Source organism: Gordionus sp. m RMFG-2023, chromosome 3 (genome assembly GCF_954871325.1).
Source record: "Gordionus sp. m RMFG-2023 chromosome 3, tfGorSpeb1-WG-v2, whole genome shotgun sequence".
NCBI lineage: Eukaryota > Metazoa > Nematomorpha > Gordioida > Chordodea > Parachordodidae > Gordionus > Gordionus sp. m RMFG-2023.
This window is the reverse complement of record NC_088777.1, coordinates 8,021,760-8,093,848: the sequence shown is the minus strand read 5'-3', so window position 1 is coordinate 8,093,848 and position 72,089 is coordinate 8,021,760. Positions and strand designations below refer to the sequence as shown.

General features: G+C 27.5%; 2 protein-coding genes across 2 annotated transcripts in view; both read right to left on the bottom strand.

Moving 5' to 3' along the window:
- The window catches only part of LOC135926685 (anoctamin-4-like), a 28,039-nt gene extending 450 nt beyond the window's left edge, over nt 1-27,589 (bottom strand). Inside the window, exons 1-23 of the mRNA XM_065462616.1 lie at nt 27,578-27,589; nt 27,216-27,392; nt 25,664-25,759; nt 23,966-24,096; nt 22,903-23,009; nt 22,235-22,377; nt 21,005-21,069; nt 20,505-20,639; nt 16,232-16,334; nt 15,964-16,024; nt 14,927-15,144; nt 14,091-14,255; nt 12,289-12,325; nt 11,619-11,730; nt 9,504-9,555; nt 8,797-8,894; nt 7,485-7,633; nt 6,585-6,719; nt 4,995-5,147; nt 4,204-4,256; nt 3,398-3,654; nt 1,175-1,271; nt 1-189 (exon numbers count right to left, since the gene is read on the bottom strand). The exon at nt 1-189 is cut by the window's left edge and continues 450 nt beyond it. Coding sequence (XP_065318688.1) covers nt 1-189; nt 1,175-1,271; nt 3,398-3,654; nt 4,204-4,256; nt 4,995-5,147; nt 6,585-6,719; nt 7,485-7,633; nt 8,797-8,894; nt 9,504-9,555; nt 11,619-11,730; nt 12,289-12,325; nt 14,091-14,255; nt 14,927-15,144; nt 15,964-16,024; nt 16,232-16,334; nt 20,505-20,639; nt 21,005-21,069; nt 22,235-22,377; nt 22,903-23,009; nt 23,966-24,096; nt 25,664-25,759; nt 27,216-27,392; nt 27,578-27,589 — 2,745 coding nt within the window. The remainder of the gene's footprint in view (nt 190-1,174; nt 1,272-3,397; nt 3,655-4,203; nt 4,257-4,994; nt 5,148-6,584; nt 6,720-7,484; nt 7,634-8,796; nt 8,895-9,503; nt 9,556-11,618; nt 11,731-12,288; nt 12,326-14,090; nt 14,256-14,926; nt 15,145-15,963; nt 16,025-16,231; nt 16,335-20,504; nt 20,640-21,004; nt 21,070-22,234; nt 22,378-22,902; nt 23,010-23,965; nt 24,097-25,663; nt 25,760-27,215; nt 27,393-27,577) is intronic.
- A 12,993-nt stretch (nt 27,590-40,582) lies between these two features.
- Nucleotides 40,583-62,523, bottom strand: LOC135926684 (anoctamin-4-like). Its single transcript, XM_065462615.1, has 22 exons — nt 62,371-62,523; nt 62,040-62,135; nt 59,391-59,521; nt 58,201-58,307; nt 56,431-56,567; nt 56,016-56,080; nt 55,294-55,428; nt 54,726-54,831; nt 54,538-54,598; nt 53,722-53,939; nt 53,040-53,204; nt 52,615-52,651; nt 51,976-52,087; nt 51,183-51,237; nt 50,560-50,657; nt 45,703-45,827; nt 45,109-45,249; nt 44,657-44,809; nt 44,486-44,538; nt 43,347-43,603; nt 42,174-42,270; nt 40,583-41,160 (listed from the first exon to the last, which is right to left on the bottom strand). Exons 1-22 carry the CDS (start codon nt 62,521-62,523, stop codon nt 40,618-40,620), a joined length of 3,045 nt encoding a protein of 1,014 aa, XP_065318687.1. The 3' UTR covers nt 40,583-40,617.
- Between the last annotated feature and the right edge of the window lie 9,566 nt (nt 62,524-72,089).

The following is a 72,089-nucleotide window of genomic DNA, read 5'->3' as shown; positions in this document are numbered from 1 at the left end:
TTCTCTGGCAACACTTTCGGCTCGAGAATTGGGTATATCTGGTTCTGGGGTAATCAGCGGAGAATTGATATCGTACTCGTACAAAGCTCCCCTGAGTAAGAGTCGTTGCCTAGCCAAATGTATTTTGAGAATATAGGGCATATCGGGTATTAGGTAAGCTATTATCTCGGTCATGAGGAACACTAAATGCTTAAAAAGGGATTTTATATTTATTTAAGAAAGAAAAATTATAATAATTCAATGTGGGATGTATATTCGAGGTAAAATTATCAATACGGGACCAATTAAAGCGTGAGGAAACAACGCTCTAATATTATAGATGCAATTACTATACTATAGTATAAGGTCTCATTTATGGTAATTATTTTTCAAAAGCTGGAAAATAATAGGTAAAATTCTATGACTGCGCGATGCGATGAAATGATTTATGCTATAGATTTAAATTTTACTTATTATTTGCTGGCTTTTGAAAAATAACTAGCGATACGTGGTCGCATCGCTTGAAGAGCTTACTATAAATGAAACCTTATATCTCGATTTAAAACAACTGAGAAAAAAAAATGGTATGAAACAATTTTTCAATATGTAACTTAAATGTTATATGTTAAATAATTTTTTATTTTTTGAAATAAAATATTAGGTTGTTTGCTATATTTTAAATTTATTAGTTTTAAATGCCATGTAACTTAATATGTTACCTTTTCTAATACATCAATACCAATGGAAATTAATTTTGAATAAACCCAAAAATTTTATTTCGTCAAATTAAATTTAAAAACACTGTTTCTTTATTTTATTCATTGATATAAATAGCTTAAACTAGATAATATGTTGGGAGAAGTAAAAAAAAATTAAGGGCCTTGGACAAATCAATTTTAATTATTCAAAACAGTTGTTAATTTTGTGAATATTTAATCTCTAAAGGCAGTTACCTCACAATTTCCACTACTTAAATTATTCCTAGGATATCCTAAATTAAAAATATTCTACATCTTTCGAAACGTTGTCATGGTATATGTCAGGATATATTTAGGGCACAGGCGCATGCAAGATTTACTTACGGGAGGAGGGATTATACTCTAATGATAATAGTGTATTATTTATGTGGAGATGGGAGTTGATTTTTTTTTAAAAATAAATATAATATATATTTTTTTAATTCTATATATTAAACCTCAAAAATGATAATAAAGGCCAATCTGGTAACTAATATAACCCAATACTTGTAGCTCAGATTGAAAGGCGGAACGGCAATTCTATAGTCTCGATATCTAAAATTTCAAATAATATTTTTTTAATCAACAAATCGCTATATTATGAATAATCGTTAATTAAATCATTTAAATCGATTGTTTTATTCATATAAAATTACCATTTAAAAAATGAATAATATTTTGAATAAAAAATAGCAGTTTAAAAATCTATTTTTTTAAAAATTGATTATATAAAAATAAACTGAATGTATATAATAAACTTCTATAAAAATTCATTATATTGTTTTTTTTCAATTCAACGAAATGTGCAAAAAATCTGTACAATTATTTATGCCCAGATGGATTTATGCCTAACGTGAATTGGTTTCATAATTATGCCGATCATATATAGATTTTGCAAATGCTGATGGTAAACTGAAGATTCTTTGATTTTTTTTGTACAGATTTTTTAGAGAAATTATTATTATCTTTGTTACTTTTTTTGGGTTAGGATCAGAATATTTTTATTTATAATATTATTTTTCTTCACAAATTTGAATTATTAGTAGGTTGATTTATTTGCTGGGAAGCTATGTTTTGGTTCGACTTATTACTAAACAAGCCTGCGCCGGCTATATAGCTCTAAAAAGTAAGAGCAAAAAAACAAAAAAAAACAATGCCACCAAACACTTAAAACCAAAGTTAATAAGGCTCCTTTCTAAAAGGTGCTAGTTCTTGCTCCTATCATTTTATAAGGAGCTAGCTCCCGCTACTGAGATTTTAAAAGTAGTGCACTCTCGCTACTGAGATTTTAAGTTTTATAATATAAAGTACACAAAATAAAATCATATTTTTTATTTATTTATATATTTAAGTCAAAGATCATGATGATGCATAAAAAAAAAATTTATATTTGCCTTTTTAACAGTAATAAATTTTCAAAATTTGTATTTGGCAAGGGACCACGCATCTGCCCTTAAACTTATATTTTTATAATATAAACCTTTTATCATAACAGCGTTATAATAGATTCTACAGCGATTTACAAAAACCCGAAATCTGCTAAATCATCTAGAAACCCTTTATCTTTACGAATCTTCAAGGTTTTTGCCAATGGCTCTTTCTTCTCTTCTTTCTTTCATGTTATTCAATTCGAAAAAAGGATCTAATTTATATTTGGCGATATTCTCTGATAAATTAACGTTCCTGAGAATTAAATTATTAGGTCCTATGTTATCACATAAATTATCAAGATCTTAAAGTTTTTCGCTTAATATTTTTTTTAAGAATACCATGGATTCATATTATGTATGGACATAGCAAATATCTCCCCAATTTTCTAATTATATTATCATTTATGATTATATTTTGATCATTCCTTAAAGACTGATAATTTTGAAATGAACTTTTGAATATTAATTTTAAATCTCATAAAAGCTTTCTTCGCATCATATGTGACAAATAAATTGATATTGTCGCGGGAACAGAATGAATGTGGTGATAAAAATCATAACTTTCTGCTGTTTTAATTCAGTATACATCCACAAGTTAAAAATTTTCACCCATTTCGCAACTTTTATGCTCAAAAATATTAATTTTCATTATTATATTCAACAAATACATTAATTAAGATTATTCTTTAAATAATTTATTTAATAAATTTAAAAGAGAAGGTCCGCTCCATCCATAAAGGAGCTCCCTCTCTCTCTCCCAAGTTTTGAAGATAGAGGCATTCCAGATAATTTTGGAAAAATGTAGCAACGTACCAGGAAGGCTATACTAGTTTAAAACTTGTTCAGCCTATCAGCAATAAATATCGAAAATAAGTCGAACCAGAACACAGCCTGACAATTCATATTTTTATATTATTCGTTCATTAATTTTCCTATTATATTTCTTCTTATAATTTGGTATTTTATATGCTTATATATGCCAGAGACATGCAGTCCCGGCCCTAATCCCGGCCTGGGCCGGGCCTTAATGTTAATATACCCGGGCCGAGCCAGACCTAAAGATTTTTTTTTTAAATTCCGGGGATGAACCAAATATTTTAAATAGCCATTATTAACTATAAAAATTATAAATAAATATTATGTAGTTTAAAAAAGTTCGGGCCGGGCCGTGCAAATAGTACCTCTGCAGGTCTCTATAGAAAAAAAGGGAAACATATTGGATAAATAAAAAAATAATAATGAATTAAAAACCTACAGACGGTAATATTTTCCTTGTTGGCATAGCTATAACTTCCACTGAAGATTCCATCGATACTTCTTAAAGGTGGCTTAAGGAAGGACAAATTAAAGACGGACAGACTTTGGTTCATGTAACCTACGAGGGTGTATTTATTATAATTGGATTCGTTGTATAGAATATTGTTTTGAGCTGTGGTGTCATATTTCGAAAAATGGTATTTGTAAACCATCATGGGGATAAAGTCGGAAGTAAACGCTATAATCATGGCCTTAAGCAGTGTAGAAATTAGAAAAATAATAATAAAATAAACAAATTTATAGGGTGAATATTGCGAGGGAATTTAGGGTTCTTAAATTTTAAATGGAGGTTGTAAAGATAAAAGGTACCTTTAAAAACTGGGGGTAATAAGTCGATTAAATTTTATCCCAGCAGGCTAGCTCGCGGGCTGAAAAATAATATATTTTGAATAATTAGGACCGGGCCCAAAGAAAATAAAAAGCTCGGCCTGTGCTGAAATTATTTTTAAAAAATAGATAAAATTTATATCAATTAACCAGTCGAAAAATCACATCAGGGATCTACGTAGGCTAGTATTGTTAAGCGGCCCGATCAATATTTTAGCCAAAATAATATTATGAAAGTTTGGAGATTTTGCGTATAGATAGCGGACCTCTATTTGCCAGATCTCGAGGCTTACGTAATATTATTTTAAAATCTTGATCGAGTTTAAAATCGACCCAAATCGGGCCGTTTAACAACACCAATTCACGCTAACCACTATCGCGATAAAATCTTATTCAACCGTGTAAAAACTTACATTGGTAATTACGGCGAATTTAGTAATGACGTTTATTATATCGTACCAAACACCTAAATTTTTTAAAAAAATGAAGAATATATATATATTTTAATTCATTTATTAACCATCAAAATTTTATTTTTTTAATATCATCAAATAATTACTATATTCCAATAATAAACTAACATTTAATTTAAAAAAATATATTGCTCACTGAACTTGATAATTCGTTGTTCACAGCTGCTAATTTACACACTTTGGCGTTAAAGACTTTACAGATGATTTAAATGGTTAAAAAATAAAAAATTGGCATCCTTGCTGAGTGATGCGTATAGAGGTCTGCAATAGGCGGGTTTTTAGCCCTCCCGCCAAAGCACGCCTAAAGGTTTTTAAAATATTTCCAGCATTGAGCGGGTGGCGGGTGGGTTAAAAATATTTTTAAAGTAATACAAGTGTGGGCGAGTGAATTATTACATTTTTTAGGCGAGAGTTTCATATGATAATAAATATGTTTAATTATAAATACATAAAAAAAATAAATAGCTAAACCAGCCATTAAAATAATTTTTAAACATAAGTGGGTTATACAAAATATAAATGGAATGGTGAGTAATTAAAAAAAAAATTATAAGTGAGTAGGCGGGTGGGTAAAAAAAAATTTAAAAAAACAACTTGACGGGCTTTTTGGTTTAGCAGACCTCTAATACGTACTTAGGCATAGCAAGGATTTTGTTTAGGGGAATATCCCCATAAACTTAGTGGGGGGCTTAATTAAGGTTAGACAAAGACAGAGTTGTCTAAAATGAAACCTATATCTTGGGCCCGAAGAGCTATGCTTCTCCTGAATTGAGTAACGAATTTGAAAGCGTCGAGCCGAATCTCTATAATGTTATTGATAAGCGAGAAAAGGGGAGCTAAGGGAAAAGCAGCTACGAACATTGTCGTGAAACCAAATTGTATACCTTTTAAAGTTGTTATATAGCGCTTTATATTAGTTGTTTAACTTCAATTATGTTAACTTTTATTAGTGCTGTAAAACGGCTCGTTTTGAGCCGATTTTTAAAAATGGCCAACTCAATATTTCAACCAGAATAATATTAGGCAAGCCTGAAGATGTGCAATCTTGAGGCTTAGGAAATATTTTTCTGGCTAAATTGAGTAGCAGTTTTTGAGCCGTTAAAAACACTAACTTTTATGTTTTTTAGAAAATTTTTATTTTAACATTTTCTTATATTACTTATTTTATATATGTCGTGTTGGGATATGGAATCTCTTCAATTTTGTATCAGAGTTGAATTTTAAATTTAGAAAATTTTATTTAACCAGAAATGTATTCAATCATATGTAGAGTTAAAACTACCCTGTAAATTATAGGATTAAAATTTATATGGAAAATCGAAAAAAAGGATGATAAATTGAGTGTAGTTCAAAGACTAATGGCTTGTCAGAAATTCACAGTGTTGGTACTCTATAAGTTCCTGAATACATTTCCGGTCATATCTGATTTTCGAAATTTAAAAATCTCTATCAGTAATTGATTTAAAATTAAAAGATTCAGAATTCCTATGGAATTCATATTCCAATACAGCATAATTTTACATCACTGTCAAGTGCCGGATGTGCCCGCAGCCCGGGCCTGGGTTTTGTAATTTTTTTTAATGGGTTTGGGCTTAAATTATTTAAATTTAGCTTATTTAACATAGTTGCCAGCTTGAAATTTTCTTCTTCTAATTATAATATATTTCACGCTGAAATATTATTATTATATTTACATTAAATACATTAAATTAAAATTAAATATAGAATTTGGAAATTTTTTTTAGAACTTATTATGGGCTTGGATATTTTTTTAATATCAAATATGGGCCGAGCCGTGCTAAAATATTTTTATTGAGTACCTGGGCTGCGTATCATAAAATTCAGGCTCATGATGAGGTTCATTCAAAAGCAAAAAAAATATTTAATTATATAGTGCTCGATTAGATTTTCAACGCTGGGTTCGGTTAAACACTCTACCCCCTAAATCATTAAAAAATAATAATAATAGTATTTGGATGAACACAATTTTTTAATGGAAAAAATAAATATGGTTAAAGATTGCGTTTGTGATTTTATGACAATCAGATTGAAAACATTTACTTATAATTCCAATAAAATCTAATTTGATTCCTATCAAATGTAGATAAAGATTAGATCTAGAACGACAAAAATTTTTTTCACACAAATTTGAAGGATAAGTCCTTGATTGTGAAAGAAAAAGTGTTGAATAAAATTATTAAATATTTTTTTACCCTTCTTCTTCATTCTAAATTTTACGATTAAATTTAATATTTAAAAATTTTATTATAGAAAAAATAGATATTCTCCCGATAAAAAAAATCCGCCAAAAAAAATTAAACCCATCTCCAAATATTCATTGAACAATCCCATAGGACCCGGGTTTTCCAAATTGTAATCGTATTGATATTGGGGTATGCCCTTGTCGAGCTCTCCATTGATTTTATCCTTCGCATTAGCGTTGTTTGCCACACCAGCTGGATCGTTATTTTTTTTAAATTTATCATTATTAAGATCAGGGCCTGCATGTCAAGATTTCTTAATGAGAGTTTTTGCACCTATTTAATACACCTTTCTTGTCCAGCCCATAAGTAATTTTGATTGGGGGGAAAAAATCAGAATTAGGAATATGTCGTACTCACTGCAAAACGGTTTCTTACTTTTTAAAAATACATACGGGAGAGATTTAAAAATAAGAAAATATTATGATATATTAATGATAAATTTAATAAGATAATAGTTAAAATTATCCTTTACATAACATGTAAGCATCTATAAAAATATAAATAATATTTTACAGGAACATATTCCCTTTTCATCTAAAAATTTAATTGATAATCCATCAATAAATTTATCTAAACCTGGCCTACCTCCGCAAATGCCTACTTCCTACCCCCCCCCCCCCCTTTAAATTGAAAGCAAACTAGATATAATCCCTCCTCCCGCTCATATATATGTTGGTCAATCTTAAGAACCACTGCAAGTCTATGCCTTAAATATATAAAATTTGAATATTAAACCAACAAAACAGCTGACCACAGCTCATATACACCTACATGAAAAAAAAAGCAAAGCAATTTAAAAACTATTATTATTCATAAGTGTATTTAGGCCCTATTTATAATAAGCGCGATAATAGTGCGATATCGCTCAGCTATGTTTAAATTAAACTGAGTTATCATTTGGCAATATATATGCACCCCTTAAACATTATATTGCCTTTACGACATATGAAGTCTTACGCGTATATTTAACACTTTCATTAAGATTATCTGATATCGCACTGTTGTCATTTTCGTTTGCGGGATTATTGTCCGCGTCTGGGAGCCTGAGACGGGAGGATGATAAGCTTTTGTTAAATGAACGGCGTCGCCACCAATTTGATATTACGCTAGGGATTTCAAGTAGAATAGTATTTTAGATATGAAGTATAACATATTAAATTTTTGAATTAATTGATTTAATCAAAAAAATAAATAAAAACTAAGTTAAAATGGCCACTCATTGCAAAATATATGACGTAACTTCACACTACTAATCTTGAAAATCCAGCTATAAACTAAACTAATTTAAAAAATAGAAAACTAGCGATTACCTCTCCCATCATTCACTCTCATTTCCCTCAAAAAATAAAAACAATTCCTGAATTTTGTCAAACATTTCAATCTAGTCATTATTTATTCATCACTTGATAATTATAAGAGTGAAAAAACAATCTTTTTTTTTGTTTTTTTTACTTCACATTCCTAGTTCCAACTAATTTCATTTTTGGAAAATTGAGTTAGGGTTATTATTTTATCCTTTTAAACCATATAAATGATTATATATCTTAATGAAAATTAAAATTAATGATTATATAACTTAATAAAAATTAAAATTAATTTACAGCAAAATTATTTCATTTACAAAATTTTAAATAATTAATTATTAATAAAATTGTTTGCCTAAAGATGCACACTAATAAAAGTAATACATTTAAACCTAGTCTATTTAATTTTTAAATGAGATTGAGAGGTTTGTCAAGCCCCGGGGGTTTACCTAACCCCAGTCTCCCCTAGGTGTATTTATGATTTAAAATTTTTAAGACCTACCTAACTCTCAATTTCTTAAACCTTACCTTCCAGGTAAATAAATTATATTTATAATAGTATGTTAACTTGGTTTACTATATTAAAATGTGCAGCCTTTATTTATAAAATTAAATGAGTGACAATAATTAAAATCTAACTTCTTTTTTATTAGGCTGTTTAGAGGAAAATAAATAGCCTGTCAAACAGATTGCTATTTAAAAATAATCTAAGCAATTAACACGGCCTAATTGCTTAATAACGATAACTAGATGGGGTGTTTTTTTTTCAAAATGGTTTACCTGGAATTGAATGAAGTTAGATTTATAGAACCTTCATAAAAATAATCAAGTTATAACCAGGGTTCTGGGGGAGGGGGTAACATGATCGACATTAGGAGAGGGAGGGGATTATGAATGGCTGTGTCAATATTAATTTGGCAGGATTATAGGATTCATAGAGTAATCTATAAAAAAAGTGTTTTTACGGAAGAAATATTTCCTGTATAGTGTCGTACATTTGTTGCCCAATCATAATGACTGCGAATTGGATAAAAAGCTCGGCCATACATCCTGCTGGTTCGCACTAATTTCATTTAGGGAAAAAAAATATATAACTCGAGCATCTACAAAAGGCCTTGCCAAACCCTCCTATAAAGATTATGAAAGAACAACCGAAGTTTGCCCCAACCCTCTAAGAAACATGATTACTAAATTTTATAAAATGTATGTTTAGCCTCCTAATAGATTAGTATAAGCAGAGCTCGAGGCTTAGAATTAAATATTAGCCCGTTAGAGTGTTCTAGTAGTGATTCTAAATTCTTAGCATTATAAGCAATAAATATATTTTTTTTATATCTATAATGGATATATAAAAGAAAAAATGAATATTATATATAATCGAATAATGAATATAAACCTAATTAATATTAGCAAATATTATTGAAATAATCCAAGGGTAATTTTAAATGGATGAGCAATTTTATAAAAAAAATCTAATATTTTATCCAGAAAAATATTACGCAACCCTGAAGATTTTTCTCATAGATGGTACAAACGTTTAGACATCTATTAGAGAATTCTGGAGGCTTAAGCATTTTTTTTCTGGCTTAAATATAGAATTAGCCGTTTTTAAAAAGCGACTAGGTGGGTGACGGCTTTTTAAAAAATATATATATATATATACTTATTATACCGGGTCTTGTCTAAATCCAAATATCTTGTTGTCTCCAGTAGGATCTCCATATCTATTTTGAAAATAATAAAATTTAAAAAAAAAATACTTTAAACGGAAAAGAGAAAATTCTACAGAATTTTACTCAAATCATCATTTAGTGATTTAAATATATTATCAGACCAATTTTAAACTTTTAACAAAAATTATGAATAATTTAGTAAGGGTTATGGATAAGGAAAATAAAATAAATGATAGATGGTTAAGGGGATGCGCCGATACTTGTTTTTTTTACACTTGCCGATTTGACTTGTAACTTTTACCTAAATTTTGCGGATCTCATAATAATTTTGCGAGGGTATGGGACAAGAAATATTTACAAAACAAAATGACTTTAGATTACCATATTGGTTCATTAATAAAATTCTAAGTATAGTTAACACTTTATTTAAAAAAAATAAATTTATTGTTAACGTAGAGAAGACTTATGATCTCGAGTTCCTATGGATTTAATATGGAGGGTTTGAAAAAATAGACTTCGAAACCATAATATAAAATAAATGAATTTAATAAAGTGATAATTTAAGCAGTGACGGAATCTGCAAAGATTGATTTGAATGTTAATGTTGCGTTGCATCGAGGGTCAGCTTTACCCATTTTTATTTATATAATTATTTAATACAATTACTGTAGTTATAGACTATGTGTAAATATGTGTTAATGAAAAAAAAATAATTGGAGAGGCAGCTTAAAAAGTTTAAGAAAAGAATGGAGAAATTTGGGATAACGGTAAATAGTAAAAAAGCGACTTGTATGATGTTTAGATATTCGTTAATCTCACCTGGAAATGGAAGCTAAGGAGGTCAATTCTTTCATATATTTGGGGTCGACTTTGCAAGGTTATAGCAGATAAAATGGGGGTTTATGTAAAAGAACTAGAATTTCCTGGGGAAGATGAAGAGTTATGAACAAACTTTTACTAGAAAAAGGTATGAAACTTAACCTTAAGTGTAAAAAATGCTGATCAGTGATTAAGTTGGGTTTGAATTAAATTTTGGGCCAAAAGAAAAGCAGAGGAAAACGTTATGAGTTTTTACAGATCTAAATGTAGAACCATGTGAGATATGTATTTATTAAATAGGTAATAACGTTAATTTGGTTATGTAGAAATGAAAGGGAGATTAAAAGCTGAAGGTAAACATAGATGAGACAGAAAAATATAAAATGGTGGATGTGATTGTAGAAGACGTACGGAACCTAAATCTAACATATAACATAACATGATAAATGACAAAAAAGCACTGAGGACTAGAATTAAGGGTATGTGCTCATGATATTAAAAAAGAAAGAAAGAAAGAAAGAAAGAAAGAAAGAAAGAAAGAAAGAAAGAAAGAAAGAAAGAAAGAAAGAAAGAAAGAAAGAAAGAAAGAAAGAAAGAAAGAAAGAAAGAAAGAAAGAAAGAAAGAAAGAAAGAAAGAAAGAAAGAAAGAAAGAAAGAAAGAAAGAAAGAAAGAAAGAAAGAAAGAAAGAAAGAAAGAAAGAAAGAAAGAAAGAAAGAAAGAAAGAAAGATGAAAAGAAAGAAAGATGAAAAGAAAGAAAGAATAAATATAACGTTTTTAATTTTGGGATTTAAGCAACGCAAATTAATCGGAAACGTGAAAAATATTCTTACGAGCTGTAATCTATAAAGATGACTAAAAATATTGTACAAAAAATTGTGGAAATTTTTAAACGCAAGCATCCAATATATTATCATGCGACCTAATTGAGATGTCTTTTTTTTGTATTAATATAATTATCTTAATATTAATGTTGAATAACAAATAATCGTAACTCGAAATCCTCTGTAAATTCTCAATTTATAGGATCATTAAACATCTAGGTAGAACTTTAGGTTATAATAATCGACAAAGATTTCGAATTTTATGAAATAAATTATTATATATTTCTTTAAAAAAATATCTTTAAAAGGGTTATGAATCCAACTAATTAGTAAATCGAATATAGATATCAAATCGGTTAATATTAAAATAATCCGATTAGATATCTTTTAAAAAGTCAATATTGACTCCTATACCAGAAATCCGTACGGGCCTAAATATAAAGTTGTTTTAAAAAAAAATGTCGACCGTTACCTTCCTTTGAAAAAAGCAATGTATATCAGAGACGAGTAGTAGTTGATGAATTGGAAAAGAAACATCTTAATAGTATAACTGTCTTCATAATCTGTACTCGTTCGGGGACATTCTTGGAAAATTATTTTTTCCCGTAAAATCAATTTTATTACATATATATAAATATAAACAAAGGGCTGGTCTGATCTAAGCCGGCCCGGTCCAATACAGGCAATGAGCCTCAAAAATTTAATATCCAAGCCAGTATGGAAAATACAAAGCCTCACTCAAACAGGGAAATTATTTTTACCAATTATATTTACGCAATAACTTTTTATTTAAAATAAAAATGTTTATAATCAAACTGAAATAAGGGCAGATCTAGAAAAATTTGTAAAGGGAAGGGGGGATTGTTGTAATTAGAGGAATTGGGGGGGGGGGGGTTTATAATTTGTTTTAACACACCGAATATTAAGGGGGGGGGAAGAAAAAATTTAAATATAAAATATAAATAAAAAAGTATAAAAAGTTAAAATTCAACTCTCTCCCTCATAGACATTATTTCAAGGAAAAGAAGGTGCGTTATGAGTTAATCGTACTGGGGTATAACTTAATCAATTATATATCCAATTTATTTAAGGTATCGCAAATATAACATATATTATATATAATTCAAATAACGTGAAAATACCTATGTTAGTCAAAATGGTTGCTATTTTTGAGTAAACCTTTAAAAAAAATTTTTTTTTTAAAAACATTTATAATTATTTGATTAGTTAGAAATGTATTATGTCTAGTGCATAGGCGTAGCCGGGGGGGGCAAAGGGAAAATCCCTTTTCTTTAGAAATATATCACTTTTTGTGTAAATCATTTTAAGCTAATAAAAAATAACCCCCCTTAGTCCTCTCCCCACTCCCTGACCCCTAAAAATGTATGCATATAACTTAAACAATAATTTGGAAGAAAGATGTAAAAGTTAATATTTTTTTATAAAAATATTCATCATAATTTATAAATTTTTGGAAAATAGCATTTATATATAAAAAAGAGTGAACCAAAAATGCTTTTTAAGAAATGGAATATAAGATAAGTCTTAAGACAAAAGTTAAATGTATTATAATTATTAATAGTAGATCCATAAAATCACTAAATAATATAATATATCAAATATAATTTTTTATAAAGTGAGTAATTTTAATTTATTTATCTTAATAAAAGTAAAATATAATTATAAAACTATTGATAAAATTAAATTATAAATTAAATTAAAAAATTAAAGGCAAATACAAACAGTGTAATATTTTATGTCTTAGATTTACAGTATATCTAATTTTATCAATTATCATATGACAATCAAGTAATTTTTACCAATCTAGCGAATTATATATTTTAAAACTATAAAATATTGATAAGGACATCAGAAAATATCTTTTAAAGACATTGTGAAATAAATAATATAAAGAATTTTTAATATTTTTTTTAAAATAAGATGGCGTTAAATAATTGAATGCAAAATGTTGCATTATTTATTATCAAGAGTATTAATTAGTAAAATTTGTTAAAATATCAACTGTAATAAATTCTCTAATTGTAAAGCATGTCTGTAAAATGGAATTTTACCTAGTATTTTGTAACAAATTCTATATAATAGAGGAATATCAACTATATGCCTAATTACATTTTCTAAATAAATTTCTTATACTTGTTTGGAATAAATTATTACCATGCTTTTATATTAATGTATATACAAGTAATTTATTGTATTTTATATAAACTAATATCATATAGGCTTATTTTTTTTTATTAAAATTAACCTCCTATCTTGTATGACTATATATAAACTAAGGTAACCCGGCCGACGGCCAGGCAAAAGCGCAAAGGCCCACCCAAAAGGGGGTCTGGGGCGAAGCACCCAGTAATTTTTAATTTCCCCCCCCCCTTAGAAAATCCTGGCTACGCCTATGGTCGTGTATAGAGTAGCGACCTAAAAAATTGCACACCCGCGGGCCATTGAAGGCGCGGCTTTTGTGGCCTATTGCGTTTATCCTGATATTTAAAGAAAAGGTTATAACATAGGGAATAAATCTCAAACTCTTTTATTACCTTTATTACTATTAAGCATAAAATTTTAATAATTCAGCATAGTTTTACAAATTTAATGATTGTTTATCTATTTTAATTGATAATAATATTTTATAAGAAAATGAATAGTAAATATTTCCTACATTTCTGATTATTTATTTTAAAATTTTTCTTATTTTTTTCCCATTTTTGTAATTGTAATATTGTTAAATCAGGCACTAAAAGAAGAGTAAAAAGGCAAAATAGGCGTATGCAGGATTTTGCTAAGGGGAAAGAAGTAATTGGAAATATAAAGGTCCACTTATTGTAGGCCTTTGGCATATAAGGTTTTTAAAATTAAACACGAATTAAATTAATTACTAATTTGAAGGCTAATTTACGGTAAAACTGAGTTTTAGAAAAAAACTAACTTTATTGAGCAAAAGGATGGCTATAAGGTTGATAGCGGCTGAAGTTATATTTGTGGTTAATCTGGCATTTTGGCGAATAATCTTGTCTCTTTTAGAATAAAGTACTGAAAGGATAGATAGCTTATACACGATAATACCGAAAACTATTCCGACCACCATGATTAACTATTTTTTTTAAGATATTAAATTTAAAATAAAATTTTCAATTTCTAGGAATATACCTTTATTTATTTATTTTCTTTCCTTCTTTTCCTTCCTTCTTTTCTTTCTTTCTTTCTTTCTTTCTTTCTTTCTTTCTTTCTTTCTTTCTTTCTTTCTTTCTTTCTTTCTTTCTTTCTTTCTTTCTTTCTTTCTTTCCTTCCTTCCTTCCTTCCTTCCTTCCTTCCTTCCTTCCTTCCTTCCTTCCTTCCTTCCTTCCTTCCTTCCTTCCTTCCTTCCTTCCTTCCTTCCTTCTTCCTTCCTTCCTTTCTTCCTTCCTTCCTTCCTTCCTTCCTTCCTTCCTTCCTTCCTTCCTTCCTTCCTTCCTTCCTTCCTTCCTTCCTTCCTTCCTTCCTTCCTTCCTTCCTTCCTTCCTTCCTTCCTTCCTTCCTTCCTTCCTTCCTTCCTTCCTTCCTTCCTTCCTTCCTTCCTTCCTTCCTTCCTTCCTTCCTTCCTTCCTTCCTTCCTTCCTTCCTTCCTTCCTTCCTTCCTTCCTTCCTTCCTTCCTTCCTTCCTTCCTTCCTTCCTTCCTTCCTTCCTTCCTTCCTTCCTTCCTTCCTTCCTTCCTTCCTTCCTTCCTTCCTTCCTTCCTTCCTTCCTTCCTTCCAACCTTATTGTCATTTTTCAAAAGCGCTTACAAAAGTTAAGACAGTGATAGCGGCCCCCATAAGCCTTATGGCTTTGCTATAAAGTGGGAGATATGGCTCCAACATATTTGTGATGGGATTTTTCCTCAGCGTTTTAACTTGATTCTCATATTCCGGTCGCACTATTTCCTCCTCCTCAAAATCCTTCGTATCCCAGTCCCAGGATAATTCGTTTTGCTTACGTTTCCATAGCTCAAGGAAAAATGTGGCTATGTAAATTCATATCATTTTTAATGTTATATTAATTAAAATCAATTTTTTGAAACATGGCTTGTCCCGGAAGGGTAAATATATAAAAGCCAAACCAGTTTCATCAGTAATATTTTATACATAAGGCAAGCCTGAAAATGAGTAATTTTTTTATTTGTTCTCAGAAAAGCTATTAATAATGCACAAAATTAGTTTTGTAAAATGGCTCAATTTTTTTAAAAAACGGCGAACTCAATATTTTAGCCACAAAATATTACTCTTACCTGGGAATTTTGCTCATAGATTGCAGAAAGGCTTGGACATCTATTTAATAAAATATTGAGGCTTGCATAACATTATTTTGGCTGATTAATTTTAAAAAAATTTGGCTAAATTGACTCGTTTAACCATTACTAAAATTACCGAGATATTGGCTTTTATTTTTTATTAATCATAACAAAACAAGTTACAAAAATCAACATGATTATTTATTTAATTAAATGGAATCTCAATCTTCATAATTATTATTCCCTCGATGAGAGAAACATTCTTAGCGCACGGTCTGGTTTTACATCTTAGGGTAGATTAGTTTATAAATTTTTATATAGATATTGTAATTTTATTTAATTCATGTAGTTAATTAATTATTGACCATTCAAAACAAATGTGCTATGATAATTTAAAGTTATCAAGTAATTATTGTATTAAGTGAACTTTTGACCATTCAAAACAAATATGATAATTTAAAGTTATCAAGTTTTTATTGTATAAGTGAACTTTTGACAATTCAATCAATGCATATAATAGGTGGTAAAAATAATTTTTATAACGCTTCTTACACCAAAAAGACATGAAGACTGCAAAGGCGATAGTTGCTGGATTATCGAACAAATACGTAAGCTAAAATTAATAAATTTTTTTAAATTATTTATTCTATGATTTTTTTAAATTTTATATAAATAATTTTAAAATATATCGATGGAAAATTTTATAATGAAATATTATATTATTTTTTTTTCTAATGCTTACTTTTATCAAATTTAATAAATATTAAAATTTTTATTAGACAAAAATTTGCGAGGGAAAAAAAATGTCGCATAATTTCACTTTGGAATATAGGCAAGAGTCGTAAAGTTTCCAAAAAGTGCACGCATCGCACAATGGGCACATGGTTAAATTACCAATTCCATTTTTGTCGCAGATTTCTTTACTTTTTTAAAAAATAATAATATATATATATAAGATTATATTAAACGCAGCAGTGTATCCTCATCTCAGTTGGCGAGGTGTAAAAATAAAAATTATTTAGCCAGAATTTATTTTTCAAAGAAAGAGAAGATACATATTGGAGATCTTCTAAAATTGGCCAGGTCCGAACGGGCTATTTAAAAAAAAATTATTTAAGGCTGGGTCGAATAAAAAGAATTGTTTTTTTGGAGGAAAAATAAAAAAAATTAATCCGCCCCTCCTTTTTGGCGCTCGTCTTGTTTCCTTAACCAAACCGGATGGTGGTGTTAGACCAATAGCCATAGGATCGTTTTTTCGTAGATTAGTAGCCAAGGTCATAGTCAATAGGATCCGTTCTAAGGCCAGTTCCCTCCTTTTTCCCGCTCAGTTAGGATTTGGAGTCAGGGGCGGATGTGAAGTGGCCTAACATGTAGCTCGTATTTTTATAAATACTGAGGCTGAAAAGGTTTTCTGTAAGTTAGATTTCAGAAATGCCTTCAATAGCATTCATAGGAGCTCATTCCTACCCTCCTTCCTACAACATTTTCCTAAATATTGTAATTTTCTTAATTCTTGCTACGGTTTTCCCTCGTTGCTTAAATTCGGAAAATTTTCCATATTCTCTGAAGAGGGGATCCAGCAAGGTGATCCACTAGGTCCCTTGCTCTTTACATTAGGTATTCAGGACTTTATAAAAAATTTGAAACCAGATTTCAATTTAGATCTAAATCTATGGTATCTCGACGATGGCTCGTTTGGCGGATCTTTACCCAATGTTTTGTCGGCCATCGAGTACGTTGAGATAGAAGCCTCTAAAATTGGCCTTTCCCTTAATAGGAAGAAATGCGAAATCTCCTCTCTTAACAACGTGGTTTTTATCCCTCCCCCTGATTTTAAAATTATCTTGCACGAGGATCTCTGTCTTTTGGGTTCTCCTATCGGCTCCTCATCTTCCTTCTGTCAAAATTTTTTTGACAATCTGATCCAATCTCTCTTTCACTCTCTTAAGATTCTTCCTCATCTCCCCAAGCATCAGTTCTTTTTCCTCACAAAAAAATGCTTGTTCTTACCTAAATTCTTACATATCTTTAAATCTTCTCCTGCTTTCCAATATGATCACCTTCTGAAGTCCTTCGATTTAAAATTTAAACATTTTATCGAATCGCTTTTAGTCCTAAACTTTTCCGACTTTAATTGGTCCTTTGCCTCTATGCCCGCTTTCCGGGGTGTATAGGGTTGAACGATCCCCTTTTAACCTCTGCCAAACAATCTTGGCTAACTCTAGTTCTTGAAGGATCCGGGCAGCTAGTCTCCAGCCATCTAAAGAGCTTCCTGGGCCCCATGCTTCAATGTGCTTTTGAAAAACTTTATTCGTTTGCCGATATAACTAACCTTCAACTACTCAGAAACGCAAAAAAAAATTCTAACGGCCATGAATGGCTAGACGCGATTCCGAGTGGTAAAAAGGAAACGTTACTCACAAACGACGAGTTCCAAATTGCCATTGGTCATAGGCTAGGTTGCCTTATCCCTTCTGTTGACACCTGTGCGGCATGTAATAAGCAGGTGGATCTATTCTCTAGGCATTGTTTCTCTTGCCTCAAAGTCAGTGGCCGTTTCTTGAGACACGACAACATAAATAGGTTAATCGGCAAATCTTTGATTTCGGCCGGTTTCCCCAATAGCTTGGAGCCGTTAGGTCTCCTAAATGAGGATGGTAAGCGTCCCGATGGCATGTCTTTGACATCTTGGCACTGTGGCAAAAGACTTGTCTGGGATGTCTCTTGCGTTACCTCTTTCCCTGCTAACAGAAACTCTGACCCCTTGGATCTCCAAGAAACTAATAAAATCAACAAATATAGATCCCTCATTAATTCTTTTATTTTTATCCCCCTAATTTTCAGCGTTTTGGGGAACCTAGATCCCCAATCCCAAAAATTCTTAAATCAATTGGGAAAAAAAATCTCAATAAGGACAGGGGGGAAAAACGAGTCCCTGTCCCTCAAACAAAAGATACAATTCGAAATCTTAAGAGGGAACTATAAGTGTTTCTTTGAAACACTCTCTTTTCCCGCCTAGTTCTATATGTATAATCATGTTTTTATGATATAATGGCTATAATAATAAAATTTTATTGCAATTTTTTTTATTTTCATAATGATTTAAATAAAATTTTAGAACACAATAAATTTGACAATACAATGCAAATAAACTTTCATGAAGTCATTCTTTCATTTTAAAAAATAAATTGGTTGTATTGAATTTTATGATCAAAGATGATAGGGGTTTGGTGCACGCTCATTATATTAAAAGTAAATTGTAATTTTCTGTTCTAGCCTTATATCATTTTTACACAGTTTATATTAAGATTCTTTAATCTGCTGCTACTGGCAGAGAGCAAAATGTGTTTTGAGCAAAAATTACATTCATTAATTCCAATATTTTACCATTTCTCCAGCAATATATAGTCGTCGTATTACAGAATGAGATATGTATCGTGGCATATTTTTAGACATATAAAATTATTTTTTTTGCTAATTTCCAAGAATTTTCATTATTTATTGAACTTTTTACCCTACCTTAAGAATTTTATATTTCAAAAATTTTAAAGTATTTTTATACAAATAAACTGATCTCTTAATAGTTTTTCTTTATTTAATTTTTATTCAGTTGTTCGTTTTAGTATTTTTTATACAGTTCGTTTTTTTTAAAATACTCGATTAATAAATATTAAAAAAATTAAAAAATAGCAAGGTCTCTATTACCTCAATGTTGGTAATATTGTATTTTTTCAGTTTTTTCTTCTGTTTAGATTATTCAATTTTGGGATATAAAATTGATATATCAAAACAAAGGGGGAAATTATTTTCTGTGGGAATTTCTTTTTCCTGGTGGAATTACTTTCCAAGTGATTTTTTTTCCCCGATAATTAATTAGTGGTTACCATGCATTATCATTATTAGTGTTGTTATACGGCTCGTTTTGAGCCGATTATTAAAAACGGCTAACTCAATATTTTAGCCAGAAAAATATTGCCTAAGTCTCGAGATTTCGCTAATAGATGTCCAAACCTTTGTTCCTTCTACAAACAAAATCTTCAGGCTTGCGTAATATTATTCTAGATGAAATATTGAATTAGAATCATATTTATAAAATGGCAGCCGTGGAAATTACAGATTCTGAACTGAGGCGCAGAAAGTTGGGGTTAGAACCGACTTGGGCGGGAAAAAAAAATTTGGGTCAATTTTTATTTTTAGACGCAAAGTAGGGTTTTTTCGATAAAAAAACGGATAATTTTAGGGCTTCTATAAGAAATAAAATACGAATTCGGGATTCCCTCAAATCTTATCATTTCATGTAGAGCATTTGGATAACCAAGATATGGTTATTTATTTATTTGTAGAATATTTATAAAATTTATAGATTTATTTATTTGTAGGAAGCTTATTTGGGTATACAATACTAATATCTATTATATTTTATACAAGTCGTATTAGAATCAAAGACCTTTATGGCTCTAAATATTTTGAGGTTAGGTCTAGGTTCGCAATAAAATTTATAGGCCCCATATTTAATATTTTCATTGTGATTCTTAATCTCTCAATTATAAATCATTGATTGGGAGTAATTTTTAAATATAAAAATCCTATTTGACAGGTAAGGCATTCGAACATGTCGGAGCAAGTAAAAAAAAAATGTTTGATTTGGTGACCGGGCTGGATAAATTTTAAAAAAAATAAAATTCTGCCTATATAGAGATTAGCTTAGTCTATTTATTTTATAGCCCTTTATTTTATGCATAATAATAGACCCGGCTTCCCCTATAAGTCGAATCATTTGCAAATTTTAGTTAAGCCGATTACAATTTATAAGAGTTATATATGTTTATATCTTCAAATAATTGTAAAAAATCTCCAATAATTATATAAATATAAAATCAGATAAGGTTAAAATATACTAAAATGTTTTATTAGTTAATAACAGATAGGGAAACCCGTAGATATATTATTCCAAGAATTATGACGAGGCGAAATATACCGAAGTGTGTAATATCTACTATAATATCAATGATAATTGATTAGTTTTTCGCCTTTTACAATACCCAATAATAATCCTTAATATATTTTTAAAGAGGGAACATTAATAAGCTTACATGGGAACAAAATTATCTATCGTCAAAAGTCCGTAAAAGAAGCACAAGAACCCGAATAATGCAGCAGGTACGAGCATCTTGGTGTAAAATCCGAGCCAGGCAAAATATATGGCTATTTTTTCGCCAAAGTATTTTCTGTTTAAAAATTATTTTTTTTATTAATTATCTGAGGAAAAACCATAAATTTATAATGACAATGTCGTCAAAGGCAGAGACTAAATTCTTATTCTTACGTAGAATTTATCAAAGTTAACACCGAACGAGGGTTTATTTAATGATCCACGACTTAATAGGGAAAAATAGACACTCCATATCTAATGTAAGCAAGTGACTAAATGATAAGATCTAGTGGTGCCATCGCTTCTATCGCGCCAAAACAAAAAATAATACTAAATGAGCTTAACAACCGCATAGTCAAGAAATAAAAATAAAATAAAATTTAACATCTCATTTTATTATCGCAAAATTTAAATAAAATTTTGTTTTTATAATCGTTTTACCTTATCAATCCGATGGGCTGTTCTTTGTAAAACATTTTGGGCTTTGTCCAAATTTTGTACAATATCTATAAATTTTATCCAATTTTTTATAAAAAAAATTATATTATATGAGTTTTTTGGCTATAAGATAGTAACATCGATATCATATGCCCTCTATGAAACTCATATGGTTAGCTTAGGCCACTACCCTTTTTTTCAAAAGTGACCATCCAGGCACAGGTGAAAGAATAATAAAAATTGCGAATAGAAAATATTGATATTTAAAAGGATCCCACCAAAATTCATATAATCTTTAAATTTTGGAAAATGTATTCTTGAATGCTACGATTCATTAGACCTCGAGAAACATCTGATCTTAACAATTGAGGCTGGCATTACCTAAATGATAATATTATTTTAGTTGCCAAAAGCTTCATTTTTTTGATGGAAGTAGTTTATTCCAATTAGTTATGCCTAGAGTTAATAGGTTTCGCATCTTAATGGAAGAAAAAAAACTTGAAGTCACCTTCCCCCCTCCCTCCACTCTCAAAATATTTTTTATTCCCTATTCCCATAAGACCCCTTAACCCTACCTTTTGAATTCTATTTGAAGGCGCCTGCACTAGAGAGAAAAATTTGAAGGCAACATGATAAAATGTATCCCCCTCTTACTCCCTTAATAATTTTTAGTCTCTACACCTTTTAAGAGTCTTTCATGATATATGAAGCAAATTTCTGCTAACCCCCCCCCCCCTAACCATTCATATGAACGACACATGTTGAGGTTTCATTTGCTTTGATGTTCAAACTCTAACAAATAATCACGAATGGAGAAAAAAAAAGAGGATTTATCCAGATTATTGTAAATGCCATTTTTATTTTATTTCCCGAATATTGTAAAGTTTTAATAATTTGATTCCTAATCTTTATTTAATAACTTCATTAATCGAATCCTTTCTATAAATTTTAATCGATCGTTAGAATAATCCCTTTAAAGTTAGGGTTAAAAAAAATCTTTAACTAATATCTATCTCACTGACTAACATTTCAGGACCAGAGAGAGATTTCTAAGCCTTTAAGAATTTTCCATTAGCCTACCCCTCTCTCTCCAGCTTTATATCTTTTATTTTGTATGCGGAAAATTAGGAGTCGAGTCGTATATACTTATTTACATCTGGGATGGGTTTATAATTCATACACCATAAGGGGGGGGGAGGGTCCTTAGAACAGAAAATAATAATAAATATAAGCCTGTCTATCGTTGGGTTTTTTAGGAAGATCATCATTATTGGTAGACTCATCATCTTTACTATCCGAGTGGTTTTCCAAAAAGGGGCCATCGTGCAAGGGAAAGGAAGCAATGTATGTACCACTGGATATTAATCTATCTAAGCCTAAAAAAAATAATTTATTTCAAGGGTTATGATCATGAAATGGTAGGAATCAATTGGTTCATAGTATAATATTCTTGAAATGTATTTAGTTTTCTATATGGCATTGTTAATTTTCGTATTATTCTCGTTTTTTTTGTTTTTTTTAAAAAAATATTTTTCTTTTACTTTATTTTTGGCTATTTAGTATCAAGCCAGGAATTTATTTTTCATTTAATGTCTGGAGGAAAATAAATATTTTATAGTTATTTTTAAGGCTGTCCTTTTTAGTTGATGAAAGTTTGAGTTTTTTTTTCAAAAAAATATTAGTAATAATTTTTTTTTCAAGACTAATCTACTGCCCAAAATTTGGCAAGTTGCGACTCATTGATTCCCTCAGCGTCGCCAGGATTTTAATAGCTCATTTCCTAGTATGATTCTTATGTATATATATATTTTTAAAAAATAACTATCGTTTTAATAATAAAAAAACACTAATTTATTTTTTATAAACTCAAAAAATACCGCATTTTTTGTAAAATTATTTACCAAATTTTCTGGCTTGCATGTCGTATTTGCAACGTGATAACATTTCGTGAACAATCCTACTCCTCTTAGCATTGTCGAAAAAGGTGTCCCTATCTTCGATTAAAAATCTTTATTAAAGGTATAAAAAAAATGATTTTTAAAATAGTAAAATATTAGAAGAAAAATTATAATCGATAATAACACTTCATAAAGTATACAATAATTATAAAAACCATCCATTCTTTTTATAAAAAATAATAAATCCAGAAGGTATATTATATTGAAATTCTCTCTTAAATGAGGATGAGGATCAAATGTTTTTCTCGGATTAGGTCGTAAACAGCGCATGAACAATTTAGGGATTTCTTTCTTCTTTCCTTCCCAGCACTAATTTAAAATTATTTTTTAAGCCCGATCTGAGTTATCATATTAATTTTAGCCCCCCCCCCTTACCCAATCCAAGTTTTGTTGGTTTAAATATAAATAAAACTCATTTTTATAATTATTAAATAAAAATAAAAATCCCTGAAAGAAAGAAAGAAAGAAAAAAAGAAAGAAAGAAAGAAAGAAAGAAAGAAAGAAAGAAAGAAAGAAAGAAAGAAAGAATGTAAAGAAAAATGTCTATTTTAATTTTTTTTTAAAGATAATTTGGGAGGCTCGAGTTTTTAATTTCAGCTAGAGACAGGGTCATATTTAGGGCCGAGTCTACTCCAGGATTCAAGCATAGAATATTATCTAGATAAGTGATTTTTATTATCAGCAAAAAAAACCAATAAATTAATTTGTTTTTTTATTATTTTTATTTATAATAAGGCTGTTTATATTTTATTTAAAAAAACATTATTTGAAATACTTGAATTTTTTACCTTTTAAATTTCTCATTATAACTTTAAGATATTGAGAAAACTCAAGATTATTTTCACTTGATGTAAAAAGTTTGAAAATAATAGTTTTCTTTTTAATGAGCAGTATAAAAACCGATTTTTAGAATCAAATTAAATTGAATATTCCTTATCTTCGTTTGACATTTTCTATATAACTTAGGAAAGTTATATAATTCATGAATCGTGTCAAAAATATTAACTTGTTTATGTAGTTCTGATTAAAAACGCAGGTAAAATAATGTCTTTCTTTGGGTTTGTATTTTTCTGGCAAAGCGAATGGGTTATAGAGAAACGTCCAGAATTTGTTAACTTGAACTAAAAATTTATCTTCCTGTGGAATAAAAAAAGAATATGGAAAGGATATATTAAAATATTATTTATAGAAGGAGATTTTTTTTGATTAGATGAAGTATATTTAAATTATAAAAAAATATCTGAAATAAGGAATAGGAACTAAAGAATTAAAACTGGTTTTTATTAATATAAGGTGATTAAATAGACCAATAGAAATTTAAATAAATCAACTGTTGTAAGGGCAATTTACCTGAGTTGGGCCATAATATAAGGTTTTACCTTCTCCGAAATAAAGGAACAATAATTATTTTACGGTATCAAAATTTCAACTTACACGATTCACGTTTGTAAGTTCATAGACATTTTTGCCAATAAATTCGGTTAAAAGTTACCTTATCATTCTCACGATTGATGTTTAAAAATATTATTCCCCTTTTCACTATAATTTATATTATAAAACATTCTTCTTCTTCTTCAAGGCATATTATATATATTATATACTTGTTTTTTTTTATCGTCATTCATTATTAATTATAATAATCAGGAAATTTTATCGCAAAATGATTCTCATAAAGTTATTAAACAAAAATAGAGTAAAAGAAATTTGTAAACAATAAAGAAAAAAATTTGGCGTAAATAACCATATTCAAAAAGCGCGAAAGAAACAATTCTAATATTTAAGCCATCCCATTTAAGAAATTATATTACTGCCCTAGTTAGTTATATTACCTTTTTTTCCCCACAATTCAAAAAATATATCATTTTTTTTAAATATTTTTATTTAGTATTACTTATTTTTTTTGCGAGGATGTTTATTCTCTAAGCATAATTTTGGGAAAATAAGCAAACATGATGGAATATTTTTAAATTTAAAAGAACGCGCTCAAAAAATGATTTAAAGTTGAAAGAATAACAGCTGTTATATAATAATAAAATAAATTTTTTAAAAAAATGTGATTATATGGGACCGGATAAACATCGGGTGAATATTAGAACTTAATTGGTTTGAGTAATTTTTAAGAAAATTTTGCCCGGTATTATCTCTATTTTTATTTTCTTCCATTTTTTTTGTGAGTGGGTGGGTTTGGGACCCTAAATACTAAAAATATTTTAATTAATCCGAGTACGATATAGATTTAGCAAAAAATATTAGTACCACAAACATTTAGTTTTGATTATTATGAAGTAATTTTAATTGGTCCATTTTAATTTAAGCATGTAGAAATTTTGCTTTTCTAGGATTATTTAATTTCGTTTCTATAAACCCAATCATTTCAAATTAACTCCTTTGTTTTTCAATTTAAAAGCTTTTCGAAGCGCATTAAATTCTAGTCTACTGTAAACTTTTTCTTAACCCATTTATAAACTAGCCAAATATGAAATTGTTTTCACTATATTACCTTCCAAAATTTTCCTTATAAACGACATTCGCGGTAAAAATAAATTTGCGAAAAAGCGTTTCCCGATAATAGTTTTGTTCAATTGATTTGATACGAATTTAAGGAAAAATTAAAATAAATTATCGGTAAAAATAATAAAATAAAAATTTGGGTGACAAAAAAATATTATAAAGATAAAAGAAATAAAATAATATTTGTTATTACTTTGATAGGCATCTTGATGTTCATGAGTTGGGCATACTTGCAAAGGACTTCGAATGGCGCGTGAATTTTGACATAAACTATTCCTTGAGTATTTTCCTAGGTCAGTAAAATTGTAAAAAATAATTATTAAAATTATCACATTTATTTTTTTAACTGTTTACAAGGTCGGGCCATACATCCATATTTGATAATTTATGAATACGAATTATAAATTCTTTGTTTTGTATAACTAATATACCTTATTTATTTAATATTTTTTTTGAGCTCTAGGCTAAATGTCGGCGAATTCATATTCAATCTTCAGGGCCTGCCGGAGAAAATGGTTAAAATTAAGGTGTTTCTATTTATATTAGTTTCTTTCAAATTTGGGCTGCTATTGTTAAGAAAAACCCCCAGGCCAAAGTGATAATTTTCGGCCAAAGCCATGGTTTAGCCAATTTTGTAGCTCGTTAAAATTGGCTCAAAGGCTGAAAATTTAGTAATTACCCAATTATAGTGAGAGAATAATATATTAGTGGTTTGTTTTTATACCACAGTTTATATAGACTATTCCCTAACTATAAATTTTGTTTGGTAAAATATATAATTAAACATGGGTATTAGAGCACACTTAAAGGTCTGGAAAATCAATTTATTTCTGCCCCATGCTAACAATTTATCTTTTAGATCTAAGACCAGCCCATCAATTGTTTTTAAAAAAAAGCTTATTGGGAAGAAAAATCAAACTAAACATATTTAGCTGAGCTGGGCTGATAAGCCTATCCTCCAACGCATAGTATAAACAATATATTTAGCGCAAATTTATAAAGTATTTTTTTTTTAAAAAAATTGCTAATTCGATAAAGGTTTTATAATTATAGTTTATATAGACTATTCCCTAACTATAAATTTTGTTTGGTAAATTATATAATTGGTTATTAGAGCACACTTAAAGATCTGAAAAATCAATTTATTTCTGCCCAATTTGAAAAAATCCGAGATCAACAAAATCTTAGATTTTTTTTATATTTTCAAAGAGCATTTCAAATTCCGATATTTTTTGATAACAAATAATTTATTCCAACCCAATAAAGGTAGAAAATAGAATTTAGAGTATATTTATTTATTCTATTTAAAAAAATAATCTTTTATCATCTCAAAAAAATAAATAATAGAGAATAGATAAATATTTATTTTTTTGTTCTTAGCTTAAGCATAACTATAAATATTAGCTATATTTTATAAAGAGGTTATTGTCCAGTTTAGATGTAAGTTAATTATGTTAAAGGCTCTATTTTCAAAAAGAAAAAGGGTTAACCCAATATTTTAGCCAAACATTTTAACGTAAGTCTGAAGATTTGGCTTATAGATAGTAGAAATATTTGGATGTCTATTAGCGAAATCTCGAGGCATCACTAATATTATTTAGCGCTAAAACCCTTAATTTAAAAATAAGGCTAAATAGTTACCGTTTAACAATACTAGATTTTAAGACGGATATTTATAAAATCATTTTTTAATAAATAAATAAAATAAAATAATCAATTCCAAATTAGATTCTAAAGTACTTAACCTTAGGATCGGTTTTCTCGAATTGCAAGCCCTCGTCGATCAAATTTTTCTCGAAAATCAACCTTTTATGTTCTTTCTTTATTTCGTCGTCAACATAGGCTTGGGGTTCCTTGTAAACGAGGATATAATCTATCTTTCTCGTGTTGTCATCGAAATATATGCCCGGAAGGTGTGTCGACTTTAATTTTTTTTGTTAATTTTTTTTGCAGATTAAAAAATTTTCATCTTTCTTTCTTTCTTTCTTTCTTTCTTTCTTTCTTTCTTTCTTTCTTTCTTTCTTTCTTTCTTTCTTTCTTTCTTTCTTTCTTTCTTTCTTTCTTTCTAAATGCAGGGTTAAGACTAAATATTGATCAGGCTTAATACAATCAATGTCATAGTAGGTTATTATTTACTCGATTTTACCTAAGTTTTAAAAAAAAATTTAAACAAACTTTTTATTTAAATATTGGGTGGAAGGCTTCTTAATTAAATCGGTTAAAACATATTAGAGAGGCAGAGTACTTATGATAAAGGATTTGGGGGGGGGGGGATTATTAGCATTTTAAGAATCGGCCAATTCTTTTGACAAGTTCTCCAACTTTATAATACGGTTTCTCAAATGTAACCAGTGGTCACCTAAAGTTCTTAAAATAATGCATGCGTAAATTTATGTTTATATAATAACTTAATAATTATAATGATTATATTATTATATTTTATATATAATAGGAATTAAACTTTTAATTTTAACAATTTTCTAAGAATAATATCCATTTTAAGAGATGAGAATATAGAATCGATAAATGGAATGATAAAAAAAATAAATGCATAGATTATAAATAATTTAAAATAATAACTTTTCAAATCAATATTTTATTTTTTATAAAAAAATTAACCTTATATTCAATATTTTTTTTTTATAAATAAAAATAGGGAAAAAATAAAAGTAATTAATAATCAAGGATTTTTATAAATAAAAAAACGCAATTACCTTTTACAGATTAAAACTAAATTTTGATAGGTTGAAATAACAGAGTTGATGTAAATGTGTTTAATTTAACTGGTTTTGTGACAATATCAATAAGGTAGAAAACGTGTCAAAATATTTGTTAATTATTACAATATATTAACGCTTTTCCTAGACTAGATTATTCGACATCAACAAAAGATTAAAAATTATTATATGCAACCAAATTAATAACAGAGTGTTATATCTTTTATTTAATATACGTATCTTAAATATATCATTTTCTTCGATTTCATTCGAAAAGATGTTTGAGAAACAAATGATGTCGATAAAATAAAAATGGTGAAAATTTTTAATTTTTTAAAATAAAAATTTTCCACTTGACTTATTTTTTCAACCAATAATTTTCTATATATCACTTGATACCAAATTTTATACATATTCGTTTCCATCACAGTTGCCACCACCATATCCCCTGACCCACTCTTAAGTTTAGAAATTGTCAAGGCTATTAAATCATTTAAAAAGAACTCGGCTGCTAGAGGGTTAGATGATTTCCGAGCAATTTAAGGCTAACAATGTTATTGCCATAACAGAATATTAGGCTTAATCATACTTCTTAATAACCTTGTTTTACCATGCATTCTACCCTTATTTGGTGCTCGCCTTATTGCACTAACCAAAAAGAATGGAAGCTGTTGTAGCAGTTAGAAAAAATAAGAAATAAATTTAATAAAATATACTAAATGTCAGTCATTTTTATGACATGAACAATTAATTTTCCTTGGGGGAAGAAGAGAGAATGGGGAGATTACGAGATGCCAGCTGAAAAAGAACAAAGAAGATAGATTGAATTATTGGAACCGATTTTGTAATGTGATAGTTATTGGTATTTGTTTAATATTTTTATATTAGTTGTTATTTTATAAAAGGACTTTTGGATTTATAAGATATATTGTTAAAGGGAAGGGTTGAGAGTAAGGGGTATTCTTCACAGTTGTTGACCGTGAACCAGGATAGGCAGCATAAGGGTTTCGGTACATAATGCAATTATTAACCACTATACAGGTTGTCAGAAAGAGATGAGATTAAGGGATTTTAGAATTTTATTTTAGATGTTTAACAAATTAAGAACAGGATAGAAAGTATGTAATGAGTATTAGGCCTGAAAATAAAAATAAATCATGAATTTAAGATAGTAATTTATATATTACCTTAAAAATAAACTTTGGTTAAGGGTTAATGATATTTAATTCATTTTGGCCCATTTAAGACAATAATATTTGTGGTATTAGATGTCTAAATGTATATTGTACATCCAATTTTGACAATAGGTATAATCTTATTATTTGGTAGGCCTTAAGACTCATTGAATGGTGTTATAGGTATTCCGTCATAGGAAAATTAGACCTCAAGATATGCAGGACAGAAAGGATTGCTGAATATTTAAATATTGGGGATTTATGAAAATATATATAGAAGTGGATTTTTGTAATAAATTATTTGTTATATAATTATGCATTTGGGCTTTTAAAGGGATGAACATATGTGGGATACTTTATTATTAATTAATACTATATTGTATATGTAATCCAGTTTCAATTAAGGATGATATATTATTAAGGGATCTATTGAGGGTGAGTTAATGTTGTTTATTTTGAAGTAATTAACCATTTTTATGAAATATGGTGTAATATGAATTACACATATGATATATTTAATTATTTTTGATTTAATGTATGAATTTGATATATATATATAAATTTGGCATGAATTTATATGGTATATAAAGAGCAAAATATGAATTGATATATATAATTTGTATGGATTTATATGATAAATGGGTTAAATATGAATTTGATATATATATATATATATTTGGTATGAATTTCAGGGGCGTCTCTAGCCTTTACAATCTCAGAGGGCTCAACTAAAAAAAAATTATGGGGGCTTCGACTCCATACCCCAATATGCGGGTATTCGGCTGGCTTTTGCTCTCTTCGGTCGGGTTTTATATTAATATATTATACATTTTTAAAGTATGCTAACTTTAGACAATTATTCTGAATTTGATATTTTGTCATTTATAATATTTTGTATACAAAATAAACTAGTATATAAATAACTAAAACAATACAAGACATTTCTAAAAATAATATGTTTTAATACAAAATCTATTTATTACAGTATAAAATATTTTCGATTGCTGATATAAAAAAATTTTGAGTAAAGAATGACAAGTGATAAAAAAGATTAGCTAATTCATACATATGCCTCAATTGATAATGGTTTTTAAAAACCACATAAGGCTATATAATTCTAGCAAGTTACATTGACAAAAGGTCATGAAACTAATATAACTCTCTGTTACCATTTTGGACAATGTTTAATAGAATGGACTAATAAGGAAAAATTTATAGGCCTAACCAAATCAACAATTCTTGAATAAGAAAATATACACGACCAATTAAATCATAAAACTATATGGTGGCTAGAGCTTCCTCTTATATGACATGATGGAAGCTAGATAAGTAATCGAGAAAATTTTTGTGAGATATTAAATTTCTAAAAGATTATCTTCCATTTTTATTGATATATAAACGACTACACAGTTGACCATTATTGCTTATCTAAAATATGCAATCATATGCTCTCAGCATCTATAGTAATAATCTTAAATTACATAGAGACACAAATAATAGAAGCTGATTAATCTGCAGTTATAGCCATGACAATCACGATAGTAACCCATATCAGAATTTATTATGTTAGATAAATTGATAAAACAAAAATAGTAAAAATTTTTAGAAGAAATTATGCAAATATATTGAAGTTGTGAGTTATTTACACCGCAAGAATGCCGTATTAGAAATGAAACATTTTGTAACAAAATAAGGAACAGAGTGATATGATGAAAGTAATTAAAATTTTATATATTAATGTCGCACCGCTTCTAGATGGTATATTATATCTTAAAATTTAATAGATTGTAACAATAACAAAAATATATTCGTATTAAAAATTTAACACAAAACTGTTTTTCAAAGAAGAAAAAAATAGCTTACCTAAAAATATTTAAAAAAAGAGAAGAAAAGATATCTAAATTGTGGGATTAATAATAAGAAGTTTACTTTTAATAATATATTTAATAAATAGATGGAATTAAATAATTGAATGCAAATTGTTACTTATATTTATTATCAAAAGCATTTATTATTAAAATTTTAAAATTATTAACTGCAATATATTATATAACTGTCAAATACTTCTGTAATAGTGGCATTTTACCTAATATTTTATAAATAATTATATATTATAAAGGATTATAAACTATTTAACTACTTGCTTTTTATAAATAAATATCTTATACTCATTTGGATTTGGACCTTGATATTATTAGGAAGAGACATGATAATTAAATTTAAAAATCAAAATGTAGTTTATTAGTGATTTTGAACTCGGCTAATTACAATATTAAATTTGTTAATTTTCAATTAATAAATGATTATATTTATTTAATTAAGGTTATAAAATAATTTAAATAATAAAAGTTAAGCTTCAACCTCTAATGCTAAATTAATATTTAGTGAGTGATAATGATATATTTTTAACACAGAATTTGATCGCAAGCTGACAGAGTGAACATATAATTTATATATATTAATCTATTCTAATTATTAAAATATAATTCATATAATAAAAATTTATAGTTTTATTAATTTTTAAATAATAAAAATCTATATATTACTCAATAGAATTATAAAAGAAATCGTTTAAGAGGCAATTAAAAAAATTTATTTTTAGTTCAAGGGGATATTAAGGAGCAATTAAAAAAAATTTCTTTGCTTCAAAGGGCTATTCAAACTTTTCAGTGGGCTCGAGCCCCTGCGCCCTCCCCCTAGCGGCCACTGATGGATTTATATGATATATTAGTATAAGTTTGATATATATATAAATTTGGCATGGATTTATATAATATATTGGTAGAAATTATGATACTGAATTTTTTTTTTTAAGATTATGAAATCTTTTTAATATTTATTTTTTTTTAAATTATAAAATTTTATTAAAATTTTTATTTGCATGTATTATACTGTGTTTATTGTGATTTTTATTAAAGGGAAAATATTTTTATGGATAAGGTCAGCCATGTGTTGATGGGTATGCCTTAAGATGGAATAAATTCTTGAGAAAGTTTTTTTTGTAAATTCTTTTTCGTAAATTTATTTTGTGCATTACATTTTTTTTATCTTTGTAATAATTTTATAGCACATCACATTTTACTATGTATATTATGAACATGTATTTTTTTTTTTAAAAAAACTCAGATTATTTTATTATATTATGAATGTTATATTAAAATTCTCTACATGTATACCATATATCCCATTATATTCTCAATTTTTGTTACTTTGCATTCTACATTTCCGTGAATCCGTGCTAATTGTGATGGCAGGGTTAAGTAGAAATGGTATTCTTAGGATACTGAGTAATTCCTAGGAGAAGAATATTTTATTTTACCCTTATCATAATGTTTACTAATCGCCGGGATTACGTATTATATATTTTTCCTACCTATAAAATATTAAATTTATTTCTATACATATTTCTTGTAATTTTCAGAGTTGTTAAAAGATACTTTTTAAATGGATCTAGATACAGATACAGATACATAGTCTCAAAAGTTATCTAGATACAGATACAGATACAGCGTCTAAAAAGTTATCAAGATACAGATACAATTTTTAAATGTATCTGTATACAGATACATTTTTTATTATGCTCTTATAGGTTTGCATAAACCTAAATTAATATTATATTGTGAAAATTCATGAAATGAGCTAAAAAATTTATTGACGCGATATTACATTTATCAGAATATAACTAAAATAATGATTTTAATATAATATATGATAATATATGATTAAATAATTATAAATAATTATTAGATTTCAGTAATAAAACATTTTCAAAATTTTGATCATTTAGGCATCCTCGTTTATCTGTAAAGACATTTTTAGCAACACTAAATAGTCTTTCCACAGGGGCGCTTGAAGGAATTGTAGTGTTATATTTAATAAATAACAATTTTATATCAGGGTATTCTTTAAAAATGCTAAAATCTCTACATTCATTTTTGAAAAAATTATTTAAAATTTGTTGATTATCAAAATTTAAATCATTATTAGAAATTATATCTGCTGTAGGGTACTGAAAAAAATCTGAAATTAAATTATTTGTTTTTTTTGGCAGGTTATTTGCTTGCAGTCAGTTGATGACTTTGATAATTCACCAGCTAATCTTTGTATTAATTGTTTTCTTTTATTAAGATTTTCTTCCATTTGCAACCATGTCCAATCAAGTTTAAAAAAAGGGTGGAGCATGGTTGCTATAATATTATCATCTTCAAATAAGGTCACAATAAACCTAGAATTATTAAATATTTTTAATTTATTATATTAATTTACCTATCCTCAATCCCTTTAAGTAAGGCATCTAAGAGTGGTAAACAGAATCTCAGGTTCATTTCTTTAAAATTCTTTAATTTGATAATAAGTTGTGAAATAGTTGCACAGTAATAAGCTGTGTACATATACTTATCTCCCTGCAAAATATCAAGGGAATTAGCTATTGGCTTCATTAGCTAATTTAAAATAATGCTATATATATAAATATTATTTATAACTTACTAAACAATATTCATGAATAAAATCACATTCATTAGGTAAAAACCTAGGTAGTTTTATTCCATCACATATCTTGTCTACTTTGTCAGATTTATCTTTTATAATTTCTGACATTAATTGTAAGGCATTATAGGTGGAGTTCCATCTAGTTATATTAGGACATATAAAATAACGACCAATATATTCCTTAATAATCTCAGATGAAATAGGAGACTTATTTTGCCTATTCCATATATTTTGGCATTTAAGTAGTGTTGTGCTATATATCTAATGAAGAAAATATTACTTATTTAATTAAAATTAGTTTTACCCTCTGATATTGTTTACACTGCATGGCTCTATTGGCATCCACAGTGGCTATAAGATTCAATGTGTGACTGGCACAACATTGGTGATGAGGTAAACTAAATGATTCTGATAATTCAGAATCCTGTGCAGTATTATAAAGATTTGATATAGAAATTGGCACAACTGCTTCATCTTCCAGATCATCAATTGATTCACTTGTATTATTTTCAATTGGCTTGAAAACTCTTTAATAAATTAAGTAATCAATCATATATTATGTTTATATTTATTTATAATAAAATAAACCTAAAACATTTTTTAAAATTTTTGGCATTATCTGTAATGGTCTTTGAAATTTTATTTTGAATGCAATAATCCTTAGCTATATCTTGTAAATTTTTTGCTATTTTATCATATGTATGACTACCAGTCATTCTTTTACAAGCCAACGCTACATTTTTTCTTTCCAAACTTATTGGATTTATATAATGAGCGGTTACTCCTATATATGAACTAGAAATTAAAATTTATTAAAATTGCTGAATTAATTATTCTTAATTAATTATTATACAAATTGAAATGTTAACTATACCGGCGATAGGCACTCCAACAATCTGCTGTTGTGCATATTAATGATGGTTCTATAAGACTTTTAATTATTTCTTTCTTTTCATTTTCCCATCTTTGGGAAATTCTACCAACAACTGTCTGTCGGCAAATTATATTTTTGTGTGGAGCCAAAGTGTTGATCATTTTTTTAAAAGAAGGATTTTCAACAATTGAAAATGGCTGCATGCCATCTATAATAAAAGCAATAATTAAATCATCTAAAGTGCCTTGAGTTAAAGTCAAAGGTCTTTTAGCAAAAATATTGATGGAGGATGAGCCTTGTCCAGTATTTTCTTTGGTAGTTTTATTTTCCTTCCCCTTTTTTATTTTTGTTAACAAGGTTGGATGTTTTCTCTTAAAATTTAAATTAGAATTTTAAATATATAATATCTATACCCTTATGTGCTTCAAGATATTGCACGTTGAAGTCTTACTGACGGATATTTTTGTATTTTTAGGTAGACACGGCAAACATTTTACCATTAGAGAATTGTTTTCTTTGTTTTGAGATATTATTTTAAAATATTCTCTATAAATTGGCCATGGTAAAGCAATAGAACTTGTTGTTGCTTCCTCTTCTTCATCGATATAGATCTAAATAAATATATAAACTTAAAAATTTAGTTATAAAATAAAATTTACCATTTCCATATTGTAATATTAAAATTTGTATGGTTTATTGATAAACTCGGACATAATATTTAAATTAATGAATATTTATATATATTTTTTATATATAAGTTTTAATATTTTATGTATATATAATTCTTTATTATAATATTAATAAATATTAATATATAATATATATATATATATATTTATTTCATAAGCTCATATGAAATAAAATAAATTTTACAGTCAAATATTTTTATTTATAATAAAAAAAGGGGTATATAAAATGTATCTGAAAAAGTATCTAAAAACAGATACAGATACCTCTAAAATAATATCTAGATACAGATACAGATATCTTTCTAAAAAATCTATCTAGATACAGATACAGATACTACATTTTTATATCTAGATACAGTATCTAGATACTTGTATCTAGATACTTTAACAACTCTGGTAATTTTATTTAAAATCTTTGCTCGGCAAATTTTCTCAATTATTTTTAATACCTAAAAATGGATTTTTATATCTATTTTAGGAGATATTTATAAAAAATGTAGTTTTTTTACATGACAGAAGGAAAATTACATGTGAAATTGCATTTCATACCTAGATTATTTGTTCACATTACAGCATTGTATGTAAAATCATTGTTTCCTAATTCTCATTAATCAGACCCCGAATAATGTATATTGTAACTTCTAGTTCCTAAATGTCTTAAAATGAATGAATTATTATATTTTGCTGATATTACATTGTCAATATTAATGTTCCATAGATTATAAATACGGATACTACGATGTAAATGTAATTATTGATAATATGTTTTCCCTCTATTTTATATTGAAATGTATAGGAGATATTATACTATAAATCATCATAAAAGGAGACGGTTAGATAAATTCCCTGAACGTTTCCTAAGCGTGCCGAAAGTTGATACAATTCAAATGGACGATTCGATACAATACCACCAGAGAGAGAGGGACGCTGGGCCTGTGAAGGGTGGACATGTTGTAGCAGTTAAAAAAAAGAAGAAATAAATTTAATATATACTAAATGTCATTATATATTTTTTTAGTTGTTATTTTGTCATTGTGAATAAAAGGACTTTTGAATTTATAAGATATATTGTTAAAGGGAAGTGTTGAGAGTATAGGGCATTCTTCACAGAAGCATTCCTCCCATTGCTATGAATCTATGTTTCAATATTCCTGTAGGATGTGAGGCTTCACATACTATACGCTATTTGCTTCATCCATTTAACAATATTTTTTTTAGATTGCATTTAATATTTCATTTAAATCTCTTAAGAGAGAACACTTCATTTCTTCCTTTGGCAAAACATTCCCTGAATATTCCATTTATATATCTGCTGCTATGGCATGGCCATATCTCTTATTTGAAATTTCATGAAACAACCATAGAATCCCGACAAAGAATACAACAAGAGGATCCCTTGGGCCATGCTATTTTCTGTTAGCAACATCAAAGACAACAATAGACACCAGCAATGCCATTTTAAACAGGTTGTAGGCCATACGATGAATTAATAATATTAATTCTATCTTCTTTCGGATCTCACTCCAATTATTGGTTTTACACTCAATCATAAAAAATGCCAATTTTATATGCAAAATAATTTTTATCTAATTCCAAGAAACTTTTCTAAAGTAAAGAAATCAACCTATACTCATATAGGCTCACCTATTGGAGGGAAAGCAGCAATATATAAATTTAATGAAGACTCCCTGATTAAATTTTACCGACTTCAGAAAATCATAAGCTTATTACCATCTCATCATTCGTTCATTCTCCTAAAGAATTTCTTTGCATTCCAACAAAATTGCGTGCCTTTCGTTCTGCTCCTCTTTTCCAACTCAAAGACATGTTACTAGATTAGGACTTAATAAAATCTCCCTTGAATCAATATTTAACCTCAAATTCTCGCCTAGTTGCTAGATGAAAGCTGGTCTCTCAAGTGATGATGATATAAGCTTTAGATTTCCTGCCTCACTGCATTCCATTGAATTTCTTTATTCAAACGCTACTTTGAAAGGCTCCTCATCTCCCCAACACAACGTATTAATTTCTCGTGCCCGATAAATTAAAATAGTGATTCTCCATCATCAATTTGACATTTCAATTAAAGGCTATGAATGGCTCGAGACTTCCATCATATTTATAACCTGTAGAACTAATCTAGGGGGAAATATCACACCTGATAAAAATGACACTAGTTCATGGATCAAGAGAATCCCGCTCAGGGATTATACATCCTTTGATCGGTTTGCACCATCCATTAATTTCAATTCTTTGGTTAGAGTGGAAATTTAAATAAATAAATATATTAACATCTCTAATCACTTTAACATCCATCTCCGACACAATCGGTGCTTTTGGATCCATAGCCCAGGATTTATTCGAACTCACCCAAAAAATGCGCTTAATTTTGGGTGATCTTTAGGAAGGCTTTTACCTATGTCAACGAATCTCAATTGAAATTTTAATATAAATTTATGGTGCCATAACCTGCATACACTTCCTCATTTTTTTTTAAACGCTCATTTTTTATTCTAAAATTTTTATAATTTTTTTTTAAAATACATTCTTTTTATTTTTTAAAAATATATTTTCATTTTATATTACCTTTATTATAAATTGCGTTTTTCAATTAAAATAAAATCTTCATTCTTTAAAAAAAAAATTTAGATTTATGAAGTCATGCAATTTTGTCAAAAATTTATAATAATATGATTTTAATATAAATATACTATACTGTTATGTTAAAAATGTATATAATAGTTATTCATTCATTCCATCTGTTAATAACTTTTTTTTTCCTATTTAAAGTATTTTTGCTTGTAAGATTTAAAAGATACAAAAATAAGATTTCGTTATACCTTTGAATCGTGTTATACCTTTAAAAATTTGTTAAATCTCATATTAAAATACCGCCTTCCAATAATTATAACATCTTAAACAATGATAAAACTATTTCTATATAAATGAGAAAAAAAATTGAAGTGGCAGCATCGTGCTTAAGTATTTTAGAAATATGGGTATTTATGAAACATTTGAATCCAACTACCCAGCTGGATAAGCCTCAGGGATGTTTCTCAATTTTCCTTATTTAGACATCAGGCTTAAGAAATAGAAGACTTTATTTCTAAAGCAATCAAAATCCATTACTATAAATGCCAGATTTACTAAATAATTTTAATAAAAAATAATAATTATAATTAAAAGAAAAATAGATTTTATTCGGAGGCATATTATCATCAGTTTCGAAATTAAAAATATTTTCTCATCCAACTATAAATGGAGTTTATTTATGGAGAAATATCAGATTTTTTGTCAACCTTCAGATGGTGATACAGTAAAAAAACCATAAGTAATAGGACATTATTACTTTTAAAGGAAAGATTTATTGTGCAACCAATACTAAGGTAGGTTTAATTCTAAATCCAAATTTCAAAAGTCTTAAGTTTTTAACAGACGATGAAAAGGTAGATATATATAAAATAACTATGATGTTATGCAAAAGACAAAGCCAAATATCATTTTTAGCTTTTCTAATACGTCTTGCACACATAAAAAACAGCATATTGTATATAAAACATTTAGAGAATTTATAGATTCTTCTAATTCTGATAAGCGCCAAAATCTGCCGATGAAAGTTGTGAGGATGAATTATCCTTCGCAAACAATAAGCAATAAAAATATTTTAAAATTTTGGAAGCAGGGGAAATTCATTTCAATTTGCCCGGGCAAGTTCGGCTTCCAGTGAAAGATGATTTTTTTTCTATAGCCAATCGCTTATTAGATCAAAGACGAACACAATTAAAATAAATTCTTTCTATTTTTTTATAAAAATTTTGATTTATAAATGGTAATTATTTTGTAATTAAAGAAATAAAAAAACTATGAAAGAATAAATTCAAAAAAAAGCGTTAGAAGATAGTAATAAAGTTTTGAGAAATAGAGAAGAAAAAAATGTAAAAAACCATGAATTTTTCTGGCGTGATCAAAATACTGTCTTGCGTGAGCGGGCGGGTCGGGTAAAAAATTTTTTTTTAAACATAACCCATCATCGTGGGGGAACATTACCTTATACAGAATCTTTCGAACCATAGTAACATTCTTAGTCCCACGAGCCTAATTACTAGAATCATTATTTGATTATACAATCTTACCAATTCTTCACCAAAATTTTATTAGCAAAATTATTATTATCATATTCTTTAAATTGTAAATTTAATTTTTTTTTAGCTTGTTTTCCCCAGTTTTTTTACATTTTGAAAAAAAAAACATCATTTATTTTTTACATCTCAATTCAAAGTTTGGCAAAAAAACTTCCACAACTGAACCTAATAACATAAATATTCGCCCTTTTCCTAACCAAGGATATTTTTATTAATTTTAAAATCAAATATAGTAACAATAAATAATCGTGCAATTTCCAATCGAATCGTTTCAATTATACAAATAGATTTGGTAAGTGCATGACTAATATTTATACCTCATAAAATTATACAAATTTTTCTTTTAAAATAATATATATATTTTAAAAATTTGTTATGAGAAATAAGGGAAATAAGTGAGGTGGTTGAGGAGAGGGAGCTAAATGTAAAAAGTTAGGATATTTTTTAAAAAAAACAACGGGATATTCATATTAAAATATCTTGTCTAAAGATGGTATTATTAAAAAATTATTACTTATAAAAAAGAATATTGCATATCAAAGAGGTTATTAAATAAAAAAAAAAATAATAATCTAAGTATCGATTTTAGATAGGAATTTTTATTTTAGTAAAACAATCTGGCAAGGTTTATTATAAAGGGAAATAATTGTACGATAGAATTAAAGGAAAAAAAGTAAGTCAATAATCTAGTTTGGAAGACTTTATTACATGGGCGGAGAATTATAATACATAATTTTTTTAAAAAAAAAATCATAGTTCAATCAAATTAAACAAATTTCATTTTCGCAATATGTGGGGAATTTATTTTATTTTACTATGAGTTTCAATTTTTTTTTTCTTGTCGTTGGTTGTAATGATTGTATATTTTCTCCAAAAATCAATAAAATAAAAAAGAAAGGAATATTTTAATTCTCATTTAATTTTTGGGTGACATTTTCCTAAATATTTCTATTGCTTTTTGATGATACTATTTTCGAAAGAATCCCTCGTTTTACTCCTTATCTTTGGAACGGAGACATCTCTCCTCGTCGGAGATGTCGACCATTAGGGTACCGCCGCTTATAAGCTAGACCAACCAAGCGTATCGTCCATATTCACGTCAAATTTGGCGGTCTTTACAATTTTAAATTCGTCGAGATCCTTTAATATTTTATTTTCGAGTAAATCTTTTGAGAGAGTCTGGTCGAGTTCTTCGATGACCTTTTTTCGAATGGCCAGATTCTTTCTATCAATATCGGTGGAGATGTTATTCTTCTTCATAAGACCACTTTGGTAATCGCTAAAATGTGCTTGCAGATCACGGTCAGCCGGTTTAATTAACATCTTTTTGTCTCGTGCGTCCTCCAGGTTTTTTGGATCGATATTTTCAATATTTTTCACGTCCAAACCTCCGGCATTTATCTCGCGCTCATTTTCGTGGACATTATCGGAGGCTCGAGAGTTGGATACCCCAGGCTCCGGGTTGGTCAGCGGAGAATCGAGGTCGAACTCGTACAAAGCTCCTCTGAGTAGGAGTCTTTGCCTTGCCAGATGAACTTTGAGAATGTATGGCATGTCGGGGATTAGGTGGGCTATTAGCTCGGTTATAACGAACACGAAACACTAAAAATGGCATATTATAATGAGCATATAAATATTTTAAAGGATGAATAAATATATTACGGGTGGGTGGGGGAAGGGATGGAAAAATCGTAATTTTATTTTAATAACCAAAGGATAGGGAATAGTTTTCTAATAATTGTGACATAAAGTTAAATGTTATGTTAAATAATTGTTTTGCACTGGATAAGTGTTTTCTAATAATTATTAGGGATGTATGGATATTTTTTTTCTGATCGGATCAGGCCGATATTTTATATTTCTTAGAATATGGGTTCCGTCAATATTATAAAATTTTCAGATACAATTCGATAAATGTCTTAATTTAAAAAAAAAAAATTATTTCAAATTTCTCAATATATTAGTTTGTTACTTATTATATAAATAGATTAATGTTATTATATAAATAAGCGATTTATCAATAAAAATATTTTATCTACTTATAGATTCGTGAATATAAACTATAACTGATCATTATAATATATTCAAATGACTTATATTGTGATATAGTTAAATTATAGATCTTATACGATGAAAGGTATATGAGATGAGTAGACGTAGTGAAGCGATGCAAAATCCCTCCATTTGAGCCTATTTTAAAAACGGCTAACTCAATATTTTCGCCAAAAAAATATTGCCTAAGTCTTGAGATTTCGCTAATAGATGTCCAAACCTTTGTCATCTATAAAAAAAATCTTCAGACTTGCGTAATGCCGTTTTTAAATGACTCAATGGAACAATTTTGCAACACTAGATGTATGCATAAAAAAATTAAAATGATAAGTATGTTTACAGAATAAAATCAAATATGATATTGGATTGGTAATAGGCCGATATCAATTTTATATCGGATCGACCTCATAAAAATTTTATGTAATTGTAATCTTTTTAATATTGAATCTGAAACTTAAAGATTTTAAGTAATATTTAATATATTGTCACAAATGTAATAACCTTTGTTTCACTTTAAACAAAAAAAACTATTTAATAAATACAAATCTATTTTATATATAAACCGCAAAAATGATAACAAAAGCCAATCTTGAAACTAATATGACCCAATACTTGTAGCTCAAGTTGAAAGGGGGAACGGCAATTCTATAGTCTCTGTACCTAAAATAAAATGTAAATTTTTATTTATTTTCTTCAGAAAAAAAATCTCGATATCCGACTTTATATGCCAATCCATCATCTAAAAACTTTTCTGCCTTAAAGGTTTATTGCAATTTTTTTTTTTTAGAAAAATCATTTTACACAATTGACCTTTTAAGAATTAAGCATCTCCTCATTTATAATTACAATTTTCCTCAAATAAAAACATGTCGAATTTTTAATAAGTTTTAATTAATAACCATGAAAAAATCTTTAATTTTATTATACTACCTTTCCTAATAAAAATCGAATTATTGTTAATAGGGTTTAATTTGATTTAGTTTCCTAAAAAAATTAATAATTCTTTTTAGTATAAATTGGTATAAATTAGTATAATATCAGACAATTTTATAGAACATTTAAAACTTCTTTAAATTTATAACAAATTAAAATGTTCGCAAAAGTTGGTGGAGAAAAATTTTCTAAAAATTCATCCAATAAAGGTAGAGTGAACTCAGTGTCGTAACTGTTCGATAAAGATGTTAAATGATTACATTATATTTGAAAGATTTTTTATATAATATGAATTTTTTTTAGTTAATTAGAGTTAACAAAATTGAATTGTAAAAAAATGAAGTGTTAGATAGATTTGTAAATTTTAGCGTTTAAAGTAGTAGTATAAATAGTGAGATCAAAAATGTAATAATTAAGAAAAGAAAAGAAAAGTTTCATAATTTTTACTTTTATATTTTTGATTTTATAGTTTTATTTTACTATTATAATTTATAATTTATAGTTTTCTTTTTCTTTATTTTATAATGACTATTGAGTAGCTATATATCTTAATAAATTAATTTATTGTCCTCAATTTTTGATCTTAATAATTATTAATTAAATTTGAAGTGGAAATTAATTACTCTCTCATTCAAAACTTCGAATTTTTTAGTCAGATTTATTGAATTTTTCAAAAAAAACGTCATTATTAGAGTTATTTAAAATTAAAAGATTTTGAATCTCCACGAATTCCATATCCCAATATGGCATAAAATAATTTTTTTAAAAAAATCTATATGGTAATTTTTTTTTAAAAAAAAAACCTACAGACGGAAATATTTTTCGTGTTCGCGTCGCTGTAACTCCCGCTGTAGATTCCGTCGATACTTCTAAAAGGTGGCTTCAGGTAGGACAGATTAAAGAGGGATAGACTTTGGTTTATATAACCTACGAGAGTATATTGATTGTAATTAGATTGGTTGTATAAGTAATTGTTTTGAGATGTCGTGTCGTATTTCGAGAAATGGTATTGGTAAACTATTTTGGGGATAAAGTTGGACGTGAAAGCTATAATCATGGCCTTAGGGAAGTGCCCGAACATTTTTTAAAAATAACGGTAAAAAAAATGAAAAATAAATACGCGTAATTTTTATAATAGTCATCTATGAAAAAACCAGGATTTATAAGAATATCAGTGATGAAATGAAATTTTAAATCAAAAGGTGGCTTTTATAACTGCGATAAAAGTTTGAGGAAAAACTATCCCCATTTAAAATAAATAACTAAGAAATCGAAAAGAATTATCAGAAGACATGCAAGCCAGTCTACGGCAGGAAAATAACCTCATCTCAAATATCCGGACCGAAATATATAAATAATTATGAATTGGGAGGGATCGAATTTTCTAAAACAATTTAGATTTTTCTAGTCGAAATATCATATGATACATCATTTTAACATTCGTTAACTTCAACTTTCATATTCCCCTCCTAAACCATTTACAAAATAAAACCAAAATTATATAATGATTAAAATCCTAAAAATTGGAATAGAAACTTCCTTAAATCCGGCCTGGGTTTAAATATTTGGCCTCTCTCAGGTTTCTTTGTATCGATTGTGTAATTGGTAAGGAAGAAAGGTTTTCTTAAAAAAATAAATTTACACCAGTTGTTAAATGGCTCATTTTGAGCCGATTTTTAAAAACGGCTAACTCAATATTTTGTTAGGAAAAATATTATGCAAGCCTTGAGATTTTGCTCATAGGTGGCACAAAGGTTTGAACATCTATTAACGAAATCTAGAGGCTTGGACAATATATTTCTGACTAAAATATAGAGTTAACCGTTTTTAAAAATCGGCTTAAATCGAGCCGGTTAATAACACTACAATTAATATGCAAACAAGTTATCTAGTACATAATTCTTTAAAAAAGATACAATATTTTATCTAAAAAAAAACTTACATTGGTAATTACGGACAATTTTGTAATAATCTTAATTATATCGTACCAAACACCTATTTATTTAAAAATAAAATAAAGGTATTTAATATAATAAATAATATATGAAACTATAATTTAAATTTATTTATATCCATATATGATATGAGATAATAAAAAGTTTCAAAATGAAACCTATATCCTGAGCCCTACAAGATATGACCCTCCTGAATTGCGTAACAAATTTGAAAGCGTCGAGTCGTATTTCTATAATCTTATTCAGAAGCGAGAAAAGGGGAGCTAAGGGAAAAGCAGCCACGAACATTGTCGTAAACCCAAATTGTATACCTTACGTTATTTTAGTATATTCGTTATTCTTTTTTTTTTGTAATGTAACTTTTGAAAGAGTGTATTTTAACTAGTTACTTCTCAAAAATAACTTTAAACAAACCTTGGATTAGTTTTCAAATGATAATAAATCTTAATTTAAGCGACTAATTCTAATTTTTTTTCCTCTCAAAATAAATGTTTCAAAATCGAACTGAAATCAAAATTTTTTTTTTTTAAAACATATATTCCTAATTCATAGTCCACCTTTGTTAGCGCAAAATTTATAATGTATAATAATAATAGTAAAAATAATAAACCCATCTCCAAATATTCATCGAATAATCTCAGAGGAGCAGTGTCTGCTAAATTATAATCGTCTTGATATTGAGGTATATCTTTATCGCATTTCCTATTTTTTTTATCGGTCGCGTTAACGTTGTTATGGTTATCTTCTTGTTCTAAAGATTAATAAATCAATATATTTTTTTAATACAGGTTTTCCCTCTCAGTTTAATCATATTTTAATTTTAATAAGCCCCAAGAAGTTAAAATTGGTGGGCAGTTCTGAAAAATATATTCTAACAATAGGCGGTTAATAATGATGAAAAATTATTAGCTAATCTCCTGAAAAAATAAAACTAAAGTTTAAAAAAAAAATTGTCCTGGCTAATAACCAAAAAATATCCAATTTTTAAATTGGAAAAAATATAGTATATAGGTGAGATTACAAACGATACCCTTATTAACTTCTCTAACACTATTACAATTTACATTTATAAATGAAAATATTATTTTATATTATATTAATCTCAAAACAGTTGATTAACCAGATTGATATAATGAAATTAAGCCAGCCCTACCACAATCATCATTTTTTTTTCTTCAAAATCGTATCTTTTTTTAAATTTTACTTTCGTTCCGGTTATCTGGACTAGTTCCATCATCGTTTACGAAATGATTGTCCGCGTTATGGGATTTGAGGGGAGATGATTGGCTCCGGAGGAATGAACGTCTACGCCACCAATTCATAATCACGCTAGGGTTTCAAAAAAATATAATATTTTATATAAAGGATAATAGCCACTAGATTTTTAAATCAAGCTCAAATAGCCACCAATCATAAATTATTTTTTGTAAACCTCCCAGATCCCATAAATCACGCTTAACGTTTACGATATCACATCCCCCCCCTTCCTTCCTTGAGAAAAACTAACCATAATTATTCTTTTAAAATATATGGTACAAAAACTAATTTCTGTGCCTCAAGTTTTTGATGGTATATTTTAGCGAAAATTAGCCAATCTACGTATTTTTTAGTATTTCTAGTTCTAACTTGATTTTTGGTGGAAATTACATTACTGAGAATTTATCTTTAAGAGTCCCCTTTTACTCTTATTATATTTAAAAAAAAATACAATCCAAAAATTAATTTAACAAAGTGATTAATAGCGATAACCAGATGGAATGGACGATTTTCAAATAAGCTTTCTTAGAAGATTGAAGGAAATTAAATTAGATTTAGAACTATAAATTGAATCATTATCTTATAAAATTTAAAAATTTTTACAAATGCTAAGGTAAACTGCAAATGCTTAGGTAAAAATAGGTAAAAAATTTTGTTTATTCTCTCTTAATTGGAGCGAGGTTCATTTTCTTATTCTATAAATAACTTATAAAAAATTATATTCTTAGATATATTCAATAATAAATGAATAAACATTAATTATCTCATAATAAAGAGTTTAAATCATTTAGTATAATTAAATTAAAAATAATTATAATTATATTTTAAATTTCATTAATATTAAATCCGCAAGTTGTCGTATTATTATTTAAATACGCCAGCTAGCGGATTTTATATTATTGTAATTTAAAATGTTATTATAATACTTTTTTTAAGATAATTATTATATTAATAGATTTAAACTAGTTATTATGAGATAAAAGAAATCATTTATTATTGATTATATCTATAATAACACTAATAGCCCTTCAAGAATGACTAGAATTTATGTTCTTAAATATTGGATATTAAAATTGTACCTTATATTATATAAAAATTTAGTAGAAAAAGAGGTAAATTTGTAAATCATACCTCATAAAATATTCTTAATTTCTGATTTAAATATTGGGAATTTTTAAATTCATTAAGACTTTTTTAAATTTTTTATTCCAGTCCTCAACTAACAAATTTTCATATCGTTGGTTGGGCTTGGGGGTTTTTTTCAAAATTATTATGGCCTTGGACCTTGCTTGGGAATTTTTTATATTAAATATATTTTAGCTTAAAGCAAAGCATTACATTTAATAATTTAGAAGGCCCAAAGAGAGAAGAGGGTTATCATAATATTTAACACAGAATATTTATAGGGAACTCTGGTAAAAGTCAATTAAAATATATTTTTAATCAAAAAATAGCATTTAGTCTTAATAGGTTGGCTGAGCTTTGGAAATTCAGCTTGGACGTTTGGGAATTTTTTTTTATTAACTATGGGTCAGACATTGACCTAAAACAAATTTTTCTAAGGCCTGGGCTAGCCTGATCAAAAAAATTAAGCCCAGGAAAATCTGATTTTGATTGTATTTTAAAATTCATTAAGATTTTTTAAATATTTTATTCCAGTTCTCAACTACCAAAATTTTCATATCGTTGGTTGGGCTTGGGGTTTTTTTTTCAAAATTATTATGGCCTTGGACCTTGCTTGGGAATTTTTTGTATTCAATATATTTTAGCTTAAAGCAAAGCATTACATTTAATGGATCGGACCTGGCCTGAAAAGAGAAGGGGGTTATAAGGAATAAAAATTGGATATTATTTTGAAATAACTGGTAACAACGACCATAAAAGTAATGAGAAAATTCTCATTCCGCATCCTCTTAAAAAAGATTATTCTTAAAATATTTTAAAAAAACCATGATTACCTGAAATAACTGTTAACAACTACCATTGATTTAAATGTTTCCTTAAAATAGTTAAAATATATTAAATAAAAATTAAACTTGTGGTTGAAAATGCTTTGCTATTTTTAATATTCCATTTTTAAAAAATTTAAAAAATAAAATGGTCGATATAAAGTAATTAAAAATGGAATAATTAAAAAAAATAAAGAAAATAAATTTAAACCAATAGATTAGAGCTTAGTAATCCTATGAAAAAAAATAAATATTGATAAAATTTAGTTAATTTTAAAAAATCAAATATAAATAAAGATTTTTATAACAAAATATAAAGCTTAAAAGGGCTGAACGATAAGAATGTTTGCCTTACTGTAAGAACGTTTGCCTTTGAAATTAAGGCGTGAATTCGAATCCCCGAGTAAGAAAAATAAATTTAAAAAAAAATTTTACATTACCGAGATAATAAAAGCCCTCGATTTATTTAACATTAAGAAGATAGGAAAGTTGATAGAAATTAACGTTATGAAGATATGAAAGTTGATACCAAAAAAAAATTAACGTTATAAAGATAGGAAAACGTTCATTTCTTGAATACGGCTAATATATATATCAGAGACCTGCAGGCCCGGCCCGTATTTTAAATTTTTTAAATATACCCCGGCCGGGCCGGGCCTAAGATTGTTAAACCCGGGCCGGGCCTAAAAATTTTTTTTAAAATATATCCGGGCCGGGCCTAAGATTGTTAAACCCGGGCCGGGCCGGGCCTTAATATTTTTTATAAAAATTTTTACATTATGAGTTAATGGTTATAAGATTATATTATATTATATATATGATTAATATAATATTGGGTGATGGTTAACACACCTAACACCCACAGATCGATCTAATTATTAATTTCCTGCAAATTTATACAAAGTGTTAATATATTTTTTTATAATTCATATCTAAATTTTTACAACATATTTTACCAAAACAATCAAATAAAGGAATATCTTAAATAAGCCCCAATATTCAAGTATTAATAATATATTTTTTATAATTCATATCTAAATTTTTTGAATATTTACCAAAACAATCAAATAAAGGAATATCATGGCACAAAATACTAATGATATAATTAATAAAATTAAAAATAATATTTATTCTTTTAGAAATACAAATAATAATTTATAATCTGAAATATGGGCTAAATTTAACATCATCATAGATGAAAATTAAAAAAACATTGGCTACGTACAATGTAAGAATTGTTCAAGTATATTATCTTATAATTATAAACATGGTACATCACATCTAAAAAGACATAAATGTGATGGTAAATCCATGAAAATTAATAAATTTTTTTTTACACCTGAAAAACCAACCTATAAATGTAATATAAAATATTTAAAAATTATAAAATAAATTATATTAATATTGTGCAATTAGATTATATTTTCAAAATACTATTTATTATACATGCAATTTTTTTAAATAGCGATTTATTTTTATTTTATAAATTAAATAGTAAATTAAATACAATATATTATATTCTCAAAATATTTTCCATTTTTATAAATTAAATATTAGTTTTATTTTTTTTAAATGTAATATAAAATATAGTATATGACAAATATTATTACCATTTTTATGAATATTAGTTTTATTTTTATAAATATAAAATATAGTATTTGCTCAAAATATCCATTTTTATAAATAACAGTTTTATAATTTTTATAAATTCAATATAATATTCTCATAATATTAGCTTTTTCATGTATTTTTTAAATAATAAGCGATAATACTCGCTGAAAAATATGGTAAAATACCTCATAGGTGAATTTTTGTATATACCAGGTCGAATATAATTTTAAAATAATTCCGAGCTGGGCCTGAAATTTTTAAATCCGGGCCGGGCCGTAAAAATTTTTTTTAAAAATATTTGGGCCGGGCCGGGCCTTAAATTTTTAAATCCGGGCCGGGCCGTAAATAATTTTTTTAAAAATATCCGGGCCGGGCCTAAAAAATTTAAAACCGGGCCGGGCGGTGCAAATGGTACCTCTGCAGGTCTCTGATTTTTATAAATTCAATATAATATTCTCAAAATATTAGCTTTTTTCATGTATTTTTTAAATAATAAGCAATACTCGCGAAAAATATGGTAAAATACCTCATGGGAGAATTTTTGTATTTACCAGGTCGAATATAATTTAAAAAAATTCCGAGCCGGGACTCAAATTTTTAAATCCGGGCCGGGCCGTAAAAAAATTTTTTTTAATTTATCCGGGCCTGGCCGGGCCGGGCCGTAAAAAAATTTTTAAAAAAATATCCGGGCCGGGCCTAAAAAATTTAAAACCGGGCGGGGCCGGGCCGTGCAAATGGTGCCTCTGCAGGTCTCTGATATATATATAGATTTTATAATATACTAAAACAAAGAAAATTTTTAATTTTTTTTTCTTAAAACACCAACTTGCTAATTTAATATTAATGAAATTTAAAATTGTAATTGTAATTATTTTTAATTTATTTCTATTAAAGAATTTAATAAAAGGAAATACAACTATTAATATCTATTCATTTTTTATTGATTATATCTAATAATATAATTTTTATAAGTTATACATATCATAAGAAAATGAATCTTACTCCAATTAATAGAATATATATCAAAATTTTCACATAAGCATTTGCACTTTACCTTGGCATTTGCAGTTTACCTTAGCATTTGTAGTTTAGTCAAACCGATTAAAATTACTTAAATTTTGTTGAATTCTTAATTCAAGTAAAAAAAAAGAGTATATATATATAATCTTTTTTTTAATATATAATATTAGCTTTTAAAGTGAAAACAAAATTATCAATAGAATAAAATTTTATAATTATTTTACGGAAAAAGTAATTCCTGGCAATTTCTCAACGCTTGCTTCCCAATCATAATGATTACGAATTGGATGAAAAGTTCGGCCATACAACCTGCCTGTTCGCACTAAATTTAATCATTTCAATGATAATTTTTTTAAAAAAAATATAAATTCGCAAAAAAGAAAATATTATATATAAACAAATTATTTCGAGACAAAAATAACCAATTTATGTTCGAATGTCCCCAAATAAACATCAGTTTTATCACCGATGTTTCTTTCGTCATCTTAATCTAAATGTTCATCAACAAATGAGAGAGAACTCGGATCTCATAATATACTTACCTTTCCACTCAAGTTTTAGCTTTTATTAGTGTAATCTTACGAGAATATATTAATCCATAGAAATAAATTTGAAAAAATCAAACCATTAAACGTACAAATTAATTTCCAAAAGGATATTTAAAAAAAAATTATAATTTCAATCTGTTTGATTTCTATTTCTTTCCTTATTTTTGTTCAAATATCGACCATAAAATATTAGCTATTATATTTACCCCCAAAAACTGATCAAAACAAAGCTTATTCATTAATAAAAGGTATAATTACGGTGAGAAAAGGCTATATAATTGAAAAAAAATGCATCGTACCGTTTCTAACTTAAACCCAAAAATCTTGCCTCCTTCAACGGGATTTCCAGAATATCTATATTTGAAATATTAAATTTTGGTTTTAGTAAAAGGAAAGGAAAATGCAGCTTTAAAAAATATAAAAATTCAAACAAAATTGTACATAATTTTTTTTAAAAAATCGAATTATGAGTATACCAAATTTGAACCTTTAACAAATTTATTAATATCATGTAAACTTTTAAGGGTGGGGGGGAGGAGGGGGGGGGTAGATGGGGGTGGTGCTTAGATCCATAAAATCTTTTCCGCGGGATAATTTATCGTGGTACCTAAAATTTATCCATATTTCTTAGTTGTTATAATAAGATCAAGGATTTTTGTTAGAATTTATTAAAATTTGGAGCCAATAATATATTCTATATAGCGGGGACTGAGGGTGGTGCTATAAATTGGCATTGACATTTCAGGCTGATAGATGGGAGATAATCAAATAGTGAACATACTATAGTCAGCATCCATTTTTAAATCATATGGTTGCTATTCTAAATAGAATTATTATGATGGAAGTAACGAATGGTTTTGAACTCTCAATAAGTATTTATATACGGGCCATTTGTTTTTTACCTCACAATTTATCATTTCACGACGGTTCTAGGATAACTTTTATGGGGGGGGGGGGTATTTATAAAAAATCTTAATTACATTACCCCTGGATTAGTCGATCTGTACTAAAATTCTAATTTGGGTATAATTCTAGTTCATTATTGGTTCAGCTTTGATACAAAAGTTTGCAAAAAAATAAATAAAATTTTACCTTCCTTTGAAGAAAGCGATGTATACGAGAGACGAATAATAGTTAACGAATTGGAAGAGAAACATTTTAAGGGTATAACTGTCTTCGTAATCCGTCCTCGTTCTAGGACGTTCTTTAAGGTAAAATTAATAATAATTTTTGTAAATGGCTCGGCCCGATCCAAAGCGAAGTCTGCGGGAATTGATTAATTTTTTTTATTTTAAACCCGGGCTGAACCAAAAACATATTAGGCCCTACTCGAGATAGGCTAGGTAGAAAATGTGATATCTCGAGGATGTAAATAATATCTCACATTTAACTCAAAACAGTAATGATCACACCGAATTTGCCAAAGTTTTTTTTTAAATAGAAAAATAAAAAAATATGATCCTAACAATATTTGCAAAAATTTTCCAAATTTTTATTCTGATTAGGGTTAAAGTTTTAGAGACAACCTTAACAATATAACTGTAAACATAGATATAAATATGAATACGCAATGTATTTTTATTTTAACATACATTTTACAATACAATTCGATCAAATTTGTAATACATAATCACTCAACTAATAAAATTGAATATTTCTTTAGGGGGAAGAAAAATCGAATCCCATAATTACAACCATTCATTATAAATGAAAAGTCGAAATAATTTATACCTAAGTCAGTCAGAATAATTGCTATTTTTGAGTAAACCTATATTTTTTTTTTAACATATACATTTTACATTATAATTTGATTAAATATGTAATATATTATTTCATCGGCTAAAATTTAATATAAACTGAACTAAAAAAAAACTCAACCTTATAAGTCGACAAAGAGATTTAATAAACATTTTTATAGATTTAATCTTGAATACTGCTATCTAAAACTCATTTTTTCATAATAATTTAAATTTTCGAGAATTCGATTAATTTTATATTTCAAAATGCCACATCTCACATATTTAAAAGTTATAAAATTTAAAAAAAATGTTTTTTTTAAAAATTAAACCGGGGGAATTTACCAACTGAAAAGATTTTAGCAGTGAATACAATGTATATATAATATGTATGTATTTGCACTCTATAATATTATAAACTTTATTGAGCAAAATAATGGCTATGAGGTTGAGAATGGCAGCCGATATACTTGTGGTTAATTTGGCGTTGTGACTAATAATTTTGTCGCCTTGCGAATGAAGTACCGAAATGATGGATAGCTTGTATATAATTATAGCGAAAACTACTCCCATCACCATTACTAACTATTTAGATAATATTGATTAAATAAGAGAATTTTATTAAGAAGAATTCTATATTTTATTTTCTTTCTTTCTTTTCTTTTCTTTTCTTTTCTTTTCTTTTCTTTTCTTTTCTTTCTTTCTTTTCTTCTTTTCTTTTCTTTTCTTTTCTTTTCTTTTCTTTTCTTTTCTTTTCTTTTCTTTCTTTCTTTTCTTTTTCTTTTCTTTTCTTTTCTTTTCTTTTCTTTCTTTCTTTCTTTTCTCTTTTCTCTTTCTTTCTTTCTTTTCTTTTCTTTTCTTTTTCTTTCTTTCTTTCTTTCTTTCTTTCTTTCTTTCTTTCTTTCTTTCTTTCTTTCTTTCTTTCTTTCTTTCTTTCTTTCTTTCTTTCTTTCTTTCTTTCTTTCTTTCTTTCTTTCTTTCTTTCTTTCTTTCTTTCTTTCTTTCTTTCTTTCTTTCTTTCTTTCTTTCTTTCTTTCTTTCTTTCTTTCTTTACTTTTTTTCATTATAAATTTTTCATCCTTGCGCTTTATCAAAAACTTACAAAGGTTAAGACGGTGATACCGGTCCCCATAAGCCTTAGGGCTTTGCTGTAAAGTGGGAGATATGGTTCCAGGGTGTTTGTGATAGGATTTTTCCTGAGCGTTTTAACTTGAGTTTCGTATTCCGGCCGAACTATTTCCTCTTCCTCAAAATCTTTGGTATCCCAGTCCCAAGCCAGTTCGTTTTGCTTGCGTTTCCATAGCTCAAGGAAAAGTGTAGCTAAGTAAATTTTATATTACATATTTTTAATTTAGGCCATCCCAAACAAGAAATTATAAAAACCCTGAACATAATTTTTTTTTTTCCTTTTTCAAAATACAGGAGAAGATGCGTGTAATAGATTATTATTCGACTGAACGCGATGTCTTTCATTATTAAGCTATATTTTCAAAATAAAACCTTCTTAGTTCGATGTCATGAGTTTTTTTGGGATAAAATAGGTTAAGTCGTTTTATTATGTTAGGTCGGCTAAGCTAAAAAATAAAGTAATTACTAAACTATACATAAATATAACCAGCGTTTAACATTAAAAATTTTAAAGATTTTTGAAAATGATTCAAACAAGATTTTTGATATATTTTACCTAAAATCCCAAATCTTAATAAGCAAATATTTTGCGATTTTTGTGCATAAAATATCTTTCGTTATAAAATAACAAATTTATTTTTTATAATTATTTGATTATTTTCTTTAAAAAAATATTTTATTTTATGATTTTCAAAGATTTGTTGCTCAAAATTTTGGGCAAAAAAATTGAAATTTATTTTTAAGCTCTGGATATAATGCGTTAATTAAAATGATTTTTAAACGCTCTTACACCAAAAAGACATGAAGATTGCAAACGCGATAGTGGCAGGATTATCGAACAAATACGCAAGCTAAAACAGTAATATAAAAATATATTAAAATTTATGCAGATTCATTCATTTTTTTTTCTTTTCTTACTTTATTTCTTCTTTTTTTAAGTTATATTTTTAAATTTTATTAAATAAATTTTTTATAAACTTTGGAATAAAGACAGGAATCAGAAAGTTTCCAAAAAGTACAAAATTCATCACATAATGGACACATCGTTATATTACCGGTTCCATTCTTGTCGCAGAGTTCTTTACTTTTGAAAAAAAAATTATACATACATTGTAAGATACCATTCAAATGTATCTAAATATAGATAAAAATTTTAAAAGATACTCTTTTAAATTAAATCGTGTGCAGAATTCAAAAATTAAAAATGTGAGTGAATTGAACCAAACATTTCTTATTCAATTTGATATAATAAACTCTTAAATTTTTATTTCATCACCGTAATAATTTCGACAAATAGGTCCTTATATCCCTAAGTTTTGAATTTCCTTAAATATTATAGAGGAAAAGATAGCTCTACTAATTAATAGGGATAATAGGAATTAATTCAAATCGCGGTGTTTCTAGGAAATTATTCTAGTTTCCAATAACTTGCTTTAAATTTATATATATTTGAATTGTGAAGGATTTTAAATTATAATAAAATTGTAAAAAGTATTTTTTTTATTATTAATAAATAATGAATAAGAAATAGCATTTATAAAATTACGTGGGAATGTAATTATCGATGGTTAGAAGTCCGTAAAATAACCACAAGATGCCCACAAGTGCAGCTGGTATGAGCATCATAGTGTAAAATCCGAGCCAGGCAAAATATATGGCTATTTTCTCGCCGAAATATTTCCTGATTTATATTTATTCAAATAAGGATAAATTCTATTCGATAATAGAGGCTAGAATGTATAATCAATGGCGCCTTCGGCACTCCTTTCTTATTTTATGCTGGCCTTTAATAACGGTTTTTTAACATGTATCCCCAAATCCTAAAAAAAAAGATTTACTATTTGAGCTCAAACCTCTTTTTTGAGCCATGGATTTAAGTAGAAACAATATATTCTGAGCATGCGCCTAAATGACAAGATAATATTATATAGCGACGCGATTGTAAATAATACCTTCAAAATACTATATTCTTTTTCTTAATGTAATTCATAGCCAAAATAATTTTAAAAATAAACCTGCCATTCCTTGAAAAACAAAATAAATAATAAATTAGGCTATGCCGTAGGTAAGAAATGAAATGAATCTCATTTTTGAAAATCTACGTACATTTATTTTAAAAAATTTGACCCCGCCCGGGTTATATAAATTTTTTAGGCTCCGCTCAGATACTTAAACCCAAGTTATTTTGCGGTCCAGACCTGCAGGTCTCTAATAATAGGATATCAAGTAGGAAAATGAGTTTTTTTAAAAAAAATATATTTAATTTACCTTATCAATCCGATCGGCTGTTCTTTGTAAAACATTTTTGGCTTCGCCCAAATTTTGTACAATATCTTAAGATTTCATAAAAAAAAATATACATTAATTTTCGATAATTATTACAATTTCGAAATCAATTTTTTTTTTTAAAAAAAAGAAGAAAAAAAATGCAAAAAATTCTTTAGGCTCTTGAATTGGTTGGTCTTATTTTTGAAACTTATTTCCTATTTACCTCAGGCTAAGCAGATCATGAACTAGGACACTCTAAAGGTTTTGTCATACTCGCTATCATAATCTCTAAAAAATATAGTCAGGTGATTGATTAGATAATGGGAGTAAGTGGATGGGGGGGGGGAGATAATTTACCAAGACAGAGGGGTTTCACGCACGAAATGGGAACAGGCTTTTTAAATGAATATAATACCTGTCTATCATTTTTAGGAAGGTGATGATTATTAGTAGAGCGATCCTCTATAGCATCTGAATGATATTCCAAAAATGGGCCATCGTGCAAAGGAAAGGAACTTATATACGTACCACTGGATATTAATTTGTCTAAGCCTTCATTTTTTTTTAAAAAATAGTATTTAAAGGGATTCATGATAATTATATATTTTGAATATATTATTACAATTTTCATTGCACACCATATATTAGGAAAAGGAATCCAGGGTTTTTAAATCTCTCGATTTTATATCATTCACTAAGAAATAATTTTAAAATAATTTCATTCATGTAGAAGTTGTCCTATAAATATCAGACAATTCTTCACCCATAAACCTTTCCATATTTTTTAAAAAATCTATATAAAAATTGGTATAAATTATGAATACCTTCTAAATTTTCTAAGAAAAAGGTTTGGATGATATGTACATTTCCAATCTGAATTTTAAAATTTAAAAATGTACCCCCAGTTAAATTATTTGAAATTGAGAGATTCCGAATCCCAATGGATTCCATATTCCAATCAAAGATATGTTTGTATATATATATTAATAGATTGGCTTCATTGTCCATACATAGGAGTCAGCTATAAGGCCATTTTGTGATATGCAGGTCCATTATCTTATTAATCATTATATAAATGCACATTAATGTCACTTTAATCGACGGTGCAAATTAAAAAATGGCGTTATAGCATATTCCTATGTATGGACACAAATGCATATGAATCAATCGCCAATCTAATAATATATATACATCATTTATTTCAATGCGACAAATAAAAACATTTTACTTTGTAAAAATACCTCTAGTACATATTTAACATTTAGTTACAATTTTTTTAAAAGTTTAACTCTGGTTCCATGAGGTTTTATAATATAAGATCATAGCGCGGAGGTGATTTCTTACTCAATTTTCACTTTAGGAAACTTGGCCGACTATTTTTAAAACTAAGATAATTATTTTCTACACATTATACATTTTTGAATTTATTTTATTTTAGCTATTTTCTCAATTTTTATTGAAGTTAAAATAAGTTTTATTTAAATCGATATCGGTGGTCTGCAAATGGCAAATACTCAGGCCCCTCCCGATGAAAACTTAGTCCTTGTCCAGCCCAATTTCATTCACTGAGGTTGCTAGGCTTTCATTTCTTTACGAAAGTTGCTAGGTCTGGCTTGGTTTTTTTTTAAAAAAATCCTCACATTATTATAGATATTAGGTCTAACCTGAAATATTTGTAGTTTATCACCAAAATAAACAAATAGTTATAATATTGAGGAGTGGTTAAATTTTTTTTAAAAAAACTATATTTTATGGATTATCACTTTTATAAAATATCAGAAATCATCAATAAGTATAATACATTAGAAAATATGTCCTGTTTCTGCCAATAAATAATTTGACCCCTGTTTATAATAATCATTTATCATCATTAAAATTATAAACCAATAAATTAAAAATATACCATTTTAACAAAATTAGGCTTTAGAATAATTTTTCACACATATTCTCTAAGCTCTATTAAGCGGACCATCCTTTTTTCCCGATCCGACCCGCGAATTTATTTCCCGGTCCGTCAGATTTAAAATAAAATCGCTTGTAAATTTTGTTCTTTCTCTGCGGTTTTATTTTCTTCAAACTTTTTATTTGAAGTTTTATTGTTCAGATATAACATATTTAATCCCATTTATAAGCAAATTTTTTTGTTTTATCAAGTCTTAAAATTTAAGAATATATTTATTTATACCGAAATTCCTGGCTTGCATGTCGTATTTGCAACGCGATAATATTTCGTGAACGATTTTACTCCTTTTGGCATTGTCAAAAAAGGTGTTCTTATCTTCTATCAAAAATCTCAATTAATGTAAATAATTTTTTTTTTATAAATTGGTAAAAAGTATGTATAATAAAATCTATTGGGAAGGGGAGGGCAAAATATTATATCCTTTTAAAGATTCGATGTAAATTTTAACGATTTATATTAAAATGTGGAAATTATGTTCCATCAAATCTGCACAACACTGTATAATTAATTGTATATAGAAGAGATTCTGATAAAATTAGAAAGGTTCAAATGAAATGTTTTTCCTAGATTACGCATCTCGTTTTTATCATTAATTTTATGAATCGTAATATAATTAAATGTCACAAGGTTTGTGTTTAGCGCCAATGTATGTAATTTTCCGGCATAATATTTATTTAATGCTTTTCTTTTACGTGTAAAAAAAAATTCTAATCTTACATACATTCTAGTATTGTGTATAATACTTAACCCTATAAATTTTAAGCAATTTTCTCACGAATCTTTGTGTCATTTTTAAATTTTAGTATTTTTAAAAAAAATCATATTTATTATAAATTTTTTTTTAAAAAAATGCACGATAAAACTATCTGAAATTTGTAGCGTTAAGGTTCTCACCTTAAACTAAGTTTTATTATTGGGGGCAATTATTAATTATCACGTGATTACACAAAAATACACCGACTCCTAGAATGCATCCAGCATTCTATAAATAAATTTCATTTTTGAAATTTGGCGTTTTTTATACTTTAACATAATTTTTAAAAAGAAAAAGTCTTCTCTATAACTTAAAGGCCGTGTCTTTAGTTCGTCTCTTTTTTTCCCTTTCTTTTTAGAATAATAATAATGCATTATGTATTTTGGTATTATTATCATCTTACCTCCAAATCTATCATCATTTTTTTAAAAAAAACCAAAAAAATGGGGATCCTAGCTGATTAAAAACAAAAATGTTCTAGCTATGGCGCAGCCAAGATCTGAAGAAGATCCAAAATTTAGACTGAGGAATTTTATCATGTCCAATTAAATTTTAAAGGAAAATCTTAGCATGGAGACATTTTCTTTCTTCAGCTAGTTAGAAAGGGAAATTTTAAAATCGAATATAATAAATTCACGAATCATGCGAGCGCGAAAACCTGTCTATGTAGTCTTGATTAAAAACGCACGTAAAATAGCGTATTTCTTTGGGTTTGTATTTTTTGGATAAAGCGAATGGGTTATGGAAATATTTCCAGAATTTGCTAACTTGAATTAGAAAGTTATCTTCCTGTAAAAAAAGAAAGAAAGAAAGAATTATAAACGATATTGAGTATATATATATATAGAGTGTTATAAATATGATCACTTTTAAATTGAAGAGCCAGCGCTTATAAGCAACAATTTCTTTAGCAAGTATAAGTAAATCTTGTGAAATTAATAAGCTTATTTATTGTCGAAAGCATTGGAGTTATACTGATTTATAACATTTAACACTAGACTTAGGAACGTGATAGATATATCATTATAGTACCCGGAAATTTTTTTTAAATTTTATTTAAAATGAATTTCTAGAATAATGTTTCAATAAAATATAATAACGAGGTGCCGGATATTGGACGGATGCCGGATGTTAAACTAGTGCAGAGATCGAGAGACCCGGCTGGTTCTATCGGCTCCTATATATTTTTTATTTTAACATTGTTTGCTAATTTAAGATGAAATTAATAAATAAAGATACTTTAATATAATAGTAAATGAAGCGCTTACAAATTGAGAACATTTTTGTTTAGCGTTTTATATCAAATAATGTTTTTTTTATATGGTGTAAGTAAATTGGTAACAAAAAAACACAAGATTTTCACATTTCAAAAAAAAATTTCATTTATATTTGAAAAAAACAAACAGTTTTTTTATTTTTAAAAATAAACCCTAAACTCTACCGCTCAATCGCGGTATCGATAGCTGCCGATATTTTTTTTGCCGTTGCCAAATTATTCAACTCTCTAAAGGACGGTCGAATAATTTTTCAATACAATTTTGCACTAAAATCATTATAATATATTTTATTCTTGCAAAATATATTAAAATATTATAAATAATTTATCGTAAAAATTGTTCATTTTTTAGGTCATTTCATTTTTAATAAATTTTTTTTAAAAAAAACAAAATTCTTATTAATTTTCCAGTCCGTATGCCGTCTTCTTAAGGGGGGAGGGGGGGGGGGTCTTCGCAGACAACTTAAAAAAAATTGTTACGAATATTTGCTAAGACACTTATCTACTGATTATATTGTTTAAAATCTTTGCAAATATTTTTAATTTGCCAACGAAGACTTGCGTTGTTAAACGGCTCGATTTGAACCAAGTTTTAAAAATGACTAACGGAATATTTTATCCAGAAAAATATTATGCTAAAGCCTGAACATTTATTTTCCATGGATGGCACAAAGGTTTGGATGGCACAAATGTTTGGATACCCATTAGCGAAATCTCAAGGCTTTGGCAATATTTTTTGGGACAAAATATAAAGTTTTTTTCCGGTCATGGGTTACTTTATTTGAATATTTACTATCCGTTTTTTTAAAAAAATCGGCTCAAATCGAGTTGCACTAGCGAAGACCTAAGAAAGAGAAAAAATAATTCTTATCATTTTCATCCATTTTTCCTAACATTTATTTTATTTTTTTTTAAAAAATTCTTCTAATTTTTATATTCTTTTAAAATTAAAATATGCTTTAAAAAATTGATTCAATATTCTTTCACCAATAATTAGAATTTTATGGGGAAAAAAAAATTAATCAAATTATCCGTACTTTGTTTAAATTAATTTTAGCCCTTTTGTGGAGGTAAAAATAATAGAACTTTATAATACATTTTTTTAGAGAAATAAAAATTGAAGTTAATATGAGTAAGTTATTGTCTCTATTTTGTATAAGTATCAGGTGAAACTAAGGCTTAGCCGATATTTCGCCTTTTCAAAAAATATAGGATCGGCCCGTTATTTTTAATTAACCGATCCGATCCGATATGTTTTTCATTTATATTGTTTTTGGTTATTTTATAATTGTATATATAATCATCTAAATATTTTTTTTTGTTTTACAAATAATTTCATAATTATAAATTAAATGAAAGGAACTTAAATACTTTGTTTGTAAAAATAATTAAAAATTTAAACAATATTTTTTGTTATATTATCGGCAACAAGAAAAGGATTTTAAAAGATCTAACAAGTCACATTCAGCTAGTTGTTGTTAAACTCGATTTAGTTTAAAAACGTTTAACTCAGGATTTTGGCCAAAATTGATTATGCCCAAAGATGGTGGAAAGGTTATAGGCTTAGGTAGTTAAAATTTTGATTTCGCCCTTTTTAAAATTATGCTAAATGGAGCTGTTTTTGCAAATATTTTAACTTAGATTATTAATTTTTGGAGAATAAAAAAAAAGGAAAATACAACTTAATCATTCGTGAAAGTTAGTTGGTTTTTTTTAAGATAGAAAATAATGTTTTTTTAAGACATTGGTTCAAAAATCGATATAAATATCGGATCATTTTTTTTAATAATATAGAATCAGATGTGTTAAAAAATTGTGGATCGGCGGCACAGTCCTATTAAAAACCTCGATATGTTATTTTTTTTTAAACGACTAAATCAGGATTTTGGATTGCGACAATAGATTTAAAATAATATTTTCTAAGGTTTTATTAAGTATATTGTCAAAAATAATAAGTGTTATCAGCGCATCTCTGGTAATTAATAGCCTTTATTTTTTTTTTTAAAGAAATAATTAATATTTGTAGTATACCTTGACAGGCATCTTGATGTTCATGAGTTGAGCGTACTTGCAAAGAATTTCGAAGGGCGCGTGAATTTTGAGATAAATTAATCCCTGGGAATTTTCCTAGATGAAGTGAATAATTTTTTTTTTTTCGAAGTTAATTATTCGATTCGTTACTTATAAGGTTGAGAGAAATAACATTAAGACCCAATTTTTTATAATAATTATCGATCTTTGATGCATTCCGAAACCTTAACAGGCCCCGACTCGGTCTAAGACCGATATTTTAACTCTCTTTAGAATTAAATTTTGATAATCAAATCGAGATTAGACGCAAAATGATTCTAAAGCCATTTACCCTAGCATCGGTTTTCTCAAGCTGCAAGCCTTCCTTGACCAAATTTTTCTCAAAAATCAACCTCCTATGTTCTTTCTTAATCTCTCCGTCTGCGTAGATAAGGGGTTTCTTGTAAACGAGTATATAGTCAATCTTTCTCTTGCCATCGTCCATATATGTGCCCGGGGTGCGAATCGACTTAATTTTAATTGTAAAAAAAAATTATAGAAAATAGTGGAATTAGCCCCCAGTCTCAGAATAATTTAATATATAATGATATCATTTAAAATAAATATGGCACACTCTTTGATATCGGCCTGTTCGGTAAACACATTTTTTCATAGTAGCTTATATAATCCGATTAATCTAAAAACAACTGCAAAATGTCCAACATAGCTAGAGTAATGGCTAAAAATCGGCTTAATCTATAGAAGGGTGTCGCAGAAGGACCCTAAATACGCGGTGCGATTTAAATTTATTTCTGTTTATCAGAGTTGAGCTATATTTTTTTTAACAAAAAAAAATACCTCCTTGAGGTAATGGCGATTGTTTTTGGGATTTATCTGTTTTTTAGCCGACTAAATAGAGATGTACGATACTACAGGAATTGGCACCGATTTTTAAAAAATCCAGCTAAAGGTAAGGCTGGATTCTTTCTATTCATTAATTATATATATATAAAAAAATGCCTTTCAATAATTTATACAAAAATTGGAAAATATTTATAACCAAAAAATTTTAATGTCTTTCTTTTTGATATCTTAAAATTTTGATATTTTATTTTCTGTGTAATAAATTTACTTTCTTTTAAAAGAATAAACACGTATTTATTTGAAAATATGATTAAGAACTTTGTTGTAATTGAAATACATTTCGATGGATCTAATTGATAATGAATTGAAACAAGAAAACGCATTTGACAAAATATTCTATATTATAAAACAAAGAGATGTCCTAAAAAAAATCGAAAAATTCTCATTATTAAAATCAGGTGGTCGGCATAAAGGTTATCGTATTGGATTTTGCAATTAAAATCTGAAATCATTCTTCCCTAAATTAGACATGGAAGGGTTATCCGCGAAACATTTTATAATTTTGAAGAAGAAGAAAATAGAATTTGTAATCTTTTTTTTTAAAAATAATATTTCAAAATAGAGATATTAACTAGAAAATCAAGTAATAATTAATACTAGTTAGTACCCAGAAGTTATAAGCTTGGATGGATGCAAAAAGCTTTATAATTTAAATTTGAAACTTCTTTTTTAATAAAATTATAAAATAGAAATATTAACTAGTAAATGGGGGTAATAATTAATATTAGGCTACTAGTTGGTAGTTAAATATTTCCTAAAGGCTATAAAATTATCAATAATTCAAATTCGAAAAATAATTGATGATTTAAAATAGGCAAAGTCTGCTTGCACCCTAAGTAAAAATATGAGAGATATTATGTAATAGCTTTCAAAATAATATATATTACTAATTAGAGTAATTAATCGGCTAACTTTTAATTTTAAGAGTTTCATAGGAATAATATCCATTAGAGATGTCGGCGATAATATTTTACGAAGGTGAAAAATTATTTAATTTAAAATTATAAAATTTGAAATCAATGTTAAATCGATTTCAGAAAAAAAAAATATTTTATAATAATATTTTTGATAAAAATATAAAATGTATCATTCATTTGAAAAAAAAATAAAAAACTTTAATAAAAGAAAAAAATAAACAGCGAATAACAAGAAAATAAATGTAATAAGTTAAGGCCAAATAAGTTGCCATGTTCTCTTTTAAGATGTCCAAAAATCTTGTATTTAAATTTGTCCTCTTTTTAAAATAAAAAATTTTATTTTTACATATTATTAAGGAAAAGTAGGTTTTGTTTTGTTGGTATTTTTTCATCGTGTTATAATTTTTTATATGTCGTAATTTTTAAAGGGATCATGACTATCCGGGATCTTCACGAGATTTAAAGGGATAACTAAAAAATTAGGGTTTTAAATTAAGGAATGTTTTCACGTTTTAATCGTGATAAAGAGGAATTTTATTTTAAAAGCGTTTTCCACGAGTTTCGTTGCGTTTTTTAATTTTCAATTTTGTTTTTTTTAGCCTTATGATATAAGATATGTCTAGTATAGGGTATCATTCGATAGCTAATCAAAAGATCTATTCAACTGGAGGTCAATCTCTGCCCAATAATAGTCGGTGTGGGTGCGGGGGGGGGGGGTCTTAAAAAGTTTTTTTTTGATATGGTTATTAAATAAAAGCTAATTTTAATATGGTTTGACTGAAAGTCTTTATTCTTGGTCTTGATAGGTATGACTTGGTGTGGGGGTGTAAAAACCAGTCTCTAAATAAAAAATGATTATTTTACTTATATATTTTAGTTCAACGTTCAATGATAACTTATTAATCGAGTCTAATCCAGATGAAATGAGTAAAAATTGAATGATAATAAATATTTTAAACTTATAATTAAAAGGTTTAATTCAAAATTCTATACCAAGCTCATCATATAATGGCAATGGATTGAGAAATCATTCCTTTTCTGATGTTACCAACTCTACAAATTTAACTCTTCATTTTTATATATTTTTTATTTTAAACAAGATTTCACCATAGTTTCTAATGAGACTTGCAATACGTTATACGTACTTTATAACAATAAAAGTATGATAAACCTGTGGGTGTTCTGATTGCTTACAAAATAAGGAAAGCAAATTCTTACGAATCCTTTTACAATATTGAATATATTTTTTCGGAGGGAACAAAATATAAAATTGGAAATATAATATTATGGAAAGATAATTATACTACAAACTCGATTGGCACCAGCATCGAAAATATTTTAACCAGACTACCTTCGTTCATTTCATATTTAATAGATAAGAAGAAGCAAGAGAATGCTTATAAGAATAAAATTAAAAAGATAAAATTTTGCATTGGGGATCACGTACTGATCCCAATAAATAAAAATGATAGATCTAATCTATGCTCCAAAAATATTGAGGCCGAAATTGTACAAATGGAGGGCGAGAAATTATGGGTTGGAACTAATTTGGGAAAAAATGATTCCCCATTTTTAAAAACGAACATTCATAAATCAATAAAATTGACCAATTTTACCATTCCTAATAAGACGATCTCCATAATAACAGCATCAAGAAGTACATCTTCTTATGGTAGTTTTAAACAGGGCCGTAGCCACGGGGGGGGGGGGGAGCAGGGGGGCCCGGCTCCCCCAAAAAAATTTTTGGCCCCCAAACCTGGCCCTCAGAAATTTTTCTGGCCCCCCCAAATTTGAATTTTTTTTTAGAATTGATTATTTTTATATTTTTAATATAAATTTTAAATATTTATTCAAAAATATTCAAAAAACATGTCTATTTAGAATTGATTATTTTTATATTTTTAAAATAAATTTTGAATATTTATTCTACAAACATATCTAGTTTGTAAAATTTTTTTTATCCTGTTTTATTTTTATTTTTACCCAATATTAAATTCATTCATTTTTTTTCATCTGTTTTTGTTGTGTATCACATTCTCTATAGGTATCACATTAATATTATAATATATAACCAGTTATTTTATTTTAGAGCGTTTATTTTAAAATTATGAAGAAACAATCAATTATAAACTCTTATTTTAAGTTAAAGTTAAACAAATTTCAAGCAACATCACCTCTACAAACTACTAGTAATACTACATCAGAAATTTCAGAAACTGATTCTTCTCATAGTTAGTATAAATTTATATTATTATTTCATGATTTATATGATATTTATATAGGGCAATATTTGTATATTATTATTTATAATATATATATTTTATATAAGATAAGAGAAAGACATTTATTATTAATATTATCATTTTTGTATAATAATTTTAATTATTAAAATAAATATATTTACTCATATTTCAAGATATGAATGAAGCTAATCTAGAAAATCAAGAGGAGGAAGATGGTAAATAGTTTAAAATTTAACCCAAATTTTTCTATTTTGACAATATGAATAGGAGTAGGAGATTATGGTGTTTCATTATTACATTTTGATTTTAAAACAAATAAAAACGAAGAAGAGACTCAATCATCTTCATCTAGCAGCTCAGTCTCTCATTGTCAAGAAGCAACTAGTAATTGATTTATAAATATAAAAATATTATATTTTTTTGTTAATCTTTAAAGATATAATGTTTATGACTTTTTTCTAGTTTTTAATACTGAAATTTTACTGATCAACTTTACTGATAATCTTCATCAGGGTTGGGCACTACAGTAACTTGTATCTTAAATACAAGATAAATTTTGTGTTTGTTCATTTTCAGCATGCCCTTCCTTCGCCCATCCTGATGACCATTATTATTTATGACCCTTTCCCTCATTACAATTTATTAATTATAATATTTTTAGTGTCAAAAAAGTCCTCTAATGGTTCAATTCAAATCCCTGGTGACCTTGGCCAGAATAAACCAAATCAAATCAAATTAAACAATTACGCGAAAAAAGATATCCATGGAAGGCAAAGATCATTTCAAAAATCATGGTATAGAGGCCGAGACTGGTTGGAGTATAGTGTAGAAGCTGACGCTGCCTTTTGTTTTCCATGTAGGAAATACTTGTGTAATCCAAGTGATGAATTTGGACAAACGGGATTCAGAAATTGGAAAAATGCGTTAGCTGCCAAGAAGGGACTGCTTAAACACGAGAGCTCAAAAGCTCATTTAAATTCAATTACAATATGGCATGATAAAAATCAAAATATAAACAATGGTACAGAAATAACTAAAATGTTGGGAGGTGATCAAATTAATCGTAATCAATATTATATTAAATCATATTTGATTTGATGCTGTTTCTTAGCGTACAAGAGCTACCTTTCCGTGGGACTGGTTCAACAAATATTACGGATGCTGCAAAAGATGAAATCATAATTTATTCTTCTGAACTATTTATAGCAATGTTTTCCTACACCATCCAAAAAGACCCTGAATTAAATAAAATTATGAAATTTATACCCCAAAATGCCCAGTATACATCACCACAGATTCAAAACGAAGTAATATCCATTATGGCAGATATGGTGCTTGAACATATTTCAGACAAATATAATAAAAGCGAGATGCCTTTTTTTTGTCTTAAGGCCGATGAGACAAAAGATGCTTCAGGTTGTGAAAATCTGAGCATAATAATTCGCTATATTTTTTCTGGAGAAATCCAAGAAAATTTAATAGGAATCATTAATTTAGAGTGTCTTTCTGCTGAAAGCATTACAGATTGCATTTTAAAGCAACTTAATGATCTAAATATTAATTCAGCTAATATAATAAGCCAGGCATATGATGGTGCAAACGTTATGTCTGGCCGAAATGGAGGAGTGCAAACACTTCTTCAAAAAAAAATTAATAAAAATGTTCCTTTTATACATTGCTACAACCACAAGTTGCATCTTGTGGTTCAAAATTGGTATAATAATATTGTTATTATTTCTAATTTTTTTAATATATCAAATGCATTGTATAATTTTTCAGGCGTTTTAACGTATCCTGTAAATATACAGGCCACACTCTTAAGAGACTTTTAGACCAGAGATGGACTGGTCATTTAGAAACATCTCGTATTATTTATGAGAATTTTGAGGCTATTGGTGAAGTATTATTTTACTTTTCTAATAGAACTCTTAATTCCGAGGTTTTAATTCATGATTCAGTCGAAGCCTCTGGTCTTTTATCTCAATGTATTAATATAAATTACATTATATTAGCCATCATAATTTATGAGATATTAATTACAATAGATCCACTAAATAAGTATCTACAATCAGTAGGTACTAATTTAGTGGATGCTAAAAATTGTATTGATTCTACTATCAATATATTAAAAAATAAAAGAAGTGATAATTCTTGCTTTGATTATGATTAAGGCTTTTTCAAAAAAATAAAATTTTTTAAATGTCGACAGTATGGAATGATAATGAAAATAATTTTGGTGTTCATATCGACAAATGAATATCCCTTGAAAATGTTGATGATATGGAATTTCCTTTTCCTTAATTCACAAATTATTTTAATCTCGATAAAAAAAATTTACATAATATATAAATTTTGCTGTAAGATGTGGCCGAGGTTTTATCATCAAACAAAACTAGTTGCTTCAACTTGAGAAAACATTTAAAGGTAATATATCAACCAAAAATTAATATCAATGTATAGCTCAATTCTTAATCTTTAAAAAAAATGAGAGCATTTATAATAGTTTTTGAGTTAGATGAGTTTAGGTGAAAGTTGATTTTCTGGCCAACTCTAAACATACTATATTTCAACTGGCCATAAGATAGTGAATTTTTATGGGTATCTAATAAATAGTAATTAAAAAATCTTTTGATTATATTAATTTTATCAGGCTAAGCGGGCATCTTAAGATATAATGAATATTATTATTCACGCAGAACATAAACATGGGTATTAAATAAAAGTTAAATACATTTAGACTTCATTATTAAATACAATTATAAGCAGGGGTTAAATATAGTCATTGCTATTTATAAACTCATTAGCCTAATGATAAAATTATTTGCTAGCAACTTAATCTAATTTGAAATATTTTTAAATCTCAAAATTTCGGCTATATTTGAAACCATCGATTCACAAATTTTAAAATGACATTATAAATTTTTCTTATTGCAGTTATAAATTATTGCACTTCTTTATAAGCTAATCATTTATATTATAATATTTTTTTTCAAGCCATATAATCAACAACATATTTTATTGATTTCGATAATTAATTTAAAATATATGAACAATTATTTATTATTTACACAAATAATATTTAAGTGACATTTTGTGGAACAATTAATGCCATTTTTAAAACATTGACACCTCTTATTGTTGCAACTTTTTTGGCAATTGCAAATTGATTTAAAACCAGGGCCGTAGCCAGGAATTTTCACTTAGGGGGGCCAAATGCTAACTTGGGGGGGGGGGGGGGTACTATTTTTTTAAAATCAAACAAATAATTAAGCATTCATAGAAATTTTTTCCTATTTTTATTAAAAATTTAATAACAAAATAATACTATAATATGAATATACAAAAAAAAATAATACTATAATATGCATATACAAAACAAAATATTACTATAATAGAATATGGCGATTTTTATTTTTAAATTTTAATATAAATGAACTAAAAGATAAATCCTGCTTTATTCTTTTTTCATACGCCATTAATACTAAATTTTGTTTACGTTTATCCTTCATAGACTCTCTACTGCTCGATAAAACTCTCTTTAATGTAGAGAACGAGGCCTCACAAGAAGCCGTTGATATCCCAATGATTATCGCTGCTGAGTAGCATTTATATAATTCTTTAAATGCATGATTATATTTTTTTTATACATAATATGTAAGATGTTTTCAAAATTATGATTTTCTTTAGCTTCCGAAGCTAGCAATCCTTTTACTATCTTCATTTCATGATGCAGTGTTTCCATATTTAAGTTAAACAGGGATTTTAATGGGGCCATTTTATCTGATAAAAAATAATCAGGGTCAAGGGGGAACAATGTATTAAAAGATTAAAATCATCTTCTGTGAATCGGTCTAAAAAACGATCCACAAAGTTATCTATAATTTCATAATATATCCTTTTTAAAGAACTCCAATTGGAGTCTTTTTCACAATCGAATTCTAGTTTGCTATCAACTAAAAAATCTTGGAAATTTTTAGGCGTTTTACGTACCCGTGATGATTTTTGGGGAGTGAGATTAAATTTTGATAAAAAATATATTTTGCATATTTTTAAATGTAAATTTAAATTTTAAAATAATATAAAATTAAAAAATTATGATTTTAGAATTAATTATAAAATTGTTATAATAATTTTTGCTATTTATTTAGTAACGAGCTACCGTTATCTCTCTTTTTAAAAAAATGTTGCACGCTAAAGATATCGATACTAAAAAAAATAGCTATGAAATATCGTGCTAATATAGAACACTGCATATTATATATTTCAAGTTCAGGATTGGAACCGAAAAATGATATAAAAAATTGATTTATCTTCATTCTCTTTTATTTCTGTAAATTCTATCCAACTAGACATTTTGTTAATATGTTGACCCCCCCCCCCAGACCAAGTAATACCCATCAAGACCAAGAATGAAGACTTTCAGTCAAACCATATTAAAATTAGCTTTTATTTGATCCCCATATCAAAAATAAAAATTTTTACACCCCCACCCCCTAAACCGCATATTATGGGGCAGACATTGACCCCGAGTTGAATAGATCTTTTGATTAGCTATCGATTGATATCCATATCAAAAAAAATTATTTTTTACACAACCCCCCCCCCCCCCCAACCCCATGCCCCTCCCCAGACATCCTATTATGGGACAGAGATTGACCTTCAGTTGAATAGATATTTTGATTAGCTATCGATTGATACCCTATAATAGACATATCTTATATCATAAAGGCCATAAAAACAACATTGAAAATTAAAAAACGCAACGAAACTCGTGGAAAACGCTTTTAAAATAAGATTCCTCTTTATCACGATTAAAACGTGATAATACACCGTATAGTTCTTTATCCTTTAAAAAATTGATAAAGGTATAACTAAAAAATTAGGGTTTTAAATTATGGAATGATAATACGGTATTATCACGTTTTAATCGTGATAAAGAGGAATCTTATTTTAAAAAGCGCTTTACGCGCGTTGCGTTTTTTAATTTTACTGTTATTTATTAATTTTCAATGTTGTTTTTTTGGCCTTATGAATTAGGATATTTCTAATATAGGGTATCAATCGATAGCTAATCAGATCTATTCAACTGGAGGTCAATCTCTCCCCCATAATGGGCGGGTCTAGGTCTTAGGTTTCAGAAATATTTTTATCAACACTAAATATCGATATGGGTATCAAATAAAAGCTAATTTTAATATGGTTTGACTGAAAGTTTTCATTCTTGGTCTTGATGGGTAAGACCTGTCTGGGGGAAACCGTGGATTGAGGGGGGAAGGGGGGCTGTAAAAATTATGGGTATCAAATAAAAGGTAATTAAAATATTTTTCTATAGTAATAATAATAATCGCTCATAGAGGGCAGGTCTAGGTCTTGGGTGGTCAGGAATATTTTTATCAAAACAAAATATCGATTAGGATATCAAATAGAAGCTAGTTTAAATATATATTGCTTGCTATAATTATACTTTAAGTAAGCTGGAGATTTTAGGTGGTCAGGAATATTTATATAAACACAAAATATTGATATAGGAATCAAATAAAAGGTATTATACACATCTTTTGACTGAAAGTATTTATTATCTGTTGGACTTGATATGGGAAAGGGGGGAGGGATTAAAAATAAAAATTTATATGTGTATCAATTAAATAGTATTTTAAAAACTTTTGTTTATATTAATTTTATCAGGCTAAGCGGGCATCTTAAGATGTAATGAATATTATTATTATCGCAAAAAATAAACATGGGTATTAAATAAAAGTTAAATACAAAATATTTAGACTTCTATAATATTATTATAAGCAGGGTTTAAATAGTCATTGCTTTTTAAAAACTCATTGTAGCCTAATGATAAAATTATTTGCTAGCTACTTAATCTAATTATTTTTTTTACACTACAAAAGATATTTAAAATACTTTTTATTTGATTCCTATATCAATACAATGTGTTTATATAAATATTCCTGACGACCTAAGACCTCACACCTACT

Bases quoted from the DNA above. Each gene is read 5' to 3' on its own strand.
- LOC135926684 (XM_065462615.1), bottom strand. From the start codon at position 62,523: ATGGACGATGGCAAGAGAAAGATTGACTATATACTCGTTTACAAGAAA. The intron at 62,136-62,370 runs GTAAATGGCTTT...CACTTCATCTAG, and splicing joins TTGAGAAAACCGATGCTAGG to GAAAATTCCCAGGGATTAAT. The intron at 44,539-44,656 runs GTTTCATTTTGA...TTAAATAAATAG, and splicing joins TTGTAGGGCTCAGGATATAG to GTGTTTGGTACGATATAATT.